Source organism: Argentina anserina, chromosome 5 (genome assembly GCF_933775445.1).
Source record: "Argentina anserina chromosome 5, drPotAnse1.1, whole genome shotgun sequence".
NCBI lineage: Eukaryota > Viridiplantae > Streptophyta > Magnoliopsida > Rosales > Rosaceae > Argentina > Argentina anserina.
Genome location: NC_065876.1, coordinates 20,307,930 through 20,379,587, shown reverse-complemented (window position 1 = coordinate 20,379,587; position 71,658 = coordinate 20,307,930). Strand labels below are relative to the sequence as shown.

Genomic DNA, 71,658 nt, shown 5'->3' with positions numbered 1-71,658 from the left:
TTTATAGTAGTTTCCAAAATCGGAAACAACTTCTATCATTAATAACTTTTACGTACAACGTCCGATTAGAACGCGTCACTTATCCACGAACTCGTATCGACGAGCCCTACAATTTTCGTGAAGGAAGTTTTCGCAACCGAGCGATGAAATAAAAGTCGATATATACGTTGCGGAAACGTAATGTTTTTCTAATTAAACGTTCCGAGAACGTTTCCGTTCTAGTTTTCGAAATGCTGCAAGCAATCCAAATTGTCATTTTAATGAATTTCACAACTTATAGAAATTAAACAAACCAAACATCGTTCCGAAAAATCAGGTTATTACATTCTACCCCCCTTAAAGGAATTTCGTCCTGAAATTTAAGCTCACTCAACAAACAACTGTGGATATCTAGTCATCATGTCCGACTCTAGCTCCCAAGATGCATCACCCTCATCATGGTGACTCCACAATACCTTGACTAGCTCAACTTCTATCTCGAATGATCGAGATCTTCTCCGTGGTGTCCTGAACCACCTCTGGACCTATCAGTGCCTCATCACCAACTTCGGCCCAACAGATCGGTGATCGACATGGTCTACCATAAAGAGCCTCATAAGGTGCCATGCAAATACTAGAATGGTAGCTGTTGTTATAGGCAAACTCAATCAATCTCAAATGACCCAGCTACCCTTGAAATCCAGCACACATGCTCTCAACATGTCTTCCATCACCTGATTCACTCTTTCCGTCTGTCCATCTGTCTGATGGTGAAAAGTTGTACTCATATTCAAGGTAGTGCCCATCGCCTTCTGCAAACCACCCCAGAACTTCAAAGTGAAACGTGCATCTCGATCAAAAACAATAGAAACTGGAACACCATGAAGTCTCACTACCTCATCCACATATAGTTTCCCAAGCACGTCCACTGAGTACTTCATCGACACTGGAAGAAAATGTGCCGACTTCATCAACCGATCGACAATCACCCATATAGCATCGTGACCCTTCTTCGATCTAGGCAATCCAGTCACAAAATCCATAGATATCTGCTCCCACTTCCAAAGAGGAATAGTCAATGGTGTCAACATGCCAGGTGGTCGTTGATGTTCTGCTTTTACTTGCTGACACGTAAGGCACTTCGATACAAACTCCACTACATCTTTCTTCATACCGTTCCACCAGAATTGCCTGCATAGGTCCTTGTCCATCTTGGTGTTCCCTGGATGAACGGTATAACGTGATCGATGTGCCGTACGAATGACCTCCTCCTTGAGATCACCACAATCTGGGACACACAATCTTGCCCCAAACCTCAACCCTCCATCGGGTCCAACTCTCCACTCGGATGGGCACTCATCAAGCGTATCCACCACAAGATCTACCAACTTAGCTTGTGCGAATCTATCTCGCGCCTGACCCTGTATGATCCTCGTGATCAATGTGGGTTGCACCGTGACCCTACCAAGAAAGACCCTTGGTTCTCCTCCCGATGGTACCAAATTAAACTCTGATACAGTTTCGAGCATGAACCATTCCTGGACCATAAGTGAGGCCACCACACCTCTCAGTTTCCTGCTCAAAGCATCGGCCACCACATTTGCTTTCCCCGGGTGGTAACTCCAATGTGAAGTCATAATCCTTGAGGAGTTCCATCCATCTTCTCTGCCTCATATTCAGCTCCTTCTGTGAGAACAAGTACTTCAAACTCTTATGATCTGAAAAGAGTTGAAACTTCTCACCATACAAGTAATGTCTCCAAATCTTCAGGGTAAACACAACTGCCGCAAGCTCTAGGTCGTGTGTGGGGTAGTTCTTCTCATGAATCTTTAATTGTCTAGAGCCATAAGCAATAACTCCTCCATGTTGTATCAAGACACAACCCAAACCTTGGAGCGAAGCATCACTGTAAATGACATAGCCACCACCACTTGAAGGAATCGTCAACACTGGAGCTGTGGTCAGACTGGTCTTTAGTTTGTTGAATGCTTCCTCACATGCATCTGTCCACACGAACGGAGTATCTTTCTTGGTCAATTTGGTCAGTGAAGACGCAATACTAGAAAACCCCTCGATAAACCTCCTGTAGTAACCTGCCAAACCGAGGAAACTACGAATCTCGGTAGGGTTCTTTGGACGACTCCAATTCTTTACTGCCTCTACCTTTGACGGGTCCACTAGTACTCATATTTTGAGACAACATGACCAAGGAATTTGACCTCTTCTTTCCAGAATCACACTTCTCTAGCTTGGCATACAATCTCGCCTCCTTCAAGGTCTGCAACACTGTTCTCATATGCACCACATGTTCTTCTTGTGTCTTGGAGTATATCATTATGTCATCCACAAACACCACAACAAACTCATCCAAGTACGGGCTAAATACTTGGTTCATCAAACTCATAAAGATAGCTAGTGCATTCATTAGACCAAATGGCATGACAACAAACTCATAATGTCCATACCGGGTCCTGAAGGCTGTCTTCGATATATCTTCTTCCTTCACCCTGAGCTGACGATAACCAGATCTCAAATCAATCTTAGAGAACACCGTAGCACCTTTAAGCTGATCGAACAAGTCATCAATCCTAGGTAAGGGGTACCTATTCTTGATGGTCACCTTGTTCAGTTCTCTATAGTCCACACATAACCGCAAAGAACCATCTTTCTTCTTCACGAACAAAACCGGTGCTCCCCAAGGTGAAACACTAGGTCTAATGAACTCTTGGTCCAATAGCTCCTCGATCTGCACCTTCAACTCCTTAAGTTCGTTCTGCCCCATTCTACAGGGCGCCTTTGACACAGGTGTTGTACCAGGTACTACATCAATGCAGAAATCTACCACTCTTCGAGGAGGTAGCCCTGGTATCTCTTGGAACACCTCACTAAACTCAGATACTAACACAATGAGTCTGCAATAGTTACTTTCTGATCCACCGACTCCACATGTGCCAAAACTCCTGATCTCATGGAATTATCTGACTTGAGGCAACGATAACGAAACACTGGCTCCCCAGGTCTATGAAAGGACACCACCATGTCAAAACAATCAATCACCGCATGCTGCAGTCTCAACTAATCAATCCCCAAGATCACATCATAGGTGTGATCCGGAATCACAATCAACGAAGTAGAGAACTCTCTACTCCCAATCACAATCGGACAAGCCTTGCAGATTGTCTCTAACTCAAGGGACACTCCAAAGGGTGAAGTGACACATAAAGCGTTCCCAAGAGGTGTAGGAATCAATCCTAGCATCTCTACTACCGAACTAGCAATAAATGAATGCGATGCTCCCGTATCAAACAGTACTCTAGCAAGGTAGTCAAAAAGTGATAATGTACCTTCCACCCCTGTGTCTCGCTGACCCACTGCGAACACTCTAGCTTGGTCCGCTGGTAGCTGTCTCTGCGGCCATTCCTGTCTACCCTGAAGAGGTCAGGTACAATCCCTAGCAATGTGTCCCACTTGCCCGCACCAGTAGCAGCCAGCTCTCTTCGATTTCGGACATGCTGTGGTGTAGTGCCCCGCTTCGTTGCATAAATAACACCTCACCGATGCTAATGGTCTAACTGGTGCTGCCCTGATAGATAAAGGTGTTGCTTTTGCTGGAATCTGGTAGTGGCGTCTTGGCCTCTTTCATGACCTACTCGGCGGCCCTGAGTGCTCGCTATCTGTACAGATTGCCTTGCCTTTTCCCTTTGCATCTCTACTTCCCACATCTCCTGCTCGAGTCTTATCAGCTTGCTCCAAGCTCATGATACTCTCAAATATCAACTCCTTAGTAGTCAGGCAAAGAACTGATATCATGGTCTTGTACTCCTGTTTTAGCTCTCGTAGATACTTCTGAGCTAAAGAGGTCGCACCCATAGGCCTGACGTACCGGTACAGCTGTGAAAAACGAGCATCATACTCTCTAACGGTCATGTCTCCCTGTACCATCGCCAGAAACTCAAGCTCTAAGTCCTCCCGTACTGAGGCTGGAAAATACTTATCTCGGAAAATGGTAGTGAAACCTCCCCATGTGAATGTAGACACATCCACTGTCTGTCTCATGCTCTTCCACCAGTCTAGAGCATCACCTTTTAGAAAGAATGTAGCTATCTTTCTCTTCTCAATCTCTGTGCACTCTATCATCTCAAAATAAGTCTCCATACCCTCGATCCAATGGTCAGCTACCATAAGATCTAGTCCTCCATGAAAGGTCGGTGCTGACAGTGCACTGATATCCTTGATCAGCTTCAACACTCGACCATCATCTCTAACCGCAGTAGCAGGCTCGTAAATAAGTGAAATTTTACTCACCTTATCAACTCGAGCGTAGTTCCACAATTTCCGAAGATAATTCATTTCCTTGATTTATCGATCACCTTGAAAAGATAAGAAAAGAATTTAGAAACGTTTCGTAAAGCTTTAAATGCCGTAACAGTAATAATCTGTTACTGTTCAGTAATTTCTGGTTTTACGAATTTACTGTTCACTGATTACTGTTCACTGTATACTATTCACTGTGTTTTACTATTCATGTATTACGGTATAAATACACATCCATTACGTATTCTTGTACGAGTGCATACTGTTTACGTATTTCTGTACGTATAAAAACTATTCAAATGTACATACTATCTCAGTAAATAATAATTACTGATTTACCCTTCCAAAATTACATTTACTAAAAGTAATTTATATTTACATTTACTGTACGTGAAATAAATTACATTTATCGTACGTAAATCACTTTTTTATACTCACCGTCGTAAAAATAAATTTTTACAATTTACTGTGTCAATTCACTGTTCATGCGCCGCTGCACGTGGCGACGCGTGGGGTACACGCGCCACTCGCCGGCGACCGCGCGTGGGGCCCACGCGCATACTCCGGCACCTGAGCGTATCACGCCACCTCCACCCCAAAACCCTTCCTCTCCTCCTCCTCCTCCTTCCTACGGTCTCAGACCACCCCTAGATTGCCCCACGCTCCCACACGCGCCGCTTAAGGCGGCGGTGTTCATCATTTCTCCCCCCCCCCCCGATCTCACTCCAATCTCTTCCACAAATCATCCAAAACATCCACAATACACACAACAACAATCACAACATCATTTATAGTCGAAACCTCACATATTTTTGGTCTTGGAGGCACCGGAGCTCGTCGGAGAGCTCGGTCCAGTCGTGCGGTCCGGTGAGGCGTGACGAGCTTCACGGCGGCGAGCTGGCTCGGGTCTTGCTCGGTGATGCGTCGCGTCGTACCTGCGAAGTCGCTGGTGCCGGCGGTGAGGAGCACGTCCCTCGGAGGAGGGAGATCGGGGTGAGAGCCGAGAGGGAGAAGAAGAGATCGGGTGAGAGGGCGGGAGGCGGAGAGAAGAGAGAGGGAGAGAGAATGAGGGGTTTCCAATTTTGGAAACCCTAGCTGATAAAAATTCCTTTTTATACTAGTTTCCAAAATTAGAAACAACTTCTATCGTTAATAACTTTTACGTATAACGTCCGATTAGAACGCGTCACTTATCCACGAACTTGTATCGACGAGACCTACAACTTTCGTGAAGGAAGTTTTCGCAACCGAGCGACGGAATAAAAGTCGATATATACGTTGCGGAAACGTAACGTTTTTCTAATTAAACATTCTGAGAACGTTTTCGTTCTAGTTTTCGAAATGTTGCAAGCAATCCAAATTGTCATTTTATTGAATTTCACAACTTATAGAAATTAAACAAACCAAACATCGTTCCGAAAAATCGGGTTATTACATAAAGTCAATTTTTATCGATGATGAGGTGAGAAGTCAAAGTGAAATGTTACTTAAGTGATGCAAAAATTTAAAATACGAACGCTCAAAGTCCTTAAATTAAAGAATATATTTCAAGGATATGGGGTGTTACATTTAAAGTCTGAGATCTAAGGCTTTGAATCCTATCCCTTTGTTAGGGCATCTCCAACAAGGGCTGCCCATACTCATTTTGAAACACCCTCCTCAAAATTTGACCCTCCAACATTTAAACTCATTTTGGGTTTTGGGTTGCAACCCATTTGACTGCCTATTTTGGGTCGATTTCTTAGGAGGAAAACCAATCACTATTCACATAGGGGCCCGCATGTCTACAACACCGAACTAACGTGCTGGCTTCCCATCTTCTATTTTAATTGCACAACAGACAAAATGATGACTTTAATTGGTCTTCACACGCTGGGGGCTGCAGTGCAAGGTAAATGGACAGTTAGCCCCATGTATTATTACCGTTGGTAAGCAACAGATCAATTGATCTAACGGCTACAAACAAAATAATTAAATTGATCTAACATGTATGTTTAAATAGCCTAATTAAATTGAAAATAATAGAAAAAATCAGAAAAAAAAAATTTTAAAATGGAATCTTCCCGTTGTAGCACATTACTTTAAAATCTCTATAAATACGACACATCTTCTTCATAATTTTTCACTCCAAAACATCTTCTTCTCCTTCCAAGCTCATCATTTTTACATTAGGTCATCATCTAGATTTAAATATATATTTTTCAAAAAATATGTCTACAAGGGCCAAAAGAGGAGTGGCTTGGAAACCTTTTGAAGATATTGCTTTTTGCATAGCAGTAACTACAATTGGTGAAGATGGTGATACGTCCAACAAGCAAGCATTTGAAAAATTATGGCAACGTAATCGAGTGTACCAAACGGTAAAGCTGATTGATGGAGATCCTAGATCGATAAGAGGGTGTGAATCTCGTTGGAGAAAAATTATACCGGCTTGCCAAAGATGGCATGAAGCTCTTTCTAAGGTGGTGGTCGCTCAAGCAAGTGGTGAAAATGCCCTTGATGTGGTAATTATCCTTATTAATTAAATTTAGTGATATACTTTGAAATAATTGTGTTACTTGTTGGACGTATTTGTTACTAATTATTGATTAATAAGATGCATGTGATTAATTTATATATACATGCTATAATTATGTTTTTGTGTATACTTACCATTTACTTATTAAGTATATACATTGAAAATGCACTAATGTGTTTATATATTAAATGATAATATTATAATTATGTACAATCAGATACATGAACTTACTAATATTTTTTTTATTTGTACATATATAGGAAATACAAGCTAAGTCCTTGAATGTTACAAAAAGTAAAGGGCATGAGTTTGAATTTGCACATTGTTGGCCAATATTGAAGGACACACCGAAGTTTTGTGATCCTCCATCTATGAATTTTTCTAGTGGTCCGTCACATGTTAACTTAGAGCAAGGAGACACACAAGAGAATCACTCTCCAAGCCCTTCAAGTGTGTATGCACGCCCCTAGGCCAAAAAGCTCAAAGGATAGCCAAGAAGAAGGCCAACCAAACCTCTTCATCTGAAAAATTGATTCAGATGTAAAGAATTGCAGACCAAGGAGATCGTGAACTCGAATATAGGCAACGCTTAGAGATGATGCATATCTCGAATATATGCGCAAACTTGCCAAGCAGTGCACAGATGATGCAGTGACAATAGTGGTGGATCCATCAATATACACACCCAGAAAAAGAGATTATTGGGAGAGGAAACAAGCAAGATATTATTGAAAGAGAGGAACAAGACTATAGGTCCAGGCCATATCCACAACCAGCAAGCTCATTTCAAGCACCCACCACTCAAAGTGAAGATGACTTCTTGGATTCATATGTGCCGGGATAGGAAACTCAGTGGACTATATCATTTTTATTTTCATTTATGAAATAAGATTACAATTTTTTTAATTCATAAGCTAACATTCATTCATTACATTACATTAAACTACAACAACAACAACAAATAAACACACAAATAAACAAACCATACCACATTATAATAATTAAAACGCAAGCAAATCACACCATAACCACACTAATTATTGAAAGCACAAAAAATTAAATCACATATTATATGTGGTCATGCTTTGATTGCAGCTTCACATTCCATAGATGTTTAACCAAATCCTCTTGGAGGTAATTATGCACAACTGGACATCTAACCACTTGGTAGCGATGCATGAATTTATCAAGAGCAGGGGCTTCACGTTGAATTTGATGATCATGATCATAACTTTCATATACTTCTACAGCCATTAGTCTCGTTGGGATCTCATCGGGGTCAATTACCACTTCTTCTTTGTCGCGCTCATCTTCCACAATCATATTGTGCAAAATAATGCAGGTCATCATAATGTAGGAGAGATCCTCCCTAGCCCATCCACGAGCTGGTCCTCTAACACTTGCAAAACGAGCTTGGAGAATTCCAAATACCCTCTCTACATCTTTTCTGAATGACTCTTGCATCTTTGTGAAGTGAGCTTGTTGAGGCGTTTTGGATTTCTGATTGCTTTCACAAAAGTCCTCCATTTAGGATAGATCTTGTCAACAAGGTAATAGCACTGACCAGATTCTCGATCTACTAGAGACATTCCAAGAACGTTGATGTCATTAAGGGAACCTGGAAGTTCAAAATATGCATGCCAAATCCAAGTATCATACGATGCAACCGCCTCTAAAATGATTGTTGAATTTCCTTTATGACTTGTGAAATGCCATTGTCATGAAGTAGGACAGTTCTTCCAACTCCAGTGCATGCAATCGAGACTTCCAACCATTTCAGAGAACCCTCTTTTATCAGCATGTCTAAGCAACCGCAGCAAATCCGTTGGACATGGTCGACGAAGATAATGTTTGTACACATTCTAAATTGCTCTAGTAAAATTTTGCAAAATCTCCATAGCCGAAGATTCAGCTACATCAAGAAACTCATCACACAAATCCCCAAGAAGACTGTAAGCGAGCATCCTCATTGCACATGTTAACTTCTGTTTTGTAGAAAAGCCAACTCTTCCAGAAGCGTTACGCATTTGGAAAAAGTAAGGATCGTGGTTGGCAACTCCTTGCATCATTTGGTCAAATAGATGAGGTCGCATTCTGTATCTTCCACGAAAAATATCACCCTCAAACCTACACGGTGAAGTGAAGTACAAGGCCTTCAATCATCGATCCATCTCTTTCCCACTCTCTTGGGATGTATCGACGGCCTTCTCGAGAACCACCCCATTGCGATTCTTCCTCCTGGATCCTCTGAATTTTAGAGGCAGCTGCTTGCATGACCAAGACTCTTTGACGATTCCTTGTAATGAAATCTTCTTTCTCATTCTTTAGCAGTTTCCGAAGCCTATTCATTGTTGCAGATCACCAAAGTTATCAAGTGAAAATAAAAAGCTCAAATTTCAATTTGAGGGAGAGAAATGTTTGTAAATTGGTGAATTTGGTAGAGTGTCGGTTATGGTATTTATCGATAATTTTACAATGATTAGTGAAGGTAAGATATGACATGTGGCAGATAAAAATATAACTATAATCTCACCATCCAATCAACATTTAACACATGGAAAAGACGCACATATATATGATGTTGGGGCAACATCAAAATATATTTTACTAGTTTATGAAAAACATGTCTGAATTTCTTTTTAACGGATAATATATCATTTTCATAAAAAAAATGAAATAATATATCATATAATGTACAATATATAAAAATGGTAGAATTATGATTAATTAAAAAAAGATTAAAATATAAAATGGGTATGAGTTTTGGGTCATCCTTGTTGGAGATACTTCGATGGTTTGACCAAAATAAGTTTGAGTGACCCAAAATTTGGGTTTGAGTATGAGTTTTTGGTCATCTTGATCTTAAGAATTTGAGTTTGGATTTGATGAAGAACGAGTGATCGGTAGCTTGATGATTCTTCATGGACTTGAGTTTGGATTTGGATTTGATGAAGAACGAGTGATTTGACAGTTTGATGATTCTTCGTGGACTTGAATTTGGATTTGGATTTCATGAAGAACGAGCGATTTGGTAGCTTGATGATTCTTCGTTGACTTAGGAGACTTCGGGATTTCTCGAGAGTGATGTTGCTCAAGTGATTTTCTCTCTTCTTCTCCAGTCCTCTTCTCTTTATGTTGAAAGGGGTATTTATAGTGTTAAGACTTATATTTTATAAAATATTTTAATGACACTAAAATAATAAATTTCTTTAATTGTATAATTAAATAACTATGTATTTTCTGATTAATTAAAAATTAGTTATTCTCATAACTAAATTAAACAGAAAATAATTGATTTAATTATAACCGTTAAAGAATTTATTAATTTAATCAAATGTCCGATTATCATTTCGAATCGTCAATGACATTCAATTTTCGATTTGTGTCGGAATCACGTAGCTTCAATTACGATCATCCATTTATGTGTTGTTACGAGTTTTATTCGGATCCGCACTAACTTTGTTGACTTTTGGACCATTGTACAATTTTTTCGAGCTCTTGGTCGATTTAATAAAATGATTAAAGATGATTTACTTCCTTAAATTTTATGTATCTACAGTTATTTGTTTTGTTTGTAGGCTTTGAATCCTAATGGTTCGTCTTTTTCTTACTTCGGTAGTGAATAATGAGCTTGTTCTTTGTATAATAGTTATTCCTGCGACGTATCAATATTTAGTCGTGATTGGCTTGATGTCTTGTGAAGTTATTCATTTTTCTTTAAAAAAAAAGCCACATCAAATGATTTTTCATTCGATATGTGATAATAACTCTTTTCGATACAAAAAAAAAAAAGACACGAAGAGAGTTGCCCACACTCGCATCGCATCAATACAAACTGTGCTCAGACTGCGACCGAAGGTAAATTTCAAACTGTTCCTTTTGAGTTCTCTCAACTGATTTTTGTTTCTCTTGGAATTTGGGAGGTGACCCATCTCCCATTTCTTGTAATCTAGAGCTCTACTGTTGCTGTGTTGCATATGTCTAAGCAATTCCCTTTGCTCAGCTCATTGTTGGGTTTTTGGCTGACCTCGAGTTTAATCGTTTTTATATGAAAAAATAAAGCATGATTGCTGTTTGTTTGGTCGTAGATGGGTTTCCTTGTTCATAGGTATGCATTGATTTTTGTTTATTAAACCAGTTCTCTGATGGAAGCTCACATATTGGATTGTAGAGAGAAAGAGAGAGTTTAAGGGCATGGCTTTTCCTGGAGGCGCGAAGCGGTCCATTGGTTCAATACTGTCTAGTTATACTCATAGATACTCAACTACAGCTACTACTGCTGCTCATGGCCGAGGTTTTTCTACATTTGTCTCAAACAAAAGAGCTGTCTTGTCTCATGTCACAGAGATCCAAACCTCGTACCCTATGAGACTTGCCGATGCCCAATATGGGTCTGCTCTTGTTCTTGTTAGGAGGTTGAGTGTAGGAGCATCGTCGTCTACACACCAAATGAGTCTTATAAAGCAACTGCGGCAGAGAACTAGTGCTCCTATTAAGGATGTTAAGGCTGCTCTTATTGACTGCAATTGGGAAATTGGTATCTCTCATGTTCTTTTTGATGATGCTGACAGAAATTAGCTCTTTGCCTTTTGACAATTATAAAGTTTGTTTTCACTTTCATGAAATGCAGAGGATGCACTCAAGGAATTGAGGAGGAGAGGGAAGGTTTTGGCATCCAAAAAGTCTTCGAGAATGGCTTCTGAGGGTTTGCTTGCACTGGCTCAGAACGAGAGCGGGGCTGCCATAATCGAACTCAATTGTGAGACTGACTTTGTTGCTAGAAATGAAATCTTTCAATACTTGGTTAGTCTTACTTTTGATTCTATATGTTTATGTAGAATCAAATACAGTGTTTATTTTATTCCAAGTCTATTATCAAATATATTGTTACCCTTTGGAGTCGTCAATTGCTTCCCCCCCTAATTATGAATCTATGTACTTATTTCTGGAGCTCACACTTCATTTATCTTCTAGGCATTAGCTTTGGCAAAGCAAGCTCTGCTAGCTGAAGGCTCTTCTCAACAGGTTTCTGGGGTCGGTCCCATTGCCTCGGAGCATTTAGAGGTGAGTATTGTGCAATGTTCTCTGTTCTATAAATTAATTTCAGATATCCTTGTCTACTTATGATTGCATTGGGCTTTAGCATGATAATGTTTTTCAAGAACCTTACCCAACACCGAATCCTTGAATTAGTTGTAAGGATATAATGAGTTTCATCATGAACTAGGAGCATGTTATCTGCCATAATATATGTGAATGAACTAGGTATGAACGTCTAAGTGAAGTTGAGAAGCTGATACAAAATTAGAATGGTTGTCTATAGGAATGAAACGTATTTGCCACTAGATTATGTCACAAGTTGCGAATAACATGCTAGTTTGACTCTGAAGTCTTGATAAATGTAAATATCTGTAACAATTTTACTCTGTTGAAAGCTAAATGTTATAAGTGAAAAGAGATCTTGATGACACTGACTATATTGGTGAATTCTGTAGTGAGCCTATGTATTGAGCTGGCTAAATGTAGCTAAAGTTAATTTCATTTCAGTGTCCTGCAAAATTAATGTTAATGTATTACTTCATTATCAGGAGTTGAAGTTAAATCTTGAACATCCAAAAATTAGTGGAGAAACAAGTGTTCAGAATGCCATTACAGAAGTGGCTGCATTAATGGGTGAAAATATTAAACTTAGAAGGGGGTTTGTGATGCCTACAGCTTCACATGGTGTTGTTTCCACGTATCTCCATGCAAGTCCCCAACCAGGTACACAACTAAACCACGTCTTTCCCTATTGCTGAAAATAGCATCCTTAATTATAAAAATGTTTCTGATATTTCAGATCCTATCTTGATCTTATGTTGCTAAGTCACTAACACTGAATGACAATATCAGAATGAGCATCACAATTGGTCTTCATTGTAATTGTAATGTGTTATCTAAATTACAGGTTTGGGTCGCATCGCTGGAATTTTATCTCTTGAAGTAGAGGACAACAATGCTCAGTTGGATGCCATACAGCGCATTGGATCAGAATTGGCAATGCATGTGGTGGCTGCAAAGCCTTTATTCTTAACGAAGGAACTTGTTTCTTCTGATGCATTAGAGAGTGAACGGGAAATCTTCAAGTCTCAGGTACTGTTATACCATGTTTTCCATAATGTTGGTTCTTTACTCTTATAACATGAAACAATCTGTTATATTAAACCAAGTCAGTGCACCTAATTACTTGTTTGATGTAGATATTTTGTATTATTTCATTCTAATGTGCATCATTGCAGTGATCATGTTGATTCTTTTATAGGAGCCATTAGGAGGCCATTCTATCTTTGTTTCTGTTTGTTGTCTTTCCTTATTGGTTTTACTTTGTCTTTCTTTCTTTCTTTCTTTCTTTCTTTCTTTCTTCTTTCTATTTCTACTTTTCGTCCCAAGAATATGGTTGACCATGCCACAGTTGTTAGCCCTGTAGGCACTTTGCTGAACACTAAATCTTGAATTTATACTGACCCTTCATATTTGGCCAATCAAAGGAAAGAAACAAAAATGGAAACTGAAAAGGCTTCCCCATACCCTACTCTATGGCTCTACGCAATTTCATAACCATTCTGAAACTAATTTAAATAAATAGAGTATATATTTTTGAGGAAGGCTTGAATTACCTATGTCAGCCTCCTCAACCCTATTATAATGAAGAATACGATCAGAACATTAGAAGCGCAGATTTGACTGGTAGTTTGAATAAATCTAGGCTTTTATTATCAGGATATGTCTTTAGGATTCTTATTAGGATATCTGAGTTATGCTAGTATTATCGTGGCCTCTATATATTGTGGCATTTGTAGTCTGCTTGTCCTGCATTATATATCCTTCCATCCTTTTAGCCTCTTGTCAACCATTTATGGCACCAGATTATAGGAGCTTGCATCCTGGGTTTTCCTCCCAATGGACGACCCTGATAATTTTGATGACTGCACATTCATCCATTTGAGTTTGCTAGACTCGACTGCCGCAATTATCTGCAAAGTCCAAAGAGATTATAGTCTGTCCTGCTTTTCCTTACCACAGGTTGCAAAAGGGATGCTGTTGTTTGCAAACTAAGATGTGATACTTTCAACCCCTTGCTCCCAATTTCATCCAGTCTCACTCAATAGACCAACATGCCATGTCCACTGGTACTGAATTTAAAGAAGGGGGCGAGGATCACCTCTACACAATCCTTGTCAAACTTTCATATAGGTAACCACTGATCATTTGAGAAATTAGCAGACCTGAGGCAACCCTCAGCCCATCTTCCGACGTTGCCCCAAAACTCTTACAAAATGGGAGTGATTTCACTCACATTATCATATGCCTTCTCATATCCGATCTTAAAGACCAAACCTGCCACCTTAGAGCATCTCCAACAGTGGTTACTATATTTATTGCTAAATTTGGCCAAAGTTAAATCTAGCAATTACTTTTATGAGTAACATTCCAGCAAGGATTGCTAAATTATGTTTAACATTGAAATTGCAAAAAAATCATGTTGAAAACAAGATAAATTAACCGGTGAAAGTTTAGCTTTATGCCAAATTCTCTCTCCTTTATTGTTGCCAATTCATTTTAGCAAGTATTAAATATAACCATTTTTTTGTCAATTCTGCTTGACATGTTTTCCTTAAAAAGTTGCATTTACATATTTTTTTCAAAATAGCAACTCTGCTGTAGATGCTCTTATTCTTGCTATCAGTTTGAAGTTTCTTCGTACTGCCACTGGCTGGCAGTAAAGTTATGGGCTACATCCACCAAAGAAAAATGAAAAGTTACTAGACAATTTTATGGGCAATTGAGATTATAATTAAATGAGAAAAATGATATATACTAGTTTTATTGACAATTTTATGGGCACCACATGTTCTTTTCTGTACTTTACTCTAAGTTTGATTATCATTCTCTTAACCCCTTGCGCCAATGTCCTCTATTTGTTTAGATGGAGAAATGATTTATACTAGCTTTTTCCAAATATTTATATCACTTGCTGCTTATAACTTACCTACATGCCTGTGGTAAACCTTTTCTTCTTGTATTATGTTGATGTCAGGCTGAAAGTACGGGCAAGTCTCAGATGGCCATAGGCAAAATAGTAGAAGGCCGTTTGCGTAAATACTACGAGGATGTTGTTCTTATGGAGCAGAAGTTTATTGTGGACGATTCTGTAAATGTAAAGGTAAAGAGATCAATATGTATTTTAAACATAACTAAGGTCTAGAGAAGTAAAAACATAATTCAATAAAGAAAGAAAGAAAGAAAGAAAGAAAGAAGTAGAAAGTTTCTAATGCTTCACATCAGTTTTTTTTAATGCCTGTTTAGGGCCCAAACTATCTCACAAGGAAAAAAAAACTAAAAAGAGTGTTCCACTAAGTGCACCAATGTAAAAGTTTGAGCTGCAAACTTAATGGAATAAATTTCAGTCATTAATGGAATTTAATGTCCTTCCAAGTATGTGGTTTTCATAAAATTTTATTCATCCAATATAGTCCAAAAATTTAGTCGTATAGAGTACTAACTTGTACCACAAGCACTTTAATTACTGAATGGTCTTGTGATATCTATGTTAGTTTCCTCTGGGTAAAATGTTACTGCTAAAGTAAGCTATGTGAGGCACTTGCTGACTGTGTGACAAACATATCTTACAGACACTAATGGATAAGCTATCTAAGGAAGTGGGATCACCTGTGAGGATTGAGAGCTTTTTCAGAATGGAAGTTGGAGAAGGAATTCAAAGGTAGAAACTCATAACTTATTATGTACGCTTTACTGTCTTGGTGGGAAGTCGCAATGTTTTACTATTGACTAAACTCATGTGCATGTGCATGTGCACGGACACATGTCTGGATGGTGGTGATAATCATGAACATTTGAGTTTTTGTTATCAATATAATTTTAATTGTTGTTTAACTTCTATCTTGTGGATATTTCTCATGTTATTTGGCTCATATTCTTACCCTTTGCATCATAAAACTGTTTTTAACAGCATATTCTATCAACGATCTGTGCTGCAAATATGTTATCTACAACTTTTATATTGCCTTTATTGAACCAGTGCAGAGATTCCTTGATGGAAAAACTCTTCATTCAAAAGTTGAGAGAAAAGCAATAGGCAGAGATATTCATTACTTCTATGATCATTTGATTAAGACTTGAGAACCCTCTTCCCCTTTTGTAAACCTACTCACCGGGCTGAAGGAGGGAATTTGGAAACAGAATTACAAATACCTTCTTGTTCACACTTAATGCTACTAAAGCAGTAGGTTGTAGATCTAGTTTTTCTTTCGAAGGTTCTTGTTTGTAATTATGTTAGTGACCATGTGAAAATTTGGCAGGCTCGAAGAATCCAGTACATCTGAAAATTTGGTCGAGGCCGGTTGAGGAAATGCTGCCCCTTGATCCACAGAATGTAGAATCCTGGAGCATCTCCAGAGGTAGGGATTCAGCCTGTTCCTGTTGATACCCAGCATGATTTCTTTCTTTATGCCCGCTTACTGATGATAGTTGGCCTTCTTGTTGCTGGTGTTCCCAGGTCATGATGTTTTGAGACAATGAAATGTCTTTCTGAAGTATTGACATTTAACGGTTATGAGTTTCTTTAATTTTGGTCCACAAATAGAAAATGTAATAATATGTATTTTCTCAACTGAGCCTCAATCTTGTTTTCATGTCAAGCCAGTGCCATTTTTTAGGAATAGTACTGGCTTTGAGCCTTCGAAGATGAAAAATCGACTATATGTTAAAACATGGTGAATATTGGTAGAATTAGATTTTGGAGAGGGATCTTAACAAGTAAACGATTTCAACCATTGGGTTTTTATTTATTTTTTTAATTTACATATTTACTAATGATAAGACGAGTGATTGTTTATTTAGTGATACGAAAAGATTAGAGTACATTCTGTAGGGAACATCTCCACTAGAAAGGGGAGGTGTAGAACTGTAAACAACACGAGTGCTTGTTTTCTGAAGTAACTTTGACTCGATGACGCACAGCTAGATCTACTCAAAACATCGTCTGTTTGAATTTCCCCCGATTGGAGTGCATTATTATGCCATATCTAAACGTAAGACCCTCTGAAGAAAAAGTAACTTGGTGCAGCTGGGAATGATTATGTCTTACTAAACATGGATGCATGGGAATCCTGAACATGATAGGAACCTTGCATTCGATGTCCTGAACAAGACCACCTTAGTGACAGCCCTAGACACTTAATTGCGAACGAGATAAACTGGAGCTGTTTGATGTTGCATGCCGGTTAGACATGTATTTTACATATGAGCAGAAGGACGAAACTCGTCATTCTGAAGTTGCTAATGTAAGTTTCTTTCCTTGTCGTTATATGATTTAAGGCAGACTGATGAACTGTATTTTGCTTTTATGAATTCTCTAACAAAACGATTCAAAAGTAAGGTGACTATTATTCATGTGTCTGAACATCATACCAGGTGGTATAAATCAAGCAAATTGGATAAAATTTTATCCAAGTATTGTGTAAGTTGAAAGAAACAAATTGTTCAATATGGACAACAGTCAACAGGTGACAATATCTGTTTCGAATCATAAAGGATTTTCTAATTTTTTAAGATAAACAATTGAATCTGCTAGCATTCTGTTTGGTATGATAAACCGACTTCTTTCAACATAAACTTCATTGAGGAAAACCTAAGTGCACTTTTGGTACGTCTATTCCATGTGATAAACTTATTCAGATTGTTCTTTCTTCCTAGACTGTACTGTTTCTGTCGTTTTGATAGCTTGGTCGGCTGTTGTAGTCAAATGAGGCTCTTTCCATTGAGCAAATATGGGAATTTAGGTTGGGGCAATCAAAGAAACTTTTTTGTTGATCCTCCTTTTTGTTTAAGTTGCATTGCTAGTCTGTTCTAATGATACAAGTTATGAGCTTTACAGGTTATTTTGTACTGGTTTACTGGATGTAAAGCAAAGACAATACAAAAGCATAATTGCACAAAAATATATCATATTTATTCAAAATCAAATCATTGAGTGAAGAGAAAGAATATCATCATTACGTAGTATCATATACATTTGATAAAAGCTTCTAAGTTCTAACTAGCTACTGAATCAGTAGCCAAGTATCACTACCACTACAGAAAGAGTACCAACTAACTGGCTAACATTACTAGTCACTAAAATTATATTCTAAGAGATCATCAATAGTCCAGTCGCCCACTTCCATGCTACTGAGCATCTCATCATTCGGTAACGGTATGTCCATGAAAGACTCGATCCAGTCTGTGCCATTACTCAAATTCGAACCAGATGCTTCTATGAGTGGTGTCATGACCCCATTTCCTTCTCCCATATGGGCAGGTGCGTTGGTCACTATATCATTGCATTGCTGCCCCAAATTTTGTTTGCTTAGTTGAACCCTTAGTTGAAGTTCAACTACAAGTTGCTGCCCCTGCTCCCCCCCCCCCCCCCCCCCCCCCAAAAAAAAATCCTCAGACCAATGCGAATTAGGAACACATGGCTCCGCTTTCGATGTGCTCAATGATGGTTGTTCATACCAATGCTGAACATCAGTCCACTCAAACGATAGCACTTATTGGAATCCGCACTTATTGGAATCCCTATGCTACTCCCGGCCTCTTGCTAGATCTCTTTATCACCCTTAGCTCCCGGTTTTCTGTGCTCTCTGTCTTATCCTTAGAAAACCCCATGCAGCTCCTATTTATATCAATAGGGTTACTGATACAACATGGTTTTGAACTCCTAAACCTAATTGACCAAGTCTATTATACAAATCCTAATAGAATCCTAAAAGACCAACTTTCCTAGAGCTTATAGAAAAGCTGTAGTGTTGTCCTATTTCTATTCTAAACTCAGATTTGCCTAATGAATCCTACAGTTGCAAATTGTATCAATGAGCCAAAAACACAACAATCTCCACCTTGGTGAATTGATACCAAATGATCGCTGCAACCTTCAGGATATCTTGTATCTCTTGAAGTAACCCTGAACAAACCTCCAAAAGCCTTCACCTTGGCAATACTCATTTTGCCTCATCGCACCTCAAGTGAGGAGGTGCTCCACCTCAATCTCAACATGTTGTAAGATTGAGCAAGTTCAAGCAACACTTGAACTTCTCCATGGCAATAGTCATGGTCAAACAATCTAAGACATTTCCCCTTGAATGAACTTCCTCAGTTGTTCTCTCCCTTGAGCCGACCCAACACTTGTTGTAATGACCCTAAACATCAACATGTTTCATCTCTGCTTGAAACACACGATTCCTTGTCAAATTGATGACACCATCCTTCACCACAACTCCTTATTGAATCCCAAATTCACTCATTAATCCATTAAGCCATAACGCCTCTGCGGAAGCTTTTTTTAGTGTCATGCCATCTTCTTTAATAGTAGACAATGTTGTAGCTGATCCCAAAGTTTCTCTACAACTCTCTGCACCTTCACCGCAAGTAAATACATTACTTATTGCAGCTCTATCTTTGTCAAATTCTTCTGCCAAATTTGAACCCTAATGACCGGCATTGCATGTCTGTTCTTGTTGTCTTTCAAACTGAAATACACGCTTCAAGTAACGCAAAACCCACTCCACTGCTTGCCAGTGTCGCTGATAGGAGCACAAAGTGTGACGTTCTTAATGCGTTTATGCACTATTCTTACTCTTTGTTACCTCTTATTTAGTATGTTTTAGTTTATTTTGTATGAATAAATGTCTAGGTAGAGCTTATATCAATTATGAGTGAATTGATCATGAAATCGTGCTAAGTGTTAAGAATTCTTGTTGAGAAATAATTCCTTGTACGAGTAGGATTCATCCTTTCCTATTTATTTGTTTATAATGTACATATTCTTATTAGGAAATACAAATCTATGTTGGAGAAGGAAAGCAATCCTAGTTGCACAAGGAAAGAGAAGAAGATACACACTTAAAAACTCAATCCATGCAAAAATCAAAATGCTGTCAAGATTCGTAGTCCAACTTTGACGGGGTCCCCTGGATAGCTCCGATTGAATTAGAAGACGTACCATTTATGGATAGAAATATGTGTGAGTCTAGTTTATGTAGGAGTTGGAATCACCTCAATATCTATTTTCTAGAGAGAGTTATGGCCAGAACAAGACACAAAGGTCATATCTGCCGAATTGAGAAAATCTAGGAAACCTCAACCAATTTGGTTTTAACTTTGTGGACTTTATGGCCAGCCTCCCTTGGGTTTCTTCCTCTATATATAGCACCTCATTTCCACAGAAAAACATCATCAACCTTGCACACAAGTATAGCCAAAGTTTTGCCCAAACACTTTCATTCACCAAGAACCATAGAATTCAAATTCACCACCCTTCACCATATTTTTTGTCCAAAGCTTGGGAGCCTAGGATATCATACTCTTGAAGATTTCGTGCTACCTTTGTAAAGAACCTTGGGAGGAGAATTATAAAGTGTAACTCTATGATCTTCATGTTTAGTTTTCGGGTTTTTATGTTTTTGTTCTTGGATGATTTATGTTTAGGTTTTGTTAAAGTTATTTTTATTCTTGTCTATGAGATATTTGTAACTTTTGAATGACATGATGAATTAAGGTTTTCGATTTTAATTCAATGATTTTAGATTTTATGCCATGAGTTTCTGTTTATTTATGTTCTTAATTAATTTTCGGTGTGTTCTTATATTGCATTTGTGATTAAGACAAGTAGTTGATGTCGCATATGTTAATCATTCAAATTTAAAAACGGTTTTGATACAAGTAGTTGATTAATTGTTTGTCCCCTTTGTTTCTCCACCGATTATGATCTTAAGTTCGACATTGGATAGGTGCTTTAAACATGTTGATTTTTCTTTGTGATATGTAATTGCATGATGAATTTGTATGTTAGATTTCGTAGCAAGACAAGTAGTTGAGCTTGATAATATCCATGTATTAGGAACCAAGTAGGAATGCATGATCGAATTTAAGATGAACTATGATACTTACGGCATGAACATGATTGAGAGTAGATTTCGTTACCTTTGTTCTTATGTTATTTGTTTGGTAATTGCTTATGTGTTGGTTGGTTGATCACATGTATATATTAGTTTAGGTTTATTTTCTGTTTGATACGAAATATATCTCAAATATTTTAAACTCTTATGAATTCGTTGTTAATGTTTGCGATTCTTTACCCTGGTTGGATCCCCGGTTTATGAACGATACCATTTTGCTTTATACTACTAACGATGCTTATATGGTTAATATTGATCTCGAGTAATCGAACTGATCATTCGCCTACTTGGATTCGCCATATACTTTGACACAATGCTTAATACTTGAGCTATACCTGGTCTTGTACAGATTTTAGCACACATCAGATTTCTGACCACTTTTGCATTAGAAACATCCATCATCTCATCCAACTCTCGTGTAGATGATATTTGCACACACAACCGAAAGTGTGCTACTGGTGGAGCAAACATGGGTTCTGACAACAACCATGTGTTTCTCACTTCTTTGTCTCTCCTTGTCTTTACTCCTATTATCTCTTGTGCAGTTTCTGGACCCTTCAAGTCGAATTTCCTCAGTAGTTTCTTTAATTTTAAAATTCTAGATGTATCCTGATATGTAATTAACACGTCACCTCATACAGTAGCAATAGTAAAACGTTAATATCCTTGAACACATGATGATAAATGCATATGCCTTTTGGTGAGATTTGGTCATACTTGACCTCTTTTTTATGCAGATCCTTTGCCAATACTCGTTGGAGTTTGAATACAGATACGGTGTAGAAATGACGCAGAACCAAGTTTTGAAAAAATACGCGTATATAGACGCGTCTTCGTCCTCAATCCTCATCTCTACTATTTTTGCTGGAAAGAACAAGTAGACTTTAGAATTACCTGGGGTTATTTATTTTCTAGGGGTATTTTAGGTCTTAGGTTTGATGGGAGCACGCGTCCCACACTTGCGTGAGTGAAGGTAAAGGTAAAGGTTCGTCCGCAGCGATTGCTTCTCAACCACACGGTCGAGTCGCCGCAAATGCTCGATCTCACCGGTTCACAACCTCTGGTACGTTTTTTTTTGCTTCAAGTTACTTAAATAGTTACATTATAATAATAAATACATTGACACAGTTACATACACAGTTATTTTACACACACAATTACCTACTTTACGAGTTCTTAGAGATCAAGGGGTATCTAATCTAGGAGAAGAGTTACTGCTTCGTTCAAAGAGAGCTCGTGTGTAGTTAAAGACTTCTAGTTACTCACACAGTTACCTATCATGCTTGATGTGTCTGAGCCTTCAGTTGAGGTTTCATCGCGTGAGCCATAGGAACGTTTCACCATTTTTGGATTCCTACTACACAAAGCAAGGCTATAGTTATAACACAGTTCCCGATATAGTTACTTACATAGTTACGTGTATGAACAATCATGAAATCAAATCAAGACTGTATAACGCATAATTTCAGTTACTGAAATAGTTACTTACATAGTTACATGTATGAACAAACAGTTACTTGCATAGTTACGTGTGTGAACAATCAGTTACTTAAACAAAATCTCCAACAAAATTTCAGATGTTCAAAACACGCAAATGAGACTATATAGCATTGCCCATTCATTAATCATACTCACAACACAATTGAACTCGTACTGCAAGTACCATGATATCAACACTAACACATACTAATCGAAATTGAGTTTAATTACAATTTGATGCAACAATCTCTCACAAGCCTAACATAGAGATCCGAATCCATGACATGAAGATAGGCTCATATTCAAATGAAGAAGAAAAATCAGTATATCTAGTATACAGATTCAAGGTTGTTTTTACCCAAAGATTCAAGTCTATCTCACCTGTGAGAACGAGAGAGAGAGAGAGAGAGAGAGAGAGAGATCTGTGTATTTGTTGCAGTTGCAGAGAGAAAGAGAGAAAAATGGAAAGAGTGAGAGAGAGACGGCTGAGAGTGAAAGAATATGAGTAATTTAGAGTTATAGTGGCACACTCGTAATAACTTGAAACTTAAAAAAATTTAAGTTTTACATATGCCCTTATTTATCAGAAATCCAAACTAAATGTCTTAATTAACATTTTAGGTCTTTGAATGCCTTTAATTATCAAAACCCGTAAGTTTTAACCCTGGTCAAAACTCAAAAGGGTAACTTTACGATTCTACGAGCGTCCTGAAATGAGGGCAAAATCGTACACTAATAAGACCCCGACCCGAATGAAGAAGCCGCACCGTTTTGTTTAGTCTTTCACACTTTCACAGGAGCTCGTAGAACCCTAAACCCCCCAAGAAGCTGCCATGGCCGAACCACAGCAGCACCCACCCAACGATATCCAAAGCGACGACGACGACGACGACGACCATCACCACACCTTCGAAACCCTCGGACTCGACGGCCGCCTCATTCGCGCTCTAAGCAAGAAGAAGATCCTCAACCCCACCCCCATTCAGCGCGTCGCTATTCCTCTCATCCTCGTAAATCTCCTCTCTCTCTCTCTCTCTCTCTCTCTCTTTTCACCCTATCAATTTTATCGTCGAAATGCTGTAACTGGTTTTTACTGGTGGTGGTTTCAGGAAGGCAAGGATGTGGTGGCGAGAGCAAAGACCGGTTCCGGCAAGACCTTTGCTTATCTGCTCCCTCTGCTTCAGAAACTCTTCACTGCTTCCGACGAACCCAACAAGAAACTCGCTCCCAGGGCCCTTGTTCTTGTCCCTACTAGGGAACTCTCTCAGCAGGTTAGCTTAAAATTCCGACACATTTTCCAAGTTTATAGGGAGTTAAGGTCTTGGATTGAATTGAGATTTTGATGGCGTGTTCCGCAGGTTTATAAGGAGGTCAGGTCTTTGATTGAACTGTGTAGAGTTGCATTGAAAGTCGTACAGTTGACAAGCAACATGCCTACTTCTGATTTGGTTGGTTCTTTTTTTCCTTTAGCTATCAAGATTTTTTTTTTTGTTGAGCTGTTGCATTTGTCTAGACTTGATTAGCTGACTGTGTCTTATCTGGTAATGCAGCGCACAGCTTTGGCCGGACCGCCTGAGATTGTGGTTTCGACTCCTGCTTGTGTGAAGAAGTGCTTGTCGGATGGTGTTCTTCAAGCAGCGTCAATCGATGATTCACTGGAAATGCTTGTGCTTGATGAGGTGAGGGGTTATTCTGCTTGCTGACAAGTTGATTTGTTATTGATAATGCTATGTCCGTGGTTTGATCTGAGTTGTTAAGTCCAGTAATTTGTCGTGGGGCATCGTAGGATCTTTTGAAGTCAAAAGTTTATTGCAAAAAATATGGTCTTTAACCTGTTGCATGATATATCTAATTTTCCTACAAGTTGTAAAGAATGATTGGTGTTGTATATTTCGTTTCAGGCTGATCTTCTTTTGTCATATGGGTATGAGGAAGATATAAAAGCTTTGACACCTCACATTCCTAAACGTTGCCAATCTCTTCTCATGTCTGCCACACAAAGGTTTGTTGTTCACTGAATATGTGTACAAGTTCTTATTTCTGCTTGTTGGGAAGTTACCACAATGTGTTTTGTAACTTTAGTATAGTAATGTATCTCTTGAACGCTCAAAGGTTGCATTTTTTCCCCTTTTAATTCTGTAGTTTGTAGTATTTGATACCTACTTATGTGGCAGTGATGATGTTGAGAAACTCAAAAAGCTCATTCTACATAATTCATACATTTTGACTTTGCCCGAAGTTGGAGAAGTCAAGGATGAGGTCATCCCGAAAAATGTTGAGCAGTCCTGGGTAAGCATTCTAGTGCCCATAAACATTTACCATGTTTCCTAAAATGTAATGTTTTTAGCAAATCTAACATGATATTGATGATTATTGTTTATTTAATCTTCTTTATTTTGTTCCAATTTCTATTTTGTATTTCCTTCCCTCTGTTACAGTGAGCATAACAATTTTTTTTTGTTATATTGTTTTGTAGATATCATGTACTGCTCGTGATAAGTTACTTTACCTCCTTTGCCTCTTAAAGTTGGAGTTGGTTCAGAAAAAGGTTCTGATATTTACTAATACGATAGACACATCCTTCAGAATAAAGCTATTCTTGGAAAAGGTATATGGAATTCTATACATGCATCGATATAAGCTATCCGTACTTTTCTAGAAATTAATAGCTTCATCTTTGTGCAGTTTGGCATAAGATCTGCTGTTTTGAATTCTGAGTTGCCTCAAAATTCTCGTATCCACATTCTTGAGGTTTGTAGCATGCCAAACAATTAATGTTGCAACTGAATTATGGATAAATGTATTCATGTATTGGCTAAATTTCAGTGAGAATTACAATTCTTGAAATCCTCACCACCTTCATTTGTCAACAGGAATTCAATGCTGGTCTTTTTGATTATTTGATTGCAACCGATGACAGAGAAACGAAGGAGAAGGAAGAGAATAAGCAGAAAAATGCCGAATCAAAACAATCTAGGAAACATTCCAAACCCAAACCCAAAGCTGACTCTGAATTTGGAGTGGTGCGAGGAATTGACTTCAAGAATGTGCACACGGTATGTCATTACTATTCGTGTTGCTATGGAGATGGTTATTAGACTTTACCTTTGGAAGATCGGTAGTTTATGGGGTATAACAGATGTGTCCTAGATGATCTAGTAACAACTCGTCAAACTGCTATTTAGAGTTTTTTTTTTTTTTTTTGCATTTACTTTAATTAGATTCACATCTTAGTAATTTCTGGGTTTGATTGTTTAGTGTATTCATTACTATGTTAAAATAGATGAATTTCCATACCAATGCAAGTACATCTTCTAACCATATATTTCGGTAATGTGTACAATGGGTCCAAAGTACACTTTGCATATTACTTGTAGTTCCAAGACTGAACATACGTTTCTTGGAAGAAGTAGGAAATTTTCATTTTTGAGCTCTATGATTTTTTTATTATTATTTTTAAATGATAGCTACCTACAACATTTCCTGGTTGGGTAGTAACTGAACACATGGATCTTTTAAGGAGGTGATATTTGCAGTCTTGTTCGTGTTCTAATTTTAAAAATAGAAGGGAGTGTGAAGAAAAGAGGCAGTCCTCCCTTATCTTATACGTGAACCTAAGTTAATTACTACAGGGAAACTATTTTTTCTATTCTGGTTTGGCAACAATTGTTTTAATGAAATACTATTGGGAAACTACAGACAATCATATCTCCCCCCAAATGATCTTGGTCCTTTATTCATATTGATCAAGGGCCTCTGCAGTTTCATGAGCTGATATGTTTTTTTGGAGTTTCCTTTAGACTTTATTTATATGTGAATATTTTTCTATGTACCTTGATTTGTAAAAGAAAGAATACTGAGTAATGTACCATCTATTAGTTGCTATTATTCATATCTGCTCCGTTACTATCTTTGCAGGTCCTGAACTTTGATATGCCTCTTAGTCTTGAAGGATATGTTCATCGAATTGGTCGTACCGGAAGAGCGTACAGTACTGGTGCTTCTGTATCTCTTGTGAGTATGTTAGGCAATAAAAGGGTCTTTTTTTTGTTCTGTAGGTAATATGGTCCTAATAGAATGGTGATTGGTCATTCTACTTGATAGTTACATAACCTCATGCATTCTTTGTGAAGTATTCAAGCTCATTGAGAGGCCTTAACAAATAACTTTGACCGCAGGAGGTTTAATAATTACAGATGCTCATGTTTTTTTTTTTTTTTTTTGCATGGGTTTTTTATTTTCTAATATCAGCTTTTTGTAACAGGTATCTCCAGATGAGATGATTGTTTTTGAAGAGATAAAGTCCTTTTTGGGGGACGATGAAGAAAAGGATTCAAATAAACTTGTTCCATTTACGCTACTGACCAAAAATGCCGTGGAGTCTTTAAGATATAGAGCCGAGGTGATTGTTCTGATTCTCTGCAGCTACATTTTGATTATCTTAAAGGCCTTCGTTTGATCACACCTTGTTCAAGTTGCATGCCTATTCTGACATTGCATGGGGAGATATAAACATAGGGTGGATGGTCATTAATGCTTACATGTGATTTATGCAGGATGTCTCAAAGAGTGTGACAAAACTTGCTGTGAGAGAATCCCGAGCCCAGGATTTGAGGAATGAAATTCTCAATTCTGAAAAGTGAGTATTTCTATCATTGCTTTCTTTATGCATATTGGCACCATTTTTTGCTAAATCAGAGTAACGGCATGTTGAAACTAAGATATACCATCACATCCTTAAATGTTGCATCTGGTCCCCATCTTGTTTGGATCACAAGGACGGTATAATCAATGCTCATTTGCAGTGCCTTCAATGCTTAATCTTGCTGCATTACCTCTATATTACATTATATGTAGTTTTAGTTTTCTAATGATCTGGTTCCATCTGGTTAGGTTGAAGGCTCATTTTGAAGCTAACCAAAAGGATCTAGGTATATATCATATTTGTCCCTATCATTTCTAGTTGCAAAACTTTAGCGTTATTAATTTTTTATTATTATTAATTTTGTTGGTCAGATCTTCTGAAACATGACAAGGTTCTGAGCAAGAAGCCCCCTGCTCCTCACCTAAGAGTTGTGCCTGATTATCTATTAGATGCAACTACTAAAGAAGCCAGCAAGAGAGTTAAGCTTGCCAGAGCTGCAATGGGTAATAACAACCCTGGCCGCCGCCAGGGATTCAAGAAAAAATTCAAGAAAGATAAGGACCCCCTTAAGTCTCTTTGTGCTCAGGTATACTTTAGCTTCCTTTCTGTACTTCTTCATGAGTATACTTCATTTCTTTTCTTTTTTTTTTTTGCTACGCATGATTATACGTTATATCACCAAGCAGAGACCAGAAGTTGCTGATTGATTTGTTAAAAACTAATGCCAGGGACATAAGAAAGGAAGAAGGGAAAGAAAAGAGGGCAATGACAACCATAAGCAAAAAAGACAGAAGACTTGAACCTATCTCATCCAAATTTTGTATCAATTTTTAGTTTTGCTTTGAAAGGGTACATACGTATCATTTACCGATTAGCTATTGAAATATAAGATACAAAACAATGAAACAGATGATCGTATCATCATCCATATGTGGACGTACTTGCAGCAAATGGTGGCGGGCAAGTACAGTAAACTCGATCATTAGTTGTATGAAACTTTATTTTCGGCTAGTCAGTTATTTTCAGCTAGTTTTGCTGACAAAACTACAACATCAATTTTGTTCTCCAAACTTGCACCTCATAAGCTTAGAATTGACCAAAGGAACAAATGGCCACAGAATAGTGAGAACTATGACAACCAATAAATTAGTTTGATCTGCTGTAAATGAAACCAACAGAACAAGGAAAGGCAACTTGAGATGAAATTGGACTCCAGTGAACTCTTTGCTGTTCTAACTTCGACTTTTAGGCTAAGTTTGGTCCCGAGTTTTGTATAGATTGTGAGCTTAAATTCTCAAATAATCTGACCAATGTGTTTAGCGAATCAGTTTATTTTTTAAGTTCACAAACTCCAATGTAACTTTTAGGTAGATTATGAGTTTTTAGAAGCAACTGCTAATAAAATTTGCAAATGCAGATTTTGACAAAATCACCTCAGGGCCAAACTGGCCCTTAATCAACTTTAGAGGTAAAGTTGCGATCTATGAGAAGAAACATATACATATAGTTAGATATTTCTCCGATCAAATATTGAAATCATTTTCCATTTTGTTGTTTCTCTGAAGCTGAAATTCTAATTTTCCAAAAGCTTATCAAAGAGAGCCATTTAGTTTTCATTTGGAAAATAAAAGAATGAATCTAGTACGCAAGTTTTAGACAAATGGCATGGTATGAATATCAATCCAATGGACCATATATCATGATTTAAGAATCAAAACTTCAGGTGAAAAACAATGACAAAGACAACCAATTATAGAAAACCCGTACCTCCACAATTCTGATCCATAGGAAGAAACTGTCTAGGTGTCAATGCTTCTTGCCCACGACTGTTTTGTGTGTGTAGAGTATCTTCTTCTTCTTCCCTCTGTGCTCTCTCAATCTTTTCCTAGGGACACAACCAGCTTATCCTCACTTAGAAGACAAAAATAGAGACCGTTTCAAAATCTATTAGCAAGTGTCAAAAGTAAGAAGTATAATTTAATATTGTTAAAAAAAAATAAAACTAACAACAGACAACAAAACTCAAATTAACACTCTGCCTAGGTTTGTTAACAATTTACATTTCCACACTGAACTTCTAATCAAGTTGCCGCATAAACGGTCTCTTTATATGTCAACAATTTGTTCCCAATCGTTGTCCAAAAATGGGAAAAAATCAACAACCTTAAACCAGGCTTGAGCATCAGGATCAAATTATGGCAACATCCTTGCAACATTGTTCTATCAAGATTATGAGACCAACTTTGTTGTCCAAACCTGCACCAAAAGATATTGTGACTGACCATACGATCATGTTAACCGAGATTGCGTACTGCTAAAAAGAGATGAACTCATAAACAGACGCATTGACAACAAAAAAAATGGACATCCCCTAAGATACGTGTTCTGTATATAATTTATTGGTTATCCAATTGCAAAAAGAAGGTATGCAGCATTCTATCATCTATTGTTCTAGATTTTGATCCCTACCTGTTCACTTTTTTTTTTAATTTGATATGGATATCCTTGGGTTATCTGAAATCATTGTATATTCATTCTGGCAGCTTTTTGACCTATATTTGGGCTCAATATAGGAAAAAGAGGCCTTTTTCTATCTTTTCTCCACCCTGAAGTAGGCCTGTATTTTCTGTAATACTCTACTCGATTTCTTTCACTCCCTGCTTTACCTATAAATATTTCTGTAAAAGTTGAGTCTCATTACTGTTACGTTTCTCAGGACGCACTGAAAGTAGTTCAACCCTCGTTAAAAAGAGATGGATTTTCCACAATACCTAATGTGAAATGGGAAGACGTCGGCGGCTTAGATTCTCTAAGGGAGGAACTTTACCATTCTGTAGTTAGGCGTATTAAACATCCAGACCTTGATAAGGTAATCATGTTTCTCATTCCTCTCCTGTCCTCATAGCTGAACATGTTGTCGGCGTGAATCACGGAGGAATTTAGGGAAGATTGTTGTATGCTTTTTGATTATATATAAGATATCATGTATAGATCGATCAATATAGTGCAAAATACTTTTCCTCTTGGTATCAGAGCAGTGCTCTGTTTTTCTGGGTTCGTTTTTTGCAGTTTGTTTTTTCCTGTGGGTGAACTAGAGGAAGCCAATCTTGTTGCCACCCTCCCTGAAGCTCGTCGGCTACGTCAGCAAGCCGGTTGCGCTGCAAGCATATTCAGTCGGTATATCCGACTCGTCCCGGCTCCTCCTTTCGGTCTTTCCGGTCTTCCCCGCCGTGCTGCTCCTCGCGGGACTGCTCACCTGACCTCCCGACGTGGTCCTCCTCGTGGGACTGCTCCGATCTCCTCGCCGCCTCAATCTCCTCGCGGGCTGCTCCTCCTCACGCCGGTGACATCTTGCTCCACCCGAGCTCGCCTCTCGTTTCCGCCGCTGCCAGCGTTCCACCGACGCCATCTCTATCCTCCACCAGAGCCGCCACGTCTAGCCCTCCTCCTCTCCACCAGCGCCGCCGCATCAAGACGCTGCATTCGCCAGTGAAATCAGCGCTGCTGATTTCCGGATTCAGATCTGACACGCCCGGTCCGGCCCAGCATCGACCCGCCGGGCCCGGCCCATATCTGACCCGACCCGGATCTTACCGACCGGATTCCAGACGAACCGGACCCAACCCGGCCCAGAATTGGTATTCTTGATTGTCAGTGTAGGTTCACCGACAGTGCACGTGCACCCAAGATAGGTTTATATCAGTTTTTTGGTAATTCCGCTGTATAATTTCTGATCTTTTCAAATTTCTTTTCAATGGGTTCTGAAGACGCAACTGAAGTTCCGAAATTTGAAGTATCTGTCAAAATTGGTATGGCTTTAAATATCTCTAACTTTGTTGATTTTGATACATGGATTATTGATTCGGGTGCATCTGATCATATGACTTATGACAAATCTTATTTTACTGTATTGTCTCCTCCACCAGTACCCTATGTTACTAATGCTAATGGTGAGGCATTTCCCGTATTAGGAAAAGGGTAAGTTCGTATTACTCCCACAATAGAGCTTCACAATGTGCTCTATGTACCTGCTTTATCTCATCATTTGATATATGTTCCCCAATTGAATGTTGACGCTAAGTGCTCTGTGACATTTTTTCCTATGTATGTGATATTTCAGGATCTTCTCACCGGAGAGTTAATTGGTTGGGGGTATCTGAGGGGCCGGTTGTTTTACCTGGATCAGACATATGCGGGGGAGAAACCAGGGGCACAGTCTCAGACCGCTTTAATCTCCACTTCTGACAAGTTAAGTGAAATTTGGTTATGGCATCGTCGCCTAGGGCATCCATCTTTTAGTGTTATGAAAAAATCTATGCCATATTTGTTCATTAGTGTGGATGAGTCACTTTTATGTTGTGAAACATGTGTTTTGGGCAAGAGTCATCGATCTACTTGTTCCCCTAGTACTTCTAATAAACATACTCTTCCTTTCGAATTAATTCATTCTGATGTTTGGAGACCCTCCAAAGAGTCTACTGTGTCAGGGATGCGGTATTATGTGTCATTTATTGATGATTTCACCTGTCTTTCATGGATTGTTCTCCTCAAAACTAAAGATGAGGTTTTTCCCGCTTTTGAAGCCTTCTATACCACTGTCCAAACATAATATAATGGCACCGTTAGAGTTCTTCGTTCTGATAATGGGAGGGAATATGTGAATCATGTCTTTCAGGAGTTCCTTAACACACACAAAATTGTTCATCAAACAACGTGTCCTTATACATCTGAGTAGAATGGAGTTTCTAAAAGGAAAAATCGTCACTTACTTGACATGGCTCGGTATATTCTTTTTAGTGCCCATATGCCTAAATACCTTTGGGGTGATGCTGTCATAACTTCCGCCCACCTCATTAATCGGCTTTCCTCTCGTGTCCTTCAGGGAAAAGTTCCATATGAGATGCTTGCATCTCATGTCTCCTTACCCTCTTTTCATAATCTTCCTGCCCGTGTTTTCAGTTGTATTGCTTTTGTCCATCTTCCAAAACACCATAGATCTAAGTTGGATGCTCGGGCCGTTAAATGTGTGTTTGTTGGGTATGGCGGACTTCATAAAGGGTACCGGTGCTATCATCCTCCTACCGGTAAGTACTATGTCACTATGGATGTTACTTTCTTTGAGGACATGAGTAATTTTCTCTCTTCCGATACTACTCTTCAGGGGGATAATTCATATTTTGAAGAGCTGTATCATGGAGAGGGGGAGACAAGTAAGCCAGAAGATATGGTGATAGGATCAATTGAGATCACCAATGTGTCCGCTATATAGGCACCACCGGGTGATTCCGGTATAGTCACTCCAGAGATTCAAGTACCAGAAGATGACAACACAACTGCCCTTCATGTCTCCCGTACTACTGTTTCTACACTTGACCAATGCTCTCCTGGTACGGAAGATCACTCATCTGAGGTTAGTCATTCTATTGGGACTAATACTAGTGAGGCTAATAGTAGACAATATGTCTTGCCAAATAGGTCTACTCGGGGTCAGCCAACAAAAAAATATGAACCTACCCTCCAGGCTAAAACTAAGTATTCTGTGGCAAATTTTATGTCTACCAAAAGATTGTCTAAGTCATATGAATCATTTGTGAATCAAATATCTACTGTATCAGTACCTAACAAAGTGCAGGATGCATTGAGAGACCCAAAATGGAGGAAAGCAATGGAGGAAGAGATGGAAGCATTACAAAAGAACAATACTTGGGAGCTTGTATCTCCACCACATGGCAAGAAGATTGTGCGATGTCGTTGAGTGTTTACAGTGAAGCATAATCTATATGGGTCAGTGAGCCGGTATAATGTACGCCTAGTAGCAAAAGGGTTCACCCAGACATATGGCATAGACTATGATGATACATTTGCGCCTATTGCCAAAATAAACACTATTCGGGTATTGCTCTCCTATGCTGCTTGCTTAAACTGGCCACTTAGACAGCTTGATGTTAAGAATGCATTCCATCATGGAGAACTTACAGAAAAAGTGTACATGGATCTTCCGCCGGGATATGCGGCCGTTTCTCCAAGTAACTTTGTATCCAAATTGAGAAAATCTTTGTATGGTCTTAAACAGTCACCACGTGCTTGGTTTGGAAGATTCTCACAATTCATGAGGAAAATTGCCTACAAACAGAGTAATTCAGACCACACATTATTTCTCAGACATCAACAAGGAAATGTAACAACCCTAATTATATATGTTGATGATATGGTAGTTACTGAGAACGATATTATTGAGGTGGATAGATTACAGAAACAGCTAGCCACAAAGTTTGAGATGAAAGACCTAGGTACACTCAAGTACTTCTTGGGTATTGAGGTAGCTCGGGGAAGTGATGGTATCTATCTGTGTCAGAGGAAGTACATCCTTGATCTACTAATAGAGACCGGTATGCTGGATTGCACTCCCATTAATACTCCTATTGAGCAGAACCATCGGTTAGCAGAATATCCAGATCAAGTGCCTACTGAAAAACCCCGTTATCAGAGGTTAGTTGGACGTCTGATTTATTTATCACATACCAGACCAGATGTTGCGTATGCAGTAAGTGTAGTGAGTCAGTTCATGCATAATCCCAGTGTAGATCACATGGATGTTGTTGTAAAGATTTTGAGGTACTTAAAGTCAGCTCCAGGGAGATGAGTAATGTTCTCTAATCACAATAATATTCTTGAGGTTTGTGGCTTCACAGATGCAGACTGGGCTGGAAATATAACGGATCAGAGATCTACATCAGGGTATTTTACCTTTGTTGGGGGTAATCTTGTTACATGGAAGAGTAAGAAACAAAAAGTGGTAGCTCGATCTAGTGCTGAAGCAGAATACAAAGGTATGGCTCACGGAGTGTGAATTATTATGGCTTAGAAATTTGCTACAAGATTTGGGTATTAAGCCTAAGTGTACTATGCAGCTGTAATGTGACAACAAGGCAGCTATTGATATTTCCCAGAATCCTATGCAACATGATCGTACAAAACATGTGGAAGTTGATCGTCACTTTATAAAGGAGAAACTAGACGCAAAAATCATTAGTTTTCATTTTGTTCCTACAGAAGAGCAACTTGCCGATATGCTCACAAAATGAGTGTCTAAAAAGGCATTTTAGATTCACTTAGCAAGTTGGACATGGTTGATATGTATGCACCAACTTGAGGGGGAGTGTTGGCGTGAATCACGGAGGAATTTAGGGAAGATTGTTGTATGCTTTTTGATTATATATAGGCATAGTTCTAAAACTCGGTCAACTCGGCCGAGTACTCGGCGAGTACTCGGTACTCGGCTGGTTACTGAGTCGATTTTGACCTACTCACTGCCTCTACTCGGCGGGAAGAAAATCGGCCGAGTACTCGGTCAAACTCGGTCAAACTCGGCCAACTCGGTTCCAAATCGTCAACTCGGTCAAAAAAAAAAAAAAAGGAAGCAAACGACGTCGTTTGCCAACCCTGATTCATTTCTTCGCTGAGTTCTCTCTCGCTGTCTCGCAGGTCGCAGCCTCTCAATCACTCTCTCACTCTCTCACTCTCTCAGACTTCTCTCGCCGAGTCGCCGCCGTCGCCAGACTCTCACTCAGTCTCTCAGCACCTCTTGCCGGACTCGCCCTCCTTTGAGTCCTCTCCTCCTCTTGCTGTTGTCTCTCCTCCTCTCGCGGTCTCGCCGACTCGCCCTCCTCTCGCTCTCTCTGTCTCTCAGTCGCTCTCCACTCCAGGCCTCTCCCTCCCCGCCCTCTCTCTCGCCGGACTCGCCCTCCTCTCCTCCTCTCGGGTAAGATTTGGTTTGAACCATTTGATTTTCAGTTAAAGTTGGAATCTTTGGCTTTGGTTTTTGCCTTTTTGGGTTTGCTGATTTGGGGTATCGATTAATCATTTTATTGATATGTTGTTGGCTTGTTGCTGCTTGAGACTGAGATATGAATTGCCGAATTGGATTTTGAACCGAAACGAAAAATCACTGAAAAATTCAATTCATTTCTAACTAATGTTGTATCACTTGTATCTGTATGTCATCGGCCTTAGAATGAAGATCATGTAGATCTAATGATATATGTAGACAGTAGACGTTAATGGAAAGATGGATTCATTGAATGTTAAATAACAATTACAATTGAATTACAGCAATTTAAAATTAAACTGGTTGAATAAAGAAAAGCTATCTAGAAACATAAGGCTGCTTGGATAATATATATTGAAATGAGGATGCAGATTGAAAAGCTTACTTAAACTTGGATAAGTATTCAACAGAAATAACCAAAAGAATAATCTACTTTTTGCACATTAAGGAGGCCAACCATGTCCTGGTAACCCGTAAGGAGTGTTGCCAATTCCTTATCCTCATCTGAATAAATGTCACAACAGCAACTGCATTTGAAACTTGTAGCATACTTTTTAGAGATCTAAGTAAGGAAAGCATATCCCATTCCTGCAATGCAACAATATTACACTCGAGTTAGCTATACCATACCTGGATTTGAGTATGCATAACAGCATAAGACACAGAACAATGAAAAAACTCACTAAACCTGCGGAAAAAAGAAATAAGAGGCAGCTACAAAACAGAGAATCTTAATAGCAGTTGAAGACCAAATAAAAATTGTCCTCACCATGTTGGAATATCTGCACTGTGGAGCACATAATGATTGAATGGCATATTGAATAACAATTACATCTTTCATTTGATTTGTAGTATAATGAATTAATGATATACAGTACAAATTGTGAAAGGTTTGTGTAAATATATTGTTAAGATCAGAATGGTTCAAAGTAAAACAAAACAACAATAACACCATTTGTTTTGAAAAATAATATTCAGCAAAAATTTGTTGGAATCTTTGGCTTTGGTTTTTGGGTTTGCTGATTTCTTGTTCTGTTTTGTTGTGTTGAGCAGTGACTCAGTGAGCATACTGTTACTGTTAGAAGTACATTCTGTTATTTTGTTGAATGTTGATATGGCACAGCTATAGGTAATACAATAATATCAGCATATTGTTCTGTTTTTCTGTTTTTGATATGTCACATTGTCACTTTAGGAAAATGGCTGGAACAATGTCTTCTTCTGCGTCTAATGCGACATCAGAGATGGATCGACGAGAGTCATTGAAGCGTAATTCAAGTGATGTTGGGTGGGAGTACGGGATGTTGATTGATCCAAAGAGATTAGATAGAATAAAGTGTAAGATGTGTGACCACGAGATGTCTGGTGGAATTCATCGTTTCAAGCAGCATGTTGTCGGAATCAAGGGCCAAGTGGCACCATGTCCGAAGGCTTCGGCAGAGGCTAAAACCAAATGCAGGATTGCTCTTGCGGAGTCAAAGGCTAAGAAGATACAAAAGACTGCACATGAAGAAGAAGTGAGGCAAGATGTTGTTATTCTTGAAGGGGCTGAAGATGAGGAAGCAAGTCAAGGGACAAGAAGACAGCCACATAGCCTTGGGCCTATGGACAAGTATGCTAACAAAATTAATCCCAATGTTGCATTGAGTGGAAGCAAGAATACAAGACAACAAAATATCCATGATACACTTTTCAAGGAACGAACACATAGTGTGCATCAATTTTTGGCAAGATGGGTGTATGAAGTTGGAATTCCTTTTCATGCTATTGATAATGATAGCTTCAAGAGGTTTGTAGAAGCGGTTGGTCAATTTGGTCCGGGTTACCGACCTCCAAGCCAATATTTATTAAGAGAGCCGTTATTGAAGGAAGAGGTAGATAGAACTAAGAGTTTGTTGAAGGCCCAAGAACAAGAGTGGGCTTTAAATGGTTGCTCTATTATGACCGATGCTTGGAGTGACCGAAAAAGAAGAAGTATTATGAATTTGTGTGTCAATTGCAAGGAAGGCACAACTTTTCTCTCTTCTAAGGAGGCATCGAATGATTCACACACCGGGGCTTACATTTTTGAATATGTGGACAAGGGTATTGAAGTAGTTGGGCCACAAAACGTGGTTCAAGTGGTGACGGACAATGCTTCAAATAATATGGCGGCGGGAGAGTTGATGAAGGTGAAGAGGCCAAACATATTTTGGACCTCATGTGCAACTCATACCTTGAACCTTATGCTTCAAGGAATTGGCAACCTACCTAGATTCAAAGGAGTGATTGAGAAGGCAAAGAGCTTCACCATCTACATTTATGCACATCACAAGACTTTGGCATTAATGAGAAAGTATACAAAGAAAAGAGACATAGTGAGGCCGGGAGTTACAAGATTTGCAACCGCTTTCCTCACTTTACAAAGCTTGATGGAGAAGAAGAATGAGTTGAGAGCTATGATTACTAGTAGTGAATGGAGTGAAACCAAGCATGCAAAGAGTGTAAAGGGGAAGGCGGCCATGAATATTGCTTTGAGTGCTTCTTTTTGGAATGGGGTAACTCTTTGTTTAAAAGTTTTTGCTCCTTTAGTCAAGGTGTTGCGAATTGTTGATGGGGATAGAAAGCCATCAATGAGCTTTGTGTATGGAGAGCTAATTAGTGCTAAAGAGGAGATTAAAAGGGTATTCAAAGATCAAGAAGCTCATTATCGCCCAATTCTTGACATTGTTGATGTGAAAGCCCGTGATCGACTTGATGGTCCATTGCATGTAGCGGCCTACCTCTTGAATCCTTACTACACATATGCCAATCCAAGCCTTGAAAATGATGAGGTGGTCATGGATGGATTTTTTACTTGTGTTGAGAAATTATTTCCCAACATCCAAACTCAAAATTTGGTGATAAATATAGAGTTGCATAAGTATTTGAAGAAAGAGGGTCTATTTGGAAGAAATGTGGCTAAGGAGGGATGCAAGCAAAATGATGATGCATACGATCCGGGTATGAAATACTTTCTAAATATTGATTTGTTTGTTTGTTAGTAATTTATATTGTATAATTAATTTACATGCTATTTTGTTTATGTGCTTAGTTGGATGGTGGAACCTTTATGGAAACAATGTGCAAACCTTGCAAAAAATGGCAAAAAGGATCCTTGCATTGACCACAAGTTCATCGGGATGTGAAAGAAATTGGAGTGCTTTGAGGGGGTAAGTATTTATTTAGCTTATTGATTTTGCAAGTGTATGTATAAGACTATAAGGTTACAAACTAGTTAAATAGTAGTTAGTATTTAGTAGTAATGTAGTACCAAATAAAATTAAGATCATACTAATCTTCTTCTTTTTTTTTTCTTCTTTTTTGTGCATTATGTAGATCCATACAAAGAAAAGAAATAGACTAGATACAACAAGATTAAATAATTTGGTCTATGTCCAATTTAATGCAAGAATTCTTAACAAGAAGCGAAGAGAGAAAGAGAAGAATGTGGATGTACTAATTGCTAGTGAAGCTACTATGGCACAAGGATGGATTGTTGATGGTGGTGATGATGATGTTGTTTCGGATCTTCCTAGTGAAAGGGTTGGAGATGAATCGAGAGTGGATGGTGGCTTAGAGCCTAGGAGAGGTCCTAGAATCCAAGAAATTAGGGAACTTGATGAGGATGATTTTATATCCGATGATGAAGAGGAAATAGATGACGTGAATTTTGATTTTGAGTCGGATTCGGAGGGAGTACAAGATGGATATGGAGAAGAAGAATTTGAGGCATAATTACATATGCTTGGGATTGTTTGCAAGAATTTAATTTGATTTGCTTTTATTACTTATGTTATTGTAATGGACTAATTGTTATTTTTATTTTTTAGACATTATTATCTCTTAAATATTGTAATATTTTCTGGACTATTTTTATTATTTTTGACATTATATATTAGATTATATGTTTTAAAAATAATAAAAAAATCGAGAAATTAGAATCCGAGTACTCCCCGAGTACTCGGCCGAGTACTCCTCTACTCGCTACTCACCGGCCGGCCGACCGACTACCGAGTAGCGAGTTTTAGAACCTTGTATATAGAATATCATGTATAGATCGATCAATATAGTGTAAAATACTTTTCCTCTCATGTTTTCACCAAAGTATAATTAAGCATCTGTGGACAATATTCTTTCTCATAATGTTTTAGCGTAATGCACCTATTACCGGTCTCGCATACTTATATATCATATCTCAGTAAATCATGCGTCTATCGTGTGTTAGATATATGCTTCTTATGGTAAAAAGCTGCCTGCACCTCTATTTAATTATTTAGTGTGTAGTTGCAATTTTGAAATGATTTGTATGTTCTCAGGAGTACGGATTAGATTTAGAGATAGGATTTTTGCTCTACGGGCCTCCAGGATGTGGCAAAACACTGATCGCAAAGGCTGTTGCAAATGAGGCAGGAGCTAATTTCATGTACATCAAGGTTAGTCATTAAATTGGTCTTTGGCACATTAAGTACTCTGTCTTTCATCGATGATTTGATTGAATCTGATAGACAGTTTACTGTCTTGTCTGGCTAGGGTGCTGAACTTCTAAATAAATATGTTGGAGAAAGTGAACTAGCAGTCCGAACTTTGTTTAGCCGTGCAAGCTTGTGCTCGCCATGCATTATTTTCTTTGACGAGGTTTGTGGTTTGCTCTATTTGACATTTCGATCTGTATTGCTGCTATCATTTGGTTTGAATGTTAAATTATATGAAGTTGCACAGGCCAAGGATGATAACAAAGTTGGCCGAAAGTCATAATTTTTAGGCAAGATATGATCATGCATGGAGATTGAATTGTTTTTAAAGTAGACCTTAGCGTGTTGTTGTGCTCCTCCTGGGAAAAACATGATATTTTCCTATCCGATGGTGAGATTATGAGTGTCAAGTTGCCGAAAATGGTATAGATACCTAGTACTGTTAGGTCTCTTACTAGCAGTCGGAACAACAATATCCTGTGTGAAATATGATCAGGCATATATTATTACTGTGTTTTTTGTTTTCAAGGATAAGGGTTATATAGAACTGCAAATAATAGCTTTTTACCCTCAACTTAATGATAGGTGGATGCTTTGACGACAAAGCGAGGCAGACAAGGGGGATACGTTGTTGAGCGGCTAGTGAACCAGGTAAAAATGTTATAGAGAACTAGAGTCGATAACATGTATAGATTTTTGACCAGGGATATTACTGACTGCCTGCAATTGTAGTTACTTGTAGAGTTAGATGGTGGTGATCAGCAGAAGGGTGTATTTATTGTTGGTTCCACCAATAGGTAAAACATATCATTCTCCATTTACACTGATGATTAATTATGGATTCCAACTATGTGCTTATCATGTATGGTAGACCTGATGCGATGGATCCTGCTGTTTTACGGCCGGGCAGATTGGGTGAACATATTTATGTCCCCCTGCCGAGTAGAAATGAACGCTGTTCGATTCTAAAAGCTCTTGCAAGTGTAGATCTGAATGAGATCAGTCGTTGGAAGGCTGTTGAAAATTTTAGTGGAGCAGATCTCTCGGCAATGGTACATATGTCAATTGTATATACTTTGCATATGTTTCTAGCTAATTTTGTTCGTTTGCCTCTTAGGCTAGACCAGAGGGATATATACTGACATGTATTCATGTCTCTATTCATGCCAGATGAATGGAGCTGCTAAGGCTTCTATTAAAAAAGAATTAACATCTACGGATGACAGTGTTGGTTCATATACAAGGACTATTAAGAAGTGTCACCTTGAACAATCAGTTGCTAAAATCACACCATCGGTAACTAATAAGGTAGCCACTGTTTCATATGCACAGTCCGAATAAGTTTCAACAAACAATTGTTTCTGTTTTCTTTTTGTAATATCACCCTGCTGATGATCTGTTTCTTTTTTTCTTGGTTATCCAAAGCAGCAACTACAAAGGTACTTGAAATTTGGAAAGAAGCATGAACCGTGTTTTAAGAATCACTCTGTGCGGTCGCCTAGGCGCCACCATGCTCAAAATAACTTTTGGAGCTGCAACTCGAGCGCAAGTTGAGTTTGGAAAGGGTTTTAGCGAAGACTATAGTAAGTAGTGATTAATATTTAATAGAAAGTACATGTGATGGCAACTCTGTCTGTTTTTTTTTTAAGATGTACAACTACCAAAATTACTCACTTCACCACATGCCTAACCCAATTTGGGTTGATAAGTGATTTTGTTTCTTGAAACATAAGTAAGTTTTTTTTCTTCCTCTTTCGGTGAGAGATCATTTCACCCATCTCCCTTGGTTACCGGAGACTTTGCCGGATTCTGGTCGCTGGAGTACGACAGAAACTTCTCTAGTTGTTTTTAAAGAGGCCCCATTAGAAATTTAAGAGGCATGAACGTAAAACGTGTTATGAGTGTTAGCTCCTCCCTCTCTCTAGTGAATCCACTAGGAAACTAGCAACGTACTATTTTCACAAGCAAACACTAGGAAATATCATCCCAAATTATGGGAAAACAGTTTTTTGAATAAGGGGACAGAGAAGAAGCAATGGACTTGTACAGGTCGTTGCTTAATAGGTGTAGGATGATCCCAGCTACCTGCAATTTTCTATTAAGAGTGTGTCTTAAGCACAAGGTTTTTAAAAGCGCGCATGAGGCGCGCCTCAAGGCATAAAAGGCGCAAGACGTATGCTAAAAGGCGTTTCAAGGCACGTTTTGAGGCGCGAAAGACAAATGCCTAAAAAAAAATTTAGTTCAAGATTTTTTTTTTGAATAGACAATTTTTTTATTTAAAAAATTAATTTTTTGGACGGAATCTTTTAAGTTTTGAGATTGAGACTTTAGAAAGACTATCTCTACCGATCCCCTCTACCAAACCTATGTTGGTGTTGGAGATGATGTTGGATGTATCGGTGTTGGAGGTGATGGTGATGATGACATTTGGATGATGATTTAAATGGTGATATTTTAATTGATGATGATAATGATTTTGAAGCTTGAAGCTAGTTCAAACATTGTTCTTGTTTTTTTATTTTTTTATTTCAAGACTAGTTAGTACTTTAATATATGGATTTATGTTATGCAAGGTGATTTGATTAATTGCATGGTTTTGATATGTATTTGTTATGAAGGAATAACCATTTATCATGTCTATTTTGGTTACAAATCATGTTATATATAAGACTACATATAAGACTAATCATGCACAAATATATGAATTCAATACATAAGGCTTACGCATTTTGCCTCAAGACTTACGCCTTGTTGAGGCTCTTCCGAAAACGCTTCGGCTACGCCTTAACCTTTTAAAACATTGCTTAAGCATGACAAGAAGGACTAAAGGCGTAGGATTTGTTCGAACAAATGCTGGATAGTCACACACACAGACCAATTTCCAGGCAGTCATTTCCGAGACTCTAAATATAATGGTACGAGTGTTTTAGGCTTGGGAAGTCTGGTGAAGCGTTAGACACCTTCAGGAAGGTGCAAACAAATGTGAAGTCGAAGCCTTTCACCGTCGACGTCGCATGGTATAATATTATCATTGCTACGTGCTGTGAGAATGAGATGTTACCGGAGGCTGATGGACCATTTACAGAACTATCGTCAAATTTAGACGTCCCTTATCCCAGATATGATACTATTGATGCCATATTTGAATGCAGAGAGGAAAGATGATGCTCTTAAGGTGTTCAACAGAATGGTGGATGTTGAGTTGGGAGTTGTTGCTAGCTTTTGGTTTTCTGAGTGTTTTTTGTTGAGTTGATTAAGAATGGGAAGGCAGTGGACTGTGCAAGATTTTAAAACAAAATGGGAGAAAACGATCCTAAACTAGAAGGTGAACTTGACTCAAGCCTTGATTTACTGGCCAAAATGGTGAGATATGGCATTTGTGTTCCTCTTGCGGTGAAGCAATTTGTATATGAGGTTTTGAACAAGCTGCGCGCGGCGGGCAGATTGAGAGAACATTAAATCTCCACCTCCAAGAATGGCACCACCCCGGCAGTTCCTGCCCAAAAGATCACCTCAAATGGCTGGGCTATATCAGCCATCATCTGCACCTAACTGATCGCACTTTGAAACTCATGGCAGTAGATGAGGTTGCTATGGATCATGTAATGTCTGCAAGCAAATGTGATTTAAATATGCAATAGCAATTCAAATGTCATAAAAGAACATTTTAGGACAATTGGTGATGCAGGCCCTAATAGGATCTGAACTGGGGTTGGATAGAAAATAGCTAAAAGGGAAAGAAAGTAAAACCCGTAAGTTAAAAGATTTGAATAAACTGATTTTATTGAACTTCAAAAACTGAGAAACCAACATAAGCTACAACTTCTTAAATAACCTAGATTCAACTACTCACAATAAAGGCTCATAAATTACTAAACATTCCAGCCAAACACACACCAAACACAAGAAATAATGACTAATACAAGTCAAGAAAACACATTTAATGTAGCTGGACTCTAGTATACTTTTAGAAGTCAAGAAAACACATTTAATCTAACTTTTAGACTTTCCAAATAAATACTGATTGCTTCATTCTCCCCAGGTTGCAGAAAACTCGTCCCCGAGTCTGTACGGACTGAGATGTTTGACATTGAAAACATCTGAAGTCTTTAATAGACTTGGAAGCTGTAGTTGATAGGCATTTTCGTTTATCTTCTTGAGAACTTTGCAAGGGCCGATTTTTCAATCTTTGAGCTTATTGTAAGCTCCAGTAGGAAACATGTCCTTTGTTAGAATTGCCCACACCAAATCACCTTTCTCAAACACAACGCTCCTACGATGTTGATATGTTGCAGCTTTATACTTCAGATTGCTCTCTTCTATTCTCTTCCACACCTCTTCATGGATGGATTTGATATAGCTTACCATTTCTTCTGCCCTCTTACTGACTTTTCTTGGATTTTTGGAAGTGAAGTCAGGTTTAGAACACTATTTGGGTTCTGGCCATACACTACTTGGAAAGGACTGCACTTCGTGGTCCAGTTTTGCGACCTGGTGAATGCAAATTCAACATGTGGTAAAACCAAGTCTCATTCCTTAGGCTTATCACAAACTAGACATCTGAGCATATTTCCCAAACTTCGATTGATAACTTCAGTTTGACCATCAGTTTGTGAATGGTAAGCACTATTGAAACACAACTTAGTTCCAATAATCCTCCACAAGGTCCTCCAAAAATGATTAATAAACTTCGGATCACGATCAGAAGTGATGGTGCTGGATAGGCCATGCAGACGAACCATTTCTTTAAAGAATAAGTTTTCCACATTGGTTGCATCCATTGTTTTACGACATGGAATAAAATGAGCCATCGTTGAGAATCTGTCCACCACCACTAAAATAGAATCCATCCCCCTTTGAGTTCTAGGCAGGCCAAGGACAAAATCCATGCTCACATCTGCCCATGCTCACTTGGGAATATGTAGAGGAGTAACCCAACATTTGTTAAACCACCCTTACTTCTTTGGCACACACGACATCGCTCTACAAAACTTGTGACATCCCGCTTCAACTTTGGCCACCAATAAGTCAAAGTGATCAGAGATAGTCTTGTCATGTCCAAAATGACCTTCTTGATGAAGTTCCTTGAGATTGTTCTCTCTTAAAGAACCTTCTGAAATGCATAATTGGTCACCCTTAAAAATATAGCCATCATAAACATTGAAACGAGTTTGCTGACCAGCCAATGTTTGCTCTATAATGGGTGCCAAATATCAATCTTCCTTGTATTGGTATTTGAAAGCTTCAAACCCCTTCACCTCAATACGAACAGTAAACAAAAGAGAAGCTTTACGACTCAGTGCATCAGCCACCTTGTTATGAACTCCAGCCTTATGCTTTATTGTATAATTGAATTGCTCTAAGAAGTTTACCCAGCTTGCGTGCTTCCTAGTCAGTTTAGTCTACCCTTTGATGTACTTCAAGGCTTCATGATCAGAGTAGAGAATGAGCTCTCTATGAGCCAACTATGCACTCCAATGTCATATGACTCTAACTGATGCATATAGTTCAATGTCATAGGTACTCCATCTAAACCTTCAAGCAGTGAGTTTCTCACTGAATAATGCAACTAGTCTCCCTTCTTGACTCAACACTGCTCAAATCCTCACCCTTGATGCATCACAATCAACTTGAAACACCTTTTCAAAATCAGGTAGAGCAAGGACTGGTGCTTCAGATATATTTCTCTTTAACAGCTCAAAACTTTAAGTAGCTTCCGACGTCCAACTAAACTTCTGATTTGTCTTCAAACAGTCGGTAATTAGGGAAACCAAGCTGCTGAAATTAGGAATGAATCGTCTATAAAATGAAGCAAGCCCATGGAAGCTCCTGACTTCATGTACATTCTCAGGTGTAGGCCAATCAAGTATAGCTTTCACCTTTAAAGGATCCATAGAAATTCCTTCCGAAGACACCACATAACCAAGAAAAGTGACTTGTTCAGCCATGAACATGCACTTTTTCAGGTTAGCATATAGTTGCTCCTTCCGTAGTGTTCCAAGAACCTATCTTAGATGTTGTTCATGAGCAATACAGGATGAGCGATAAACAAGTATATCATCAAAGTAAACCACCACAAATTTTCCAATAAAACGTTTCAATACCTCGTGCATTACCCACATAAATGTTCTAGGCGCATTGCATAAGCCGAATGGCATTGCCATCCACTCATACAGCCTTCCCGAGTTTTGAAAGTCGTCTTCCACTCATCGCCTAGACAAATTCGGATATGATGGTAGCCACTCCGTAGGTCAATCTTGGAGAACATTTTGGCACCTCCCAACTGATCTATTATATCATCAAGGCAAGGAATCAGATAGCGATACCGAACAGTGATCTGATTGATTGCTCGACTATCCATGCACATTCGCCATGTTCCATCCTTCTTTAGAGTTAATAAGGCTGGAACTGCACAAGGGCTTAAACTTTCTCTTATCAAGCTCTTCTTCATTGCTTCAGTCACCTGCCTTTGCAACTCCTCGTGCTCTTGTGGGCTCATTCTATATTCTTGATTGAATCACTAAAATGTTCTAGTAATAGTTCTTCATGCAAAGGAGTGGCAAAACATTAGATAATGAAGCAGATGACAGCTCAAATATATAAAAAGTAAGATCCCATTAAAGTTCTTATCCACTTCTCTGGTTTTAACTAAATTTATAATAGTTCATAGTATTAGTCCTCACTATAAAAGTACCAGTAAAACCCAATTTAGCCACAAGTAATCCATATGCTGACGGCGTGTTATAAATTCCCAATCAGGAAGATTAACCTCCACATCATAACAATGATACACCAAGAAAACACTTCATATGTCATAAAAATAAACTAGAGATTTGGTTCAGTCTGATCTAGGTTATGATATTCCGACTCATTTTCAGCAGGCAGCATATCACCAGAGTATAAATGTCACATTGATTGACTATCAGCAGCAGTTCACCAAGATATAAATGCCACATTGACCGACTCATCACGCAGATTAATAGCGGAAAAACAAGTTGAATTTAAACTGATTATTTGCTTGATGATTATTCATACACATATCAACTACATATATACTAGTCTACCCACAAAACAATCCGTGATTCACTCCGTGTTTCACGCCGACATTCCCCCTCAAGTTGGTGCAAACATATCAACCATGCCCAACTTACTAAGTGAATTAAAAAAGACCCTTTTAGACACTCCTTTTGTGAGCATATCGGCAAGTTGCTCTTCTGTAGAAACAAAAGGAAAATTAATGATCTTCGCGTCTAGCTTCTCTTTTATAAAATAACGATCAACCTCCACATGTTTTGTACGATCATGTTGCACAGGATTATGCGAAATATCAATAGCTATCTTGTTGTCACAGTACAACTGTATAACACATTTAGGCTTAATACCTAAATCTTGTAGCAAATTTCTAAGCCATAACAATTCACACACTCCTTGGGCCATACCTCTGTATTCTGCTTCAGCACTAGATCGAGCTACCACATTTTGTTTTTTACTCCTCCACGTAACAAGATTACCTCCAACAAAGGTAAAGTACCCTGATGTGGATCTCCGATCTATAATATTTCCAGCCCAGTCTGCATCATTGAAGCCACAAATCTCAAGGATATTGTTGTGATTAGAAAACATTACTCCTCTCCCTGGAGCTGACTTCAAGTACCTCAAAATCCTCACAACAGCATCCATGTGATCCACACTCGGATTATGCATAAACTGACTCACTACACTTACTGCATACGCAACATCTGGCCTGGTATGTGACAAATAAATCAGGCGTCCAACTAGCCTCTGATAACGAGTTTTGTCAGTGGGTACTTGATCTGGGTACTCTGCTAACCGATGGTTCTGCTCAATAGGAATATCAATTGGAGTGCAATCTAACATACCTGTCTCCATTAGTAGATCAAGGAGTTACTTGGAGAAGCGGCCATATATCCAGGCGGAATATCCATGTATACTTCCTCCGTTAGTTCTCCATGAATGAATGCATTCTTAACATCAAACTGCCTAAGTGACCAGTTCAAATTAGCAACGACAGAGAGCAATACCCGGATAGTGTTTATCTTTGCAACAGGTGCAAATGTCTCATCATAGTCTATGCCATATGTTTGTGTGAACCCCTTCGCTACTAGGCGTGCTTTATACCAGCTTACTGACCCATCTGGATTATGCTTCACTATAAACACCCAACGACATCCTACAGTCTTCTTGCCATATGGTGGAGATACAACCTCCCAAGTATTGTTCTTTTGTAATGCTTCCATCTCTTCCTCCATTGCTTTCCTCCATTTTGGATCTCCCAATGCATCCTGCACTTTGTTAGGTACTGATACAGTAGATATTTGATTCACAAAGGACTCATATGACTTAGATAATCTTTTAGTAGATATAAAATTTGCCACAAGATACTTGGCTTTAGTCTGAAGGGTAGGTTCATATTTTTTTGTTGGTTGACCCTGAGTAGACATATTTGGCAAAACATATTGTCTACTAATATCCCTAATAGAATGACTAACCTCATATGAGTAATCTTCTGTACTAGGAGAGCTTTGGTCAGGGGTTTAAACAGCTGTACGGGAAACATGAGAGGCAGTTGTGTTGTCAGCTTCTGGTGCCTGAATCTCTCGAGTGACGACCTCCGGTGGTGCCTGTGTAGCTGTCACATTGGTAATCTCAACAGAACCTGTTACCATATCGACTGGCTCACTGGTCTCCCCCTTTCCATAATACAGCTCTTCAAAATATGAATTCTCCCCCTGAAGAGCAGTATCAGAAGAGGAAAAATAACTCATGTCCTCAAAAAGGTAACATCCATAGTGACATAGTACTTCCGAGTAGGAGGATGATAGCAGCGGTACCCTTTCTGATGTCCTCTGTACCCAATAAACACACATCTAACTGCCCGGGCATCTAACTTAGAACACTGATGTTGTGGAAGATGAACAAAAGCAACACAACCGAATACACGGGCAGTAAGATTATGAAAAGAGGGTAATGAGACATGAGATGCAAGCACCTCATAGGGAACTTTCCCCTGAAGGACACGAGATGGAAGACGATTAATGAGGTGGGCAGAAGTAATGACAGCATCACCCCAAAGGTATTTAGGCATGTGGGCACTAAAAAGAATACACCGAGCCATATCAAGTAAATGACGATTTTTTCTTTCAGAAACCCCATTTTGCTCAGGTGTGTAAGGACACGTTGTTTGATGAACAATTCCGTGTGTGTTAAAGAACTCCTGAAAGACATGATTCACATATTCCCCCTATTATCAGAACGAAGAACTCGAATGGTGGCATTATATTGTGTTTGGACAGAGGTATGGAAGGCACAAAAAGCGGGAAAAACCTCATCTTTATTTTTAAGAAGAATAATCCATCAAAGACGTGTGCAATCATCAATGAATGACACAAAATATCGCATTCCTGACACAGTAGAGTTCTTAGAGGGTCCCCAAACATGAGAATGAATTAATTCAAAAGGAAGAAAACTTTTAGTAGAAGTACTAGGGGAATAAGTAGATCGATGACTCTTGCCCAAAACACATCTCTCACAAGATAAACAAGACTCGTCTACACTAATAAACAAAGTAGGCATAGATTTTTTCATAACACTAAAAGATGGATGCCCTAAGCGACGATGCCATAACCAAATTTCACTTAACTTGTCAGAAGTGGAGAGTAAAGAGGTCCGAGACTGTCCCCCTGGTTTTTCCCCTACGTATGTCAGATCCTGATGAAACAACCGACCCCTTAGATACCCCGACCAATAACCCGTCTGGTGAGAAGATCCTGAAATATCACATACATAGGAAAAAAGGTCACAGAGCACTGAGTGTCAGCGTTCAATTGGGGAACAAATATCAAATGATTAGATAAAGCAGGTACATATAGTACATTGTGAAGCTCTATAGTGGGAGTAATACGAACAGACCTTGTCCCTAACACCGGGAATGCCTCACCATTAGCATTAGTAACATATGGTACAGGTGGAGAGGACAATACGGTAAAATAAGATTTATCATAAGTCATATGATCAGATGCACCAGAATCAATAATCCATGTATCAAAACCAACAGAGTGAGAAATATTGAAAGACATACCAATTTGACCACGGCCAACAATGGAGGCTGTAGGTGCTCCTCCAGCAGTATGATGATCATGCCTAACCACAACATAAATATCTGGTTCCGGAACTAATTGAACATCAAGAAGCCTAGAACCCTCCGTTTGGTGTCCAGAACCCATTGAAAAGAAACAATGTAAAAAGGAGAGATTAGGCAGGAACAAAAACACACAAAAAAGGGCAGAATCTGCCTCTGGTGCACTTGAACTATCGGTGAATATGCACTAACAGGAAAAAAAGCTATTGAATCTGACCAGGTCGGGTCGGGTCGTTCCGAACTGGGCTGGGCCGGGGCGAAAAACGGGTCCGGCGGTGCAGAGAGACTGATTTGAGAAGAAAAAACTTTCGGGGAGGAGCAGCCTTTATCTTTTCCCTTCTACCGATTCTTGTATATATCCAAAAAACACGGCTCCTCGGAGCTCAAATCAAAGTGTTTACCCGTCAAAGCACCTGGTGATGCTACAAGAGTCTGCGCAGCCTTTGGGTGATTGTTTCTTTGATTCCTTCGTGGATCTCCCCACCTTGAACGATCAACTAGTTTCTCTAGTTGTTTATATGGCTGAAGTTGTTCTCTATTTTGGAGAAGGATTGATTCGATTGGTTCTTGATTTGTCTTCTGGAAATCTGTTACTTGGGATCTCTTTGTTCAGAGCTGGTATCAGCGGCGACGTTCGGCGAGGAGCGGCGACTTTTGTCGACTGAGGAGCGGCGACTGAGGGGCGGCGAGACAGCAGCAGCGGCGGAGACGTCGGGTCGAGTGCGGTGAGCAGCGCCGGAGGAAGGGAGGATGAACGGCGATGTCGGGGAGGGCCGGAGGGCAGCGGTGAGGACTCCGGACTGGAGGAGGCAGCAGTGAGCACTCTGGTGGTAACCGGCCGAAAAAAAAAGGGAAGAAACCTAGGAAAAACAGAGCACGAAGGCTCTGATACCAAGTTGAATTTAAACTGATTATTTGCTTGATGATTATTCATACACATATCAACTACATATATACTAGTCTACCCACAAAATAATTCGTGATTCACTCTGTGAATCACGGACCGTGTTTCACGCCGACAAAACAAGATATGCTCTCTTGCATCTCTCGCTCAAAAGTCCCAACTGCTTGCGCGACTGCATCTTTTAGTTTGCAATGTAACATTTCCTGAAAGACAAGTAGACCAGACAGTTACCACATATAATGCTTTGCTGCTTTTCAGCAGTTCCCCAAAGTGGATTTGAATTTTACCACGTTCAGGTCCTGCTTCCTAGTATTGAGATGACATAGATTGTAAATAACAACAGCCAAAGACAGTACTGCGACTAATACGACTGAACATTCTCAGATATTAAGCCAAAACCCTTGAAACAATTTTGTGCTGACTGCTGATTTGAGGTGCTTGATTTATTTTCATTGTTTTCCAACCAAAACAAAAGGGAAATAAGAAACAATAAATCACCTTCAGCACTGCAATAGTCATATCGTAGTTGTTTATTAGAAACACAGTTTGCAGTTTTGGTTTTGGAAATGCTTTAAGCAAGTCATTACAGCCATTCTCAGTCTTTCAAATTTTAGTTCAAGCTGTAATTCATAAAAGGGCAAATTATAAAAAGATATCATCTCCCAACTTATATTAGAAAAAAGTCATTACTTATGAATTAATTATAAAAAGGTCATAACATTTAAGTGTAAATTATAAAAAGGTCAACACAATAAAAAAATCACTTTAAAAATATTGTATGGACTGTTTTGCCATTTCTTACTATTTGTTTCTTCTTTTTCTAATTCGGGTCATAACTTTCTCGTCCGGCGATAGATTTTGAACTTCAATCAGGCTTTATTAGCAAAGTTCACGAAATTGGTACCGTTAGAAAGATCTCGCTCTCCTCTTTCATTTGATATACTACCCACTCCGAATCGACCAACCGTACAAGGCGCAAAACCATCGCAAAGGGTTGCCGCCATCGATGGCGGTGCTCCAAGCAATTCCGGCGAAACCGAAGTTCAAGTTTCCTAATTCATGCTATTCTCTTCATTCTGAGCATACTTATACCAATCTCATTTGAATTTTAACAAAATTTCACATTTCCTCTCGGCATGTCACACCTCCTGTCACAGACACTGTCACACCTCCTGTCACAACCGCTATCACACTCACTGTCACAGAAGTTGTCACACTATCTATTTACACCCACTGTCACAACCTCTGTCACACTACTGGTCACAACCACTATCACACTACCTATTACACTAACTGTCACACATGTTGTCACACCTCATGTCACACCTACTGTCACACACATTGCCCCTGTTACAACCCCTGTCACACTACCTATCACAACCCCTTTCACAACTCCTGTCACAACCTCTGTCACAACTTCTATCACACTACTTATCACAACCACTCACACACCCCCTGTCACAACCCTTGTCACAGTTCTATCACACTACTTGTCGCAACCCCTATCACACATGTTATCACACTACCTGTCACAACTTTTGTCACACTACTTGTCACAACCTCTGTCACACTATTTTTTTAAGAATAAGAAGAATAAGAAGAAGACTATAAATAACGAACCTTTTGTTTATTGTTATGTGATCTTGAACTAATATGATCCACATATCGACACTTCACTTATGTTGTCGTACAAAACACCACCAGTCACACGGCTTGTTACACTACTTATCACACTAGCTATCACACTGCCTGTCACACTGCCTATCACATTAGCTATCACAGTACCTGTCACAATACCTGCCACACTACCTGTCACAGCACAAAGTTAGTGTGGCTGATATTGTGGCTGGTAGTGTGACAGGTAGATCAGTTAGCTACATTTCCAGTCACAAAACCAGTTACTCAAACCTATGAAATCAGAAACTAGTATTCAAAACTGGGCACCCAAAATCTACTTTGGCACCCATGTCATCTTCTCCAATCGTTAACTTCATGTTAATTTCCCATATGCTTTCCTTCTGCCTTATCAAACTCGTCCCCGCGTCTCCGACGGTCGTCGCTCTCGCGCCTCCGATCTCCTCCCCGCACCTCTGAACTCGTACCCGCACCTCCGACGTCGTCGTCCCCGCGCCTCCGACCTCCTCCCAAACCTCTGAATTCGTACCCGCACCTCCGAACTCGTCCTCGTGCCTCCAACGTCGTCGTCCCCACACCTCAGCCTCGTTTGGTGTTCCATGTCCAGTCCTCCTCCTCCTCCTCCTCGTCGCGGTTCTAGGCCATGACCTCGATGGAGTCGCCGAGTCTCTGCACTTGGTGTTGGACTGCTGGTATGATGAAAATTGTGGATTTCATAATAGTGAGAAAACAAAGAGACAGTGGCATTGGCTGTAATTTTTGTGAAAATTTTGGGGCAACACTGTAATGATTTTAAAATTTTGACTTTTTTTCTACTTTTCTCATCGTATGTGACTTTTTTCTTATTTCATAGGTCAAATGTGACTTTTTTATAAGAAGCCTTAACAAATGACATGTACACGAATAACGATAAGTAGATAACGTAATCTTATAAGTTGTTTACATAATCAAAATCCTAATGAGCAACCTGAGAATTTCTCTCTCAAGTTCATTTTCTATGTCTAACTTGTCCATCTCCATTTTCAGATATCCCAATAACGAGGTGAAAGCATCAATTCAAATCGAGGTCAGGAATATATTGATTTTTTAAAAATATGGGAATATATTGATTAGAACCATCAATTTTTTAGGTCCTCCCGAGATCATTCCAACTAAAAATTGACCAAATAAATACCACTCAGGCCATCATCATCAGTTTACTTTAGCCAATTCTATTAGTCCCCAAATTCTCATAGATGCTTATTATTCAACATCGGCTGATTTTATTACCCTTTAAATGACCCAAGGATGTGCAGTTCTCATCACTGAACTGGTATTCTTCACATCAGAGGAACCAAGGAACAGGATAGGGGTGTCTGTCAATATCTACTTCAAAAAGAAAAGAAGTTGTAAGAAAATTAACAACGCCTACGGACCAAACCAATCCAACAATTCTGAATTTCGGACCCCACAATCAAGAATATTTGTTACTGAAATCAACAACCCATTTAGTCAGTTGGTAACCGGAAATTACATTCAGCCCCTGAAAACAAGGACTCAAACAAATTTTTAGATGTATAAAATGGTGGTTTAAATTTTCAAAACATTAAATGTCATATACATAAACACATACATACATTACATACACAAACATGAATACATATACAGAGAAATATTTCATCATCTTGATCTCACTCAGTTTCAAGTTCAAGAGAGGGGGGGGGGGGGGGAATATACTGACCTCAGCATTGGATGATAAAACAAGAGTAGAGATGCAAGTGTACACGGCCATGGACTCCTCATGATCTTCTTTTGAAAGGAGAACTTTCAGAAAAAAGCAAGTACCTGAAAAATTAACTGAGACATCATCATTAATTACCCAAATGGAATAAACATAGCAAATCAGGAAATGTCAGCGACAAGATTACCTCATTCAATGGGATAAGCTCGGGGTGCACCAATATCATTCTTGCATATGCACCAGCTGCATTATCCCTGACAGCATTATCTGTCTTAGATTCCCAAAAAGGGATAAACCCAACGTATTATCTTCACAGTATCTGGATCTAACGAAAGAAATTTCTAACATAAGGTAAAAATAGGTTTTAAGAGTTTAGGCTTCAGTGCTAAGATTATTGCTAAAAATCAGATAATTTAAAAACACTTCAACATGCGGCGCAGCCACAAGTAAGACGCCAAAGAAAAAACAAAAAGAAAAGCAAGCAAGGGATTTTTTTTAAAGAAAAGTTGTATATTCAAGTTTCAGTAGTTTGACCTTCAGTGCTAAATTTAGTGCAGAAAACCAGATAATATAAAAATGACTCAACATAAGGAACACAAATGAGTCAGCAAGGCAGGCAACAACCATAGTCCGATCTTGCAATTGGCGTGAAGCTCTCTGCATATGCAAATAGTTAACTTAGTAGCATACAACCATAAGGCACTGCAACTTTAAATGCTATGAAGCTTTATCGCAACCCATCGCAAACTCCATTAAAGGGCCAAAAAGTTTTGCAAAGTTGGATGAAAAATGAGGATCCATGGACTTGGCATAAACAAGGAGCAGATCAGAGACTGCATTCATTATCCCTTCATCATGTTCAACATCACCATCATCAGCTTTTCATCATTAGAAGCTGTCTGCTGACAAGCTGATTTTTCCTGAAGCAGTACCAAAGTAGCATCGACCAGCAGGGACATATCTGTTGAGATGATCACACTTCAGCATTTCCGAGCTATTTCAACTAATAATAATGCCTTGCATCTCATAAATCATACTTACAGGGTCCAACCGCCATATATCCAAGATCTTTAATGATGTCAGCAATGCTCATAGCCTCATACAAGCTTGGCAACCACTTCTTTTTGTCATCTTCAGTCATAGTTTTGATATAAATATTACAGTATCTGCACATTACGATGGGTATTAGTGTATTGAAACAGGGCAAGACCTCCAAAAGGTCACATGTTAATGAGTAACAATTTTACTCGGAACTTCTTTAGCCTTTCCTTGACTTTCCTGCAAAATAAGGCATATCATATTAGTTGTGACACCTATAAACTTCAGAAAAATTATAATGAACTCGAAAAAGAAACCAAAGTTGATTAAACAAATAGGAGGCTTGGAAAAACATGTAAAACATATTTCAATAAATAAGTCCCCTTTCAACAAATCAAACTGAACAGCACCAATTAAAGGCATGGATATTAATTACAAGTTACACAACGAACACAATAATTTTTAGAAGTCGTTCGTGTGTGAGAGAGAGAGAGAGAGAGAGATGATAACCACTAACTTTATGATTCTGGTAAATTGCATGTGCTGTTGTTAAAATATTCATTTCAATCAGTGACTAAGTTTTTCATTCTAATAAATTGCTTATCTCCATCTTTTTTCATGTGCTGCTGCAATTAAAAAGTTCCCTATTAAATAAAATTGAAATCTGCTATGTACTAAAAATTAACATAAATCCGATGTATAACCAAAAATGCCATAGGATAGAGTCAATACATTTTGCCTAGGGAAGTTCTAGAACACAATTCAACAGTCAAGCTTTTCACAAAGAGCTCAAATGAATTTGAGTCCAGGATGATCAATGAAGATTCAAACATCTCATGGAAGAACTCTGCAGAAATATTTTGAGCTGCACTTCGGAATGCAATTCCAAATGAATGTCCTTTGACTGCTCCAACTCGAGGCTTCCCACAAACACCAACTACGATCATCTTCTTGGAATCTTGTGCCAAACAAGCACAAACCATAGGCTTCATTCTAGCTCCCTTCTCTTTCAGAGCATCCATCACAAAATAGCAGAATTTAGTCAATGCCTGGGGGTACCCCAACAGTTTTGCATCTACAAAGTCTTCGAGTTTCACCAAAAGAAATTTCGTTCCAGTTCTTATATTCATTATTGCTCTACTTCCTTGTCTAGCAATTTCCCGTTGTACCCGAATTGCTTTCTGCATTCCAGCTTTCAGCTTATCAAGATTGTTCAATGACAGTGCATCCTAAGCCACCCCAAACTGCTTGGCAGCACAAGAACCATCTGATTCCACAAACGATTCAAGCAAAGCTGAAACTCCATAAACCACATCCACTGCAGATACCCTTGAGCAATAGCCATGGATTCGCAAAAAGCTCCGGTAGTAGAAATCAGTGAGTCCATATTTAGGTAAAAGTTGTTCGAATTGAGCTTTCATCCTCTTTTTTACCTCAATATTCATGAATGGGAACTTCTGTTGGCAATCCTCAAGCGCAAATCCCATCCTTGCCAGTAGAAAAATAAGCCTAGAAATTCCTTTGTCATTCCACGTCTTCATTTTGGTTGCAGAGTATGAAGAACATTTCATGGATTCAAATAAATTCCATTCATGTAACAGCATCAGCCTAGGTACATCTTCAAATGCAATTCTATCTGTCACTGAAGTCACAGCCTCCAAAGTCCAAACTCCCTGAACTGATAATCCGCTGCTCAAGCTCCATGACAGCAGCCTGGTACCTCTCATCGGTGAGCCTCTGGTGTACAAACTGATCCGTCAAAGAAACACAAGACAGCCAAAGCAACTCGTTTGTATTCTTCCTCGATGAATGCGCCAAATCATATATCAAACACCCAGAAGGCTTACCATGAAAAGTACCTAAATGGTAGTATTTCTTCTTTAACCTCTTGAAAAGCTTCTCCGGGCCTTGTTCCTCTTCTTCAGACACCCTCAAACCCTCCTCACTATCTCTATCTCCATCCTGCTCATCATCACTATTCAAGTCACTCGCATTGGCCAAAGCCGAGACATCATGAATATGGTATGATAAATCCGACTGTAGAACGATGATCTGAAAACCAACAAGAATGCAGACACGTGTACAAATAAAATGTGATTTAATGAATATCAAGCGCGGGGTTACAATCTTTGGTGAACTCCTCTGATTCTATCTCCGTATGTGATTTGGCTCAAGGGTGACATGCACTTGATCTTGAGGATTTGAGTTTGATTTGGATTTGATTTGACGAAGAACGAGCGATTTGGCCGCTTGATAATTCTTCGTGGACTTGAGTTTGGATTGGATTTGGATGAAGAACGAGCGATTTGGCCGCTTGATGATTCTTCGTGGACTTGAGGTTGGATTTGGATTTGATGAAGAACGAGCGATTTGGCCGCTTGATGATTCTTCGTGGACTTGAGGTTGGATTTGGATTTGATGAAGAACGAGCGATTTGGCCGCTTGATGATTCTTCGTGGACTTGAGGTTGGATTTGGATTTGAGGAAGAACGAGCGATTTGACCGCTTGATGATTCTTCGTGGACTTGAGGTTGGATTTGGATTTGAGGAAGAACGAGCGATTTGGCCGCTTGATGATTCTTCGTGGATTTGATGATCTTCGTGGACTTGAGAGACTTCGGGATTTGTCGAGAGTGATTCTTGCTCGAGTGATTTCTCTCCTTCTTCTCCAAGTCTCAAAAAAATCCTCCCCTCTTCATGTTGAAGGGGTGTATTTATAGTGTCAAAATTTCTATTTTGTAGAATATTTTAATGACATTAAAATAATAAATTCTTTAATTGTATAATTAAATCAATATGTATTTTCTGATTAATTTAAAAATTAGTTATTCTCATAACTAAATTAAACAGAAAATAATTGATTTAATTATGACTGTTAAGAAATTTATTAATTTAATCAAATGTCCGATTACCATTTCGAATCGTCAATGACATTCAATTTTCTGATGCAATTCGGAATCACGTAGCTTCGATTACGATCATCCGTTTATGTGCTGACACGAGTTTTATTCGGATCCGCACCAACTTTGTTGACTTTTGGCCACGTGTGCAATTTTGTCGGGCTCTTGGTCGATTTAATTATTTAACGAAGATAATTTACTTCATTAAATTTCATGTGTCTACAAATGCCCCCACTTCAAGTCGTGCTGCAAACATGTCGGCGTCACGTGTCGGAAGCGCAACTTGAAGTATGTATTTTGATTTTGGAAAATTTAAAGGCTCCGCAAATTTTGTACTCTTTCCGTCATATATTTGAATCAGATGAATTTAATTTTGAAGATATTTTCATCTGAATTCATGACTGACGCCCTACAATGTTCCACTGCCTGTTGTGATTTCATGTCGGCACATGGTTAGAATTTTGAGTGAAGGACTGCCAGTGCGTTTGCACATTACATTTCTTTCCAACATTGAGCATATACTATCTGCAAAAAGGTTATCTCCAGCAAGCTTATTGTAACTTTTTAGATTATACATATCATTAAAGACATATTCCACCAACTTGTCCACCGTAATGCTATTGACAGTTTGTGAAAGTTGAAAGCTTTTGCACTCCACTAGCTCACTTGCGCGGGAAAGTTGAAAGCTTTTGCACTCCAGCTCACTCATTCACATGAAGAAGGCCCATGCAATCATATTATACTTTAAAGTTAACTTCCACTATCTCATATCCCTTGCAAATTTTCCAGCTTAAATCCCCGGTACTCCTTCAACTCAAAACTCGGCCTCCTCGGCCCTCTGGTCTGCTTCTTTCCCAAATCCATCAACGCCTCACTGTCATGATCATGCAGGGACACTCCTTCTCCAGCTTGTGGCACTGGCCCACCAGATGTTCATACTCCGCCGCAAACGTCCGACGAGGAGCACCAGTTCGAATCCGAGGCCGACGTTGGAGCCTCCAAGACCTATCCTCAGCAAGCTAGTACCATCCGCAAGAAGGGCTACATCGTCATCAAGGCCTGCCCTTGCAAGATTTTTGAAGTCTCCCGGAGCATTATTCTTTCTCTAGCAGCCTTCAATTTTCGTCTCTGAAAATCAAGCTCTTTGCAGAATTCATCTCTAGTTCAAGCGCAGAAACTTTAGCCCATGCTTATTCTCGAGCTGCCTACTTCTCACGGTCAAGCTTTTTTTTTTTTTTTTTTTTTTTTTTCAGAGTACCAACTTTTCCAGATCCAGCTCCCTTATGGACCCCTGAGACTGCAGATCAATGATGACCATTGCTTGATTTCCGATGTCGAGAAGAGCTGCTGGAAATTTTATTTGCACTCACAAAACCAGCATTTGAGCTTCTTGCATCTTCCTTATGTAAGGAACCAACAGTCTTTGCATGATCACTGGACTGTCTGTTGTTTTGAGATTGACTAGAACCACTGCTCATTTCCTCCTTGATTGCTGCCAATGACACTTCGGACTTTCCTGCACCAACTAAGAATCTGTAATTTCGATCCTTAAGAGGTATTATCAGTGGATATTGGCTGCAGCTTTGTTGACCCAGGAGAGGTAGAAGTTTTTTGAAACAATTTCAGAAGAGCCAACTTTAACTTGAGGAGATTTAGAAGCCGAATGAGAGAGAGAAAGAAGGAGAAGAAGAAGATGCCGTGGGAGGGAGAAAGAGAAAGTGAAGAGAAGAGAGAGAGAGGGAAGGAGAAGAAGAAGATGCCGTGGGAGGGAGAAAGAGAAAGTGAAGAGAAGAGAGAGAGAGGGAAAAAAGAAAAGACACGGGAAGGTGGGAGACAAGAAGAAAAGAGGGAAGAAAGAGAAAGGGAAGAGAGAAGAAGACCGGGATTGAGAAAGAAATACATGAATCATTAAATGATTCAATGCGGTTGAGTTTACTGCAATCGGTTTTTTTTGACCGATTTTGACTTTGTTTTTTTTTTGAACTGATTTTGACTTTTTTTTTATGGACTAATATTGACTTCTTTTTGTAGGATTTTAACAACAAATTTGAGAGTCGCGGTCGATCTAGCCATTTGACTACTCTCGAAACGCGTTGATTTCTGACGGATTTGAAGAACGTAAACGACCTAATCGCTTGACTGTTCTCAATTCATAGACTTGACGGCAGTCAACAAAAGTGGATTAGGCTTTACGCATCACTTTCACCATGGCGGCTTTCAAGAGTTTGAAGAACGTAAACGACCTAATCGCTTGACTGCTCTCAATTCATAGACTTGACGGCAGTCAACAAAAGTTGATTAGGCTTTACGCATGACATTCAACATGGAGGCTTTCAAGAGTTTGAAGAACGTAAACGACCTAATCGCTTGACTGCTCTCATTTCATAGACTTGACAGCAGTCAATAAAAGCGTGTTAGGCTTTACGCATCACATTCACCATGCGGCTTTCAAGAGCTCTCTTCACGATGCGAGACTTGCTGATCCGGAACAGAAGAAGTGTCAAATCCGAGAGATTCCAGAACCGAGAGCCGGTTGTGAAGAACGTCGGAGCAGCTTCAAATCAAAAAGAAGAAGTGTCAAATCCGAGAGATTCCAGAACTGAGAGCCAGCTTTGAAGAACGTCGGAACAGCTTCAAGTCAAAGAAGAAGTGCCAAATCCGAGAGATTCAAGAAGTGACAGCAACAGAGATTGAAGAGACAAAGGAGTTACGAGCCGGTTTTGAAGACGTCGGAGCAACTTCAAGTCAAAGAAGAAGTGGCAAATTCGAAAGATTCGAGCTAGTTTTGAAGAACATCGGAGCAGCTTCAAGTCAAAGAAGAAATGCCAAAGCCGAGAGATTCCAGAACTGAGAGTCAGCTTTGAAGACGTCGGAGCAGCTTCAAGTTAAAGAAGTGTCCCAAATCTGAGAGATTCCAGAACAGAAAGCCACAAAGATTAAAGAGCGTCGGAGCAGCTTCAAGGGTTTGACCTGGGTGTGACAACTGACTTGAATGATCAGGATTTGCTTATCTCTTCTTCTTTTTCTTTTTTTTTTCAATCAAACCCTTATTTTTTTTATGTGACTGAACTTAAGATTGTTTTTTCTCAAGATGCCTACGTATCCTTCCAAAGAAGGAATCAAGTCATCACGTAGTTCAAAGGTTTTTTTTTGTGCCTGGTGCAGTTTAGGCTCATGCAGGCATGGAGCATTTTTTTTTGTGTCTTATGCAGTTTAGGCTCGTGCAGACTTGGAGCGTACTTTGTTTTTTTTTGTGTGTGTGTCTTGTGCAGTTTAGGCTCGTGCGGACTTGGAGCATAATTTGGTTTTTTTTTTTTTTCAAGCATAATACTTCTTCAGGAACTTGCCGTTGATGGGACCGATTCTCAAACCGTCTTCCGCCATAATTTTGTAAGCTCCATTGGTGTAAACTTCTCTGACGACGTAAGGACCATCCCACTTTGACTTGAATTTGGAGCCAGACTTGTGCGTCATAATGATGGGTCTTCGAACAGCAAGGACTAAATCATCAACTTGAAATGACCGTGGTCGAACACCTTTGTTGAAGGCGTGTGACATCCGAGCTTGGTAGCATTCCAGGTGTTGTTGTGCGTCAAGCCTCTTCTCGTCCAAAGCTTCTAACTCTTGTAGGCGCAACTTGACATTTTCTTCATTTGTGAGACCTTCTTGCAAAGCGATTCTCAATGACGGGATTTCTTTCTCTAATGGTAACAAGGCTTCGACACCATAGACGAGAGAATAAGGTGTAGCATTTGTGGCTGTCCGATACGTCGTTCTGTAAGCCCAGAGAGCTTCGCCCAATTTCTCATGCCAATCCCTCTGCTTCTTGCTGACAGTTTTCTTCAAAATGTTACATAGCGTTTTATTGAATGCTTCTGCCAATCCATTTGCCGGAGCGTTATACATCGAAGAGAAGTGAAGCCTGAAGTGAAATTTCTTGCTCAAATTTTCCGTTGCGGTATTCGAGAAGTACTTGGCGTTGTCCGTGATGATGCATCGCGGTATACCACAGCGTTGTATAATGTTTCCAGTAATGAAGTCCACAACATTTTCTTTCTTTATTTCTTTCAGCGGTATCGCTTCTGCCCACTTTGAGAAGGAATCTGTGGCTGCCAAAATGTACATATGACCAGCCGATGATTTCGGAGTGATGGGTCCGATTGCATCCATTCCCCAGACATCGAACGGGTGCGAAGCAATTGTCGGATGCAACGGCTCAGGTGGCTGATGAATGAAGTTGGCATGAAACTGACAAGCTTGGCATTTTTGTGCATACTCCATACAATCCTTGACCATAGCAGGCCAATAATACCCTAGTCGTCTTACCTGGAAATGTAACTTTGGCCCTGACTGATGTGCTCCACACACTCCAGAATGAACCTCTTCCATGGCTTTCACCGCTTCATCCTTTCCCAAGCATCGAAGGAGTACTCCGTCAAACGACCTTCGATATAAAGTTTCTTTGTAGTAGAGGAAGCGCGGTGCTCGTCGCTTGATGCTCCACTTTTGCTTCGAATCTTCGGGAAGCTTGTTGTGCTCAAGATAGTCGATAAAAGGATGTCTCCAGTCTTCAACATCAATGGTGTGAACTGACACTACATGAGAACTGGCACACTGGAGTGAAGGTTTTGTTGTCACGACCCACCTTTGGCAAATTGGGATGTCCAAAATTTCGTCTCCAGACAATGCCAAGGTCGCCGCCAAGTTTGCCAATGCGTCTGCCATTTGATTTTCTTTCCGTGGCACATGTATGAGTGTAACATTATCAAAGCCCTTCAAGAGTTGTGTGGCAAGTTGGAAATAAGGTACCAAATCTTCCTTCTTGACCTCGTAATTAGTGAGCAGTTGATCAATCACCAACTTCGAGTCTCCATATACTTCGAGACTTTGGATTTCAATCTCTAACGCTGTTTGCAATCCCATGATCAAGGCTTGGTACTCTGCGACATTGTTGGAGCACAATTCCCCAAGGGTGAAAGAATAAGGCAATATCTGCTTTTGTGGAGAGACGAATATAACACCAGCCCCTGCTCCGTCTGCCCTAGATGAGCCATCGAAAAACATCTTCCAAGTAGGGAGGACCTCTGCAAGGAAGACTTCCTCATCCGGGAAATCATCTGAGATTTCCCAATCCGCTGGAATAGGGTGGTCTGCCAAGAAGTCGGCTAACGCCTGCCCTTTCACTGCTTTAGCGGGCACATATACGATGTCGTATTGGTTCAATAGTAACGCCCACTTAGCCATGCGTCCGGTTAGAACTGGCTTCGATAATATAAACTTAACTGGATCGGCTCGTGCCACCAAGTGCATTGTGTAAGCTTGCATGTAATGCCTCAACTTTTGAATGGCGAAGACGAGTGCAAGACACATCTTCTTTATCGGCGGATAATTTAGCTCAGATCCGGTGAGAGTCCGACTTAAGTAGTACAAGGCTTTCTCCTTTTTGGCTTCATTTTCTTGGGCAAGAAGGGCCCCAAGTGATCTCTCTTGAGCCGCGATGTAAAGGATAAGAGGTTTCCCGGCGATAGGTGCACCCAACACCGGAGGATTCGCCAAGTATTTCTTTATGCTCTCAAAGGCATTGCGACAAGATTCATCCCATACAAATGGAACATCTTTCTTCATCAGTCGACTAAATGGTTGGCAGCGGCCCGCCAGGTTCGATATGAACCGTCTGATGAAGGCAAGTCGTCCTTGGAGGCTTTTTAACTCGTGCAAATTTCTTGGCTCTGGCATTTCCTGGATGGCTTTAATTTTGGATTGGTCTACCTCGATGCCTCGGTGCTTCACGATGAATCCAAGAAATTTTCCGGAACTGACACCGAATGCACACTTCAAAGGATTCATTTTTAACTGGTATTTGCGTAACCTGTCGAATACTCTTCGTAGATCTTGCAGGTGATCAATTCTTTTCTTTGTTTTGACAACCAAATCATCAACATAGCATTCTACATACTTGTGCAGCATGTCACCGAAAATTTTTTGCATAGCGCGTTGGTACGTTGCACCGGCATTTTTTAACCCGAATGGCATGACCTTATAGCAATAAATTCCTTTGGGAGTTCGAAATGCAGTGAGTTCCTCATCCTCTAAGGCCATCCTTATCTGGTTGTAACCTGATGATCCGTCCATGAATGACAAAACCTCATGCCCGGTTGTCGCATCCACCATGAGCTCTATGATTGGTAGAGGGAAATCATCTTTTGGACATGCCTCGTTTAAATCACGAAAATCTACACAAACGCGGATTTGTCCGTTCTTCTTCTTGACAGGAACAATGTTTGCGATCCACTTGGGATACTGAACCTCTCTAATGAAGCCTGCGGCAATCAACTTATCAACTTCTGCTTCAATTTGAGGAATAAGTTCTGTTCGAAAACGTCTTTGTGTTTGCTTGGTCGGCCGAGCCTCTGGTTTGACAGCAAGTCGATGAACTGCTACTTTTGGATCTAGGCCGGGCATTTCTTTGTACGTCCAAGCAAATACATCTTTGTACTCGAGCAACAGATCAAGATGTTCTTTTTCTTCTTCAGAACTTAAAGACGCACTCACAAAAATAGGTCTTGGGTCTTCCTCTGTTCCCAAGTTAATCTCCTTAAGTTCATCCATAGTGGCTTGCCCCCCGTCTTCAAGTTCTGGAGGAGCTTCGTCTACTTCAATTTCAAAATCTTCATGATCGTCTTCCTCTACGGCATCTGCTTCTGCCACCGTGACATGATAAGAAGTTTGGACAATGTCATCATCACCGTCATTATCGAGGTTGCCATCTCCTTTTTGGCCAGTGAATATGATGGTATGTTGCTTCACTTTGAGTTGATCCGTGGAATCCACTTCCAACATACAATGCCTCTTCATGCGTGACGGGATAAGACTTCGGATTTCCTTGCTCTCCGCTTGACCACAAGTCATTTTCCTCTTGCATATCTGTCGTTCCTCAGGTGCTTGGATCCTTTCCAACGCAGGCTTTCGCGGAATGAGGTTTGCATTTTGCCTATCTTTGTCTGAACTTGACATCCTTTTGAATACGGAAGGCCGGGTGGTTGTAATACCGATGCGATTGAAGACTGAACCTCTACTTGATGTCATGTTCACACGGTCAAAAACCGACACCCTTGTGATTGATCCTTCATTGCGTTCAGATATTGCTCTTCGGGAACCTGGACGAATGCGATCGAACGACGAAATGCGAGGGGTTGACTGAACCTCTCGACTCTTCTCTTCGACTACCTCGACACTGATATGTTGCACATTGGCTCGCTCTGCCCTTCTTCTTCCTGAAATTCTAATAGGCTTGCTCGAAGTGAAACCGAGACCAGCTTTAGAAGAATCAATTGTTGCCCCTTGCTCTCTTAACTTCTTTTGTGACTCATCGAGCTCATGCGCCCTCCTTGCTGCAGCCTGGTCGTCCTTTTTACTTGATGAACCAAAGTCGTATCCGGCCTTTTCTAACAGCTTGTATGCGTTAGGATCGAACCCTTCACTTGTTCTTTTCTTGGGCAGCGATCCATGTTCCGTCTTACCTTGAATCGGTTTGACAAACCCCTCTAGTGGCTGCTTTGTGGGATTTCGGTTGTTCATCTTTATTAATGGCAATGTTGACTCCTCCTTCAACAATTTCACATCATCCTCTTCTAATTTTCGTGGGCAATCTTGTGACTTTGTCCCCACAAATGGGGACTCCCCCTCCCTTCGTCTAGACTTCGGAACATAGCGTAGGACCGGAAATGCATGGCTGGCTTTTCTTTCTGCAGAGGATGTTGCCACTTCAGATGAGACTTTTTGTGACACTTCACCATAAAGCTCAATGTCTTTTGATTTGGCATCATTCTCCCTAACTTTAGCGGCTTTCCCCGTGGAGGATACTCCGACCGGAATGACTTCTTTCATTGACTCCTCATCTGTGTAGAATTTAGAATCCGCAAAGTATGATTCGGCTTCTGTGAAAGGTTTGGTATCTCCAACCACGGTTTTCACACCTCCGCGATAGAACTTGAAGCATTGGTGCAAAGTGGATGGCACGATGCCATTTTCATGTACCCATGGTCGTCCCAGCAACAAGTTGTACGAGGTCTTGGCATCGATGACATGGAACAAAGTGTTTGATTTTAACTCTCCAATGTCCATGTCTAGTCTGATCATCCCTATCGCTCTTTGTCCTCCTTGGTTGAAACCTTGGATCATGAGACGACTCCTTGACAACTCATCAACGTTGACGCCGAGTTGAGACATGGTTGACTTGGGCATGATATTCACTGCTGACCCTCCGTCTATGAGCATGCGATTCAACTTCCGCTCTCGCATGTACCCTGTCACAAAAAGAGGTCGATTATGTGGCTTAGAGCCCAATTGGAGGTCATCATCCGTGAAGTGAATGGTATCACAATATGCATCACACACGCCACATTCTTTCATGCTTGTGGAGTGTTTTCCTACGTCGATAAGCAACTCCACAAGTGCGCATCTCGTTGATTTTGGCAATTGCATCAAGTCAGAGAGGCTAAGTTGGGAAGGTAGACTCTCCAATTGTTTCAACACCTCATTCTTCTTTAACACTTGACTTGCACCTGTTTCTGTTGCTTCAGGTTTCTCGTCTTCTTTGGAGCTAACTTCACAACTTGTGGCCATTGAAGTGACATTCGGTTGTTTTGTCGGCAAGTATTCTTTTGACAAGTTCCGGCGAAGATGTTTATGCAAATGTGGAACGACTTTCGTTTTAAAATGTCCTCGTCCATTATCCTTCATGCGGGGATGTGATTTCTTATGACTTGGTCGGGCAACCGGTGAGTTTGGCATCATACCTTTGCGAGTTCTTCTTCGGGTGACCAATATCCATCCTTCATCATCGGCATTAGAGGCAACTTGGAGGGTAGGCGTGGAAGCAGGACATTCTTTAACTTCTTTGGTCTTCTTATGTTCGCGCGCCTCCTTTATGAAACAGAACGGTGCTTTCATCGGGTGAAAAGGGAGTGGAACTGGCTCGAACGACCCGAATGTTACGGTAGTGCAATTGACTTCAGCAATGTCGTCAACGTCCAGCTCAATCTTCCCTTGCTTGGCGAGGTTCATTATCAAATCCTTGAGAACAAAGCACTTCTCTATAGGGTGACTAACGAGGCGATGATATTTGCAATACTTCGGATCGTTGACTCGATGCATTTCTTCTGGACGTTTGCACTTCGGAAGCTCTATTATCTTGTTTTCGAGCAGATCCTCTAACATGCCCGCCACATCAGAGTCTGGGAACGGGTACGTCTTTCGCTCCATCTCCTTTAACGTGCGTTTACTCCTATCGTAGGTTCGAGGAGGTTCCACCTTATTAAATTCTTTCTTATCCCGCGTAGAGATCTTAACCGGTGCAGTATTGATGACCATTGATTCTTTGGAAGGCTTCTTCACAACCTTGTCAAATCTGCTTCCGAAGGCTTTGTCTTTTCGTTGGTCGACCAGGGTTTCATTCTTTCCCTTATGACTTGCCAAGCTTAGCTCCATGTCGTGGGCTCGAGTAGCCAACTCTTCGAAAGAACGAGGCTTGATTCCTTGCAAGATGTATAACAAATCAAAGTGCATGCCTTGGATGCACATTTCAACGGCTGACACCTCTGACAGTCGATCCTTGCAATCAAGGCTAAGTGAGCGCCATCTATTGATGTAGCCGATCGCGGGTTCATCCTTCCGTTGCTTCGTGTTAGTTAGCTCCATCATGCTCACCGTTCGCCTTGTACTATAGAATCGATTAAGGAACTCGCGCTCCATTTGGTCCCAACTGTCAACATACTCTGGCTCTAAGTCTGTATACCACTCGAAGGCATTTCCCTTCAACGAGCGAACGAATTGCTTGACAAGGTGATCGCCTTCTGTCCCGGCATTACTGCAAGTCTCCACGAAGTGGGCAACATGTTGCTTTGGGTTTCCTTTACCTTCAAATTGTTGGAAATTCGGTGGCTGATACCCCCGCGGCATCCTTAAGTTGTCGATCCTCTTCGTGTAAGGTTTGGAGTAAGTGATTGAGTCACGAGAAGGACCTCCATATTGAGCCCGAATTGAGTTGGTGATGATGTCTTGCAATTGCTGGAGTGATAAGGAACCAAGCGAGTCGCCATCGTTCTTGGACGTTTCTCCCTTTTCATTTACTTTGCTCCTGCCAGGCGACCCCTTGGTGGAGTTCTCATCATTTTGATCTTCCAACTTGCTATAGAGCTCAGCGATTTGCACATCCTTTTCTTCAACCGTTCGGGTGAGCTTTTCAACCATCTCCAACAGATTGGAGAGTTGCTCCTCGACTGTGGATGCCCCCGTCACCAAGACCTGCGCATTGTCAGAAGAGGATTCATGTGTCATAGAACGGAAGTTATCGCCATCTTCTTTGGGACTTCCATGGTATGATGCCGTGCTTGATTCATCATCAGAGAAAACGTCTTCTAGGATAGGGCCATCACCATGAACGGGTAGAAGAGATTGCTCACTTGGCTCCTTCTCCTTTGACACTTGCTTCTTCCCGCTTTGAAAGGCATGCTCTATTGCTCCCAAGCTCTCCAAGGTGATGACTGGTTGACGAGGCTTACTAGCAAGTGCCATGAACGTCATGGGTTGAGCTTTAGCCACGCTCCGGGTGACAAGGGCAATCGGTTCACTCTTTGATTTGGAGGATGTTTGCTTGGACTTCTTCACCGGTTCGGCCTCTCCGTTTGACCTCGCGGTTGTGGACTTGGATTTCTTCGGTGGAACGGCTTGGTTGTTCTTGGAAGCCATCGCACAAATGAAGGATTTCTTCGGAGAATGAGATGAGAGGCCAAAAATGTCCCACTGGGCGTGCCAATTTGTAGAACGATGATCTGAAAACCAACAAGAATGCAGACACGTGTACAAATAAAATGTGATTTAATGAATATCAAGCGCGGGGTTACAATCTTTGGTGAACTCCTCTGATTCTATCTCCGTATGTGATTTGGCTCAAGGGTGACATGCACTTGATCTTGAGGATTTGAGTTTGATTTGGATTTGATTTGACGAAGAACGAGCGATTTGGCCGCTTGATGATTCTTCGTGGATTTGATGATCTTCGTGGACTTGAGAGACTTCGGGATTTGTCGAGAGTGATTCTTGCTCGAGTGATTTCTCTCCTTCTTCTCCAAGTCTCAAAAAAATCCTCCCCTCTTCATGTTGAAGGGGTGTATTTATAGTGTCAAAATTTCTATTTTGTAGAATATTTTAATGACATTAAAATAATAAATTCTTTAATTGTATAATTAAATCAATATGTATTTTCTGATTAATTTAAAAATTAGTTATTCTCATAACTAAATTAAACAGAAAATAATTGATTTAATTATGACTGTTAAGAAATTTATTAATTTAATCAAATGTCCGATTACCATTTCGAATCGTCAATGACATTCAATTTTCTGATGCAATTCGGAATCACGTAGCTTCGATTACGATCATCCGTTTATGTGCTGACACGAGTTTTATTCGGATCCGCACCAACTTTGTTGACTTTTGGCCACGTGTGCAATTTTGTCGGGCTCTTGGTCGATTTAATTATTTAACGAAGATAATTTACTTCATTAAATTTCATGTGTCTACACCGACTGCAGGTCATCTTCCTGCGTATAAAACACAACCACGCGCTCGTTGTGCTCACTCAGATTATGCAGATGAATGGGGCGGTGACTGTCCACCACGAAAACACGCGACAATGGGGATAGTTTGAGCAGCCTCCTCAGGTCCCGATGGCATCCCCAGTTGATCAAAAGAACAGAAATCGGACTCTCCGACAGGCCTGCGTACTTGTGAATCTCCTGAAAGGAAGAGACGGGATAACACGAGTAGACGACAGAATCGGATTCGAGAACATGGAGGATAATTTTGACAGCGCAGAGAGAGTCGACGTCTGAAGACGATGGGAATATGAGCAGAGGATAACCAGATGAGGCTTTCGCCGATTCGCAGAGCCTCGAGTAGAAGGACTCCATTGTTTCCTCTCTAACCATGACCCTAAATTCCAATTGGATACCCTCAAAATTCAATGAAAACTAGAGAGTCAAGTACCTGAGATTTGTATGAGGGCGATGGGCTCTGTGTTCAACGAGAGAGAGAGGGGGGGATAGGGTAAATATTGTGAACAATATTGAACAATATTAATCACTCTTTTGTCAATTTCATCAGGTGAGACTGAATCTTACCGTTAATACTTTTCAATGTTGGTGAATGTCTATTTCATCGTTTCACCAGCAGCGTGTTTATATGGCTGTATTTTCAATGATTTTAACATACCCGATCTCTCAATTTGTGACCTTTTTGGGTTTCTCTGTTGGGTACTTATCTTAATTTTCAGTTGTTAACAAAAGCTATCCATCTTCTACACACTCGGGTAATTCCAGGTTCTTTCAACAATGGACTTAAAACAAACAACATATTGCTAGACGAGCATAGGATTTCAAAGCTGAGTGACTGTGGGATGTCCATCATAACAGAAGAAATTGAAAAACTTGAGGCATGTTCTTATGATTTTTTGTTGACAGTTGCAATGATCTATTCTGATGCATTATTGTATTATTTTGCAGGCAAAGGGAGAAGGCCCTAAATTCTGGTATCAAGTAAGATCAGCAGCAATCAAGAGAATTAACAGTTAGCATCTACCATTTCTATCATTTTCTCTTGATTGCTGCTGATCTTACTTCAAATGGTAGATGTTAACTGTTAATTCTCTTATATCCTTCATTTTCTTGCAGGCATAAAAAGGATCTGGAGGGTGATGTTTACAACTTTCGATTTACACTTATGGGTGAGGATGTTTTTGTGTGTTTGTGAGTACGTGTGTCTATTACTGGAAATACTGCAATTGTTTCTTGTTGATAGGTACGGGGGTGTTTCAGAGTTTGTGAGTAATGTGTGGGTTGTGCTTTGCCTTTTTGTTTTGTTTGAATCAGGTACAAGAGGCTCCAAGTTTTGTCGGCTTTTACCCATGCTGCAAGGATTTTTCACCAGTATTGATTCTTCCAATTAAGGGGCTCTGTTTTCTTGCAAGTATACTTTTTCTAGCCATCATATCAGTTTTTTCTAGGCAGTTGTCCTGAATCCTTTTGTTTTGTTGTTTGCTTCCTGTACAGCTTCTGGCTAGTAGTGATTCTCTAATACTAGTTCTACTTCTTGTGAAAATTATATAAGTTACCTAGCATGCCTTTTGTATTTCACTGCAACTGATTTACTAAGACAGATTTGATTTGAGTCTTGTGGGCAGGGTTGGAAGGCTTATGAAAAATATTGCTACCGACATTGTATATGTTTCTCTACATAATAGTTTGTATATACGTGTTTTTCCCTTAGTATGGCTTATTGATTCAGGTCTTGAATATTTGTTATGCAGACCCCAGGTAACGATTGCAACAGCCATAATATTTTGTCACAGATTTTTTCTTCAACAATCACATGCAAGAAATGACAGAAAGGTGACCACTAAATTCTGAATGCCCTCCTACCCTTATGATTGCCTTTTTCTATTTCCTCTATCTCTGAGTTAGTTTAGACCATTTTCCTGGGGTAATAGCTAACATATGGTGTTGGTTGTTGTGGACTCGTACATATTCATATATTTTATTTTCAATATGGAATTATGAATAAAAAAAGTACAAATGACAAATTACATACTGGGGTGTGTGTGTGTTGGCGCACATGTATGAGGAGGGGATTTATTAGTTAATATTTGGAGATATGGATGATCCATCTTTATTGACTGAACTCCTAAAAAATGTTACTACAGATATTGCAACGGTTTGTATGTTTCTTGCTGGCAAGGTTGAGGAAACTCCACGGCCACTGAAAGATGTTATCCTCGTTTTGTATGAAATCATACATAAAAAGGATCCTGCAGCAGTTCACAAGATCAAGAAAAAGGCTGTTATCACAACTATGCTTTTATACAATACATTACTGTAACTCATCCAGTCACTGTATTCATATTTGTGTTGGGCCTTACTCATTTTGAGTTCATTCAATTTAATGGTTTTGGTAATCATAAATTCATGATCGTCTTTTGTTCTCAGTTTTACC

General features: G+C 39.7%; 4 protein-coding genes, 1 long non-coding RNA gene and 2 pseudogenes across 6 annotated transcripts; 4 read left to right on the top strand and 3 right to left on the bottom strand.

Annotated features, from left to right (window-relative positions):
* Positions 1-7,879: 7,879 nt before the first annotated feature.
* On the bottom strand, positions 7,880-8,338 carry LOC126795701 (uncharacterized). The gene has a single exon (XM_050522477.1). It carries the CDS (start codon positions 8,336-8,338, stop codon positions 7,880-7,882), a length of 459 nt encoding a protein of 152 aa, XP_050378434.1.
* A 2,250-nt stretch (positions 8,339-10,588) lies between these two features.
* On the top strand, positions 10,589-16,614 carry LOC126793187 (elongation factor Ts, mitochondrial-like). 2 transcript variants are annotated; one of them, XM_050519633.1, is made up of 9 exons: positions 10,589-10,669; positions 10,983-11,348; positions 11,442-11,614; positions 11,786-11,875; positions 12,400-12,574; positions 12,759-12,943; positions 14,889-15,014; positions 15,484-15,572; positions 16,171-16,614. In XM_050519633.1, exons 2-9 carry the CDS (start codon positions 11,006-11,008, stop codon positions 16,214-16,216), a joined length of 1,227 nt encoding a protein of 408 aa, XP_050375590.1. In that variant the 5' UTR covers positions 10,589-10,669; positions 10,983-11,005; the 3' UTR covers positions 16,217-16,614. The 2 variants fall into 2 exon arrangements, with proteins under 2 accessions (XP_050375590.1, XP_050375591.1); XM_050519634.1 differs by lacking the exon at positions 10,589-10,669 and adding an exon at positions 10,687-10,734.
* A 6,465-nt stretch (positions 16,615-23,079) lies between these two features.
* On the top strand, positions 23,080-27,978 carry LOC126793186 (DEAD-box ATP-dependent RNA helicase 16). Its single transcript, XM_050519631.1, has 15 exons — positions 23,080-23,297; positions 23,397-23,558; positions 23,646-23,735; positions 23,838-23,966; positions 24,189-24,289; positions 24,462-24,576; positions 24,764-24,895; positions 24,973-25,038; positions 25,161-25,343; positions 26,206-26,301; positions 26,552-26,689; positions 26,844-26,926; positions 27,181-27,218; positions 27,304-27,518; positions 27,661-27,978. Exons 1-15 carry the CDS (start codon positions 23,121-23,123, stop codon positions 27,730-27,732), a joined length of 1,797 nt encoding a protein of 598 aa, XP_050375588.1. The 5' UTR covers positions 23,080-23,120; the 3' UTR covers positions 27,733-27,978.
* A 6,445-nt stretch (positions 27,979-34,423) lies between these two features.
* On the top strand, positions 34,424-40,054 carry LOC126795700 (uncharacterized). Its single transcript, XM_050522476.1, has 7 exons — positions 34,424-34,694; positions 35,956-37,742; positions 37,834-37,951; positions 38,192-38,510; positions 39,098-39,214; positions 39,839-39,904; positions 39,986-40,054. The coding sequence occupies exons 2-7, from the start codon at positions 35,960-35,962 to the stop codon at positions 40,052-40,054; spliced, it is 2,472 nt and encodes an 823-aa protein (XP_050378433.1). The 5' UTR covers positions 34,424-34,694; positions 35,956-35,959.
* Positions 40,055-40,233: 179 nt separating this feature from the next.
* Positions 40,234-40,704, top strand: LOC126796168 (uncharacterized). The gene is made up of 3 exons (XR_007672320.1): positions 40,234-40,305; positions 40,424-40,561; positions 40,682-40,704. It is a non-coding gene; the product is annotated as an uncharacterized LOC126796168 (long non-coding RNA).
* A 9,298-nt stretch (positions 40,705-50,002) lies between these two features.
* Positions 50,003-54,812, bottom strand: LOC126795699 (uncharacterized; annotated as a pseudogene).
* A 622-nt stretch (positions 54,813-55,434) lies between these two features.
* Positions 55,435-69,717, bottom strand: LOC126795697 (uncharacterized; annotated as a pseudogene).
* Positions 69,718-71,658: the final 1,941 nt, after the last annotated feature.

What these genes read in the sequence shown, in the direction of transcription:
- LOC126795701 (XM_050522477.1), bottom strand. Translation starts at nt 8,338, where the DNA reads ATGGAGGACTTTTGTGAAAGCAATCAGAAATCCAAAACGCCTCAACAA.
- LOC126793187 (XM_050519633.1), top strand. Translation starts at nt 11,006, where the DNA reads ATGGCTTTTCCTGGAGGCGCGAAGCGGTCCATTGGTTCAATACTGTCT. An exon ending in ATGAAATCTTTCAATACTTG is followed by an intron (nt 11,615 to 11,785) that starts GTTAGTCTTACT and finishes TTTATCTTCTAG; the next exon opens with GCATTAGCTTTGGCAAAGCA. An exon ending in GTTGGAGAAGGAATTCAAAG is followed by an intron (nt 15,573 to 16,170) that starts GTAGAAACTCAT and finishes AAAATTTGGCAG; the next exon opens with GCTCGAAGAATCCAGTACAT.
- LOC126793186 (XM_050519631.1), top strand. Translation starts at nt 23,121, where the DNA reads ATGGCCGAACCACAGCAGCACCCACCCAACGATATCCAAAGCGACGAC. An exon ending in AAAATGTTGAGCAGTCCTGG is followed by an intron (nt 24,577 to 24,763) that starts GTAAGCATTCTA and finishes ATTGTTTTGTAG; the next exon opens with ATATCATGTACTGCTCGTGA. An exon ending in CTCGTATCCACATTCTTGAG is followed by an intron (nt 25,039 to 25,160) that starts GTTTGTAGCATG and finishes ATTTGTCAACAG; the next exon opens with GAATTCAATGCTGGTCTTTT.
- LOC126795700 (XM_050522476.1), top strand. Translation starts at nt 35,960, where the DNA reads ATGGCTGGAACAATGTCTTCTTCTGCGTCTAATGCGACATCAGAGATG. An exon ending in TGATGATGCATACGATCCGG is followed by an intron (nt 37,743 to 37,833) that starts GTATGAAATACT and finishes TTATGTGCTTAG; the next exon opens with TTGGATGGTGGAACCTTTAT. An exon ending in TTGAGCGGCTAGTGAACCAG is followed by an intron (nt 39,905 to 39,985) that starts GTAAAAATGTTA and finishes CTGCAATTGTAG; the next exon opens with TTACTTGTAGAGTTAGATGG.